Genomic DNA, 70830 nt, shown 5'->3' with positions numbered 1-70830 from the left:
ATGACTCACTCTGTGATCGGAGCTTTTCCGCGGCGCAAATCTCAAACAACCTCATTTTCACATCTTCAAGTCCAACATGTATACTATCCTCATCCATAACTGTTTCATCTGGAGTCATTTCACAAGGTAAAGGGTGTTTCTCAGAGGTGGTGAGCAAAGAAGGTGATCCTCCAGTCTGTAACCTAACATTTTCAGTGGAGCAAATCTCAAACAACTTCCGTTTCGCATCTTCGATTTCAACGGCAAGTTTATCCTCATCAACAATCTTTTCAATGGGCATAGATACCATCCTACTTAATGCTTCTTTAGCAGCTGTCAGCTTTGCAATATCTATACTAATAGAACGCCGACAACCAAAAAGCTTATCACCAAGATAGACCTCAAAAACATTTTTACCGTCCTCATCATCTTTGAAAGACTTGAACTCGATTGGCTTGCCAAGTTTATCAGCCAAATGAAAAAGCCTAAGAAATGTTCTTTCAGGTTCAGGGTCCTGCTGCAAACGATCCAGTGTATATATTGGCTCCACAAGTCCCCTGAAGATCTACAAATATTTTTCTCAATCTTTAATTCAAGAAACGTATAATAATAAAACATAGAACAAAAGGACCAAAGTAGACTAACATAAAAAAACACACATACCTCCCAAACTCTTAGCAAATCATAATCCACATCAATGTATACAGCTCCAGCTAATGACTCTATAAGATCAGCGAGTATCTTCGGAGATTTCACCGCTCCACCAAACGGAAGTGGTTCATCTTCTTTACTCACTGCTTCTGAGAATTCTTTAATCTTTCAATACATGAGACACCAAACGAAACATGTTCTCAAATCATTCAACATAGAAAAAAAAAACAAAAAACAGAGCCATTTACTACTGTTAAAGTACCTTTGCATCTATAGAAGGATCAGGATCCTCGAGTATAAGGCATTGGTGGAGATTGTGCTTAACGGCAACACGAGCGAAGGTCTCGTTACTTACACTAGCAGTTCGTATAACACGAAGCTCCTTGGGTTTGAAATTGAGATCAGGGTAAGTGAGGTGGAGGTAATTAGTGAAGGCAAGCTCGAGAACTGAATCGCCGAGGAACTCAAGCCGTTCGAATAAAGTAGATGATTCGATATTACTACACGAGGTTTGTGTTATAGCTTCCTTGAGAAGATTCTTATCCTTGAAACTGTAGTTTAAGATATTCTCCACGGCTTCTACAGATTCCATCTCCGGCCAAAGCTCAAGGCGGCGTCGTAGATCGGAGATATTAATTAGGTCAGTCAGTGACACAACACAAGCGTGTTCGGTTTCTTTGGTTTCATAAAGAAACCATAGTGTTTGGTTTGGTTTAGTTTTGGTTTGACACAAGTTTGGTTTAAATTTGGTTTTTGTTCAGGCGAAGTTTTGAGGATTTATTGTAAAACATCTCCTATCCATTTCTACTTTTTTTTTTTTTTGGGCAAAATCCATTTCAACTTTTTCCTATGTATATATATATATATATAAAAATCTATTTTAAAGGCAAATTTGCTCCATTCCACCTTTTTTTTCATCTCTAAAATAGAGATTGCTATTTTTTCCTATATATATAGAATTTCTATTTTTTCCTCTATATAACAATCTCTATTTTAGAGGTGAGAATAGATGTGTGTTGGAGTAAAACTCACCTCTATTATAGAGTTTCTCTACTATAGAGAAAAAAATTAGAGATGGTCTAAGTTGATCTCTTGTTTTAAATTATCTAAGCCTTCAACCCTAACTCCTAAACTATAAACCCAAAATATTGATACTGAATCCAAGTGACCCTTAAAGCCTAAATCCTAAATTATAAACCCCCTAAACACTAAATTATAACTCCTAAACCACAAACATTTTTATTGATTACGTTTTTCTATGTTTTTAAAATGTTCAAACATAAGTAAGTATCCATAAACTATATTACAATTTATCATCCACTTATCAACCACCAAATGTTCGGGTAAAAATAGCTAACATATATTCATCTAAAATATGACAAATGCATCTTAAAATATAGAAATGTAATTATAATCTATTATAAAAAAAAATATAAAATTTATTGATAATAACTACACAAATGACAATAAAGAAAAAAAAGAGAGAAAGAGAGAGAGGGGGACAATCAACCACAATCCATAAAAATTTTACTTCTTAGACCAAGGCCATTGGGGGTTTGCTCATACAAATACTCTTATTAAAAATATAATAAAAATAAGGGAGAAGAGAAAAAAAAAAGGAGAAACGTTTCTCAGAAGAAATAACACAAGTGTCATTTATTTAGTGGAACATATATTAAAAAATAAATAAATAAATAAAAAGAAAATCTATAATAAAAATATTTTTATTTTATTTTTTTGAGAAACATTCACCGTTACTCCCATTAAAGATGCATTAGTTTCCCATCACAAGTGCGGGTAAAATAGTCCTATAAAAATGGACACCTAAGCAAAACAAGTGTACAGTATTCAAAGTAGGTGTTTTTGTAAGAAGTTTCACATAAAGTAAGTGTGAGTGTTAAATAATTATAATCCTACGGGTGAGAAAGTTTGTGTGGATAAAAACCACATACACTTCTTCTTGACCTTTTTCTCTTTTGTTTTTGGTTTTTTTTTCCTCTACTTTTTTTTTATTTTCTATATCTTTTTATTATTTTCTTTGTTGTAACACTTTAGCTAGTTATTATCAAAAAGTTATCTGTTCATTTTTATACAATAATAGATTGTGATTATATTTTTTCTACATTCTAAGATGTATATTGCTATATTTTTTTTTTGAATATGTAATCATAATCTTTTATGCAAAAACATATACAAAGATTTAAGAAAGAGAGAAAAATATAGAGAAAGAGAGGACTCAAAAAGAAATAATGGCAAAATAGTCATCAAATTATGACAAATTTGTCAAATCATACTCAAAATTATAGCATGAGCAAGAAGTAGGTGTGTGTATAAGACTTTCTTTCTTAAGAAAGTGTATCTACATACTATTGTCTCATAAATTTATATGTTTAAATGTTTTGTAATTTTGATATAGTTACCATATGATAAAAAAGTGTAAGCTATTGAAGACAAGAGTTGAGGGTAAGCAGAGCCGAGTAGTTTTGGTTTGGAGATTACCATAGGGCTCAGTTGTTTAGATACTATTAAAATAAATGAAACTAATTAGAAAGTCGTATCTTTGGTATTTGCATCATTCCATTATGTGTGAGTTCATATACAAGTACAACACACTTGCAAACTGGATCCACAAAAGATCAAGGAAAGAAAAAAAAAAAACTTTAACACGAGATAAACTAAGTGAATATTTATAAATTATCTCTAAACGTTTTTGTTCTCTAAATACATATTGACGGATTAACCATACGTAGATGTTTTCTAAATATATATTGAAGCTACAAAATCTGCCAAGATTGAAGCTATATAACCATTTTAGCTATAGAAACCAACATCACAGAAAAAAAAGTTGAAAATGATATCAAGTAAAATCTTCAAAAGAGTCGTATCAGAACAGAACATTATGAAGTTGAATTATATTAGGAACTGAATGCACCAAAATTAAAAAGGAAAATTTACTCAATGTGTCATACATTTTAGGTAATATTACCAAAACCATATAAAACTTTTTTTATTATATCATATTTCATGTCTATTTTCTATACCCAATGTACCTTTGTTATAGGAAAAAACGTAATTACAAAAATATCATTGTCACATCAGACAAATCACATCGCCATGTCAGAAATTTCTTATGTGTATTAAATAACTCAACCGTAAACCGCTACAACGGTAATCACGAGTAAGTTACGGTATGTTGCGGCTGACTTATGGAAAATGGCTGAGTTATGAGCGGACGACTGACTTACGAGCATAACTCAGTCTGTAGTTACGGCTGATTTAATGAAATTTGTCTGAGTTATGAGAAAATGACTAAGTTATGAGCATAACTCAACCATAACTACGGCTGAGTTTTTACCCCATGGTTGAGCTGTAAAAAAATTGGCTGAATTAATTTTCTCCGGCTGGCTGAGTTATTAACAACGACTTACTTATGAGATGTCCTTACGACTGATTTATGATCAAATACTATAACTCAGCCGTCATGAGGTGACTTATAAGAAAATCCGGCCATTTTACGGTTGACTTAGTAGCAAAAGATTAATTCCTAGAATATCATTCAATTACGACCGACTTATTAAACGTTACAGCTGAGTTACATATTTTCAGTTGAGTTATGACATTAAGCGGCTGAGTTTGGCAGCCATCTTTTTGTTTTTTAATTATTGTAATAGTATTCATGTTGCGACTTAGTTATAATTTTGTTTGATGGCTGATTTAGTTAGGCTGATTTACATGTTTGTTTGGTGGTTGACTTGCCACTTCACACGCATCATTCCATGACATCATTCTAGGTCATCATCTTCTAAGGAAATACAAAACGTCTTTTTCGACTCTTTTTCTTCACAGCAACAAAGATATCCATAACTTCATTTTCTTCATTCTTCTTCATTTTCATTCATAGATCCAGTTTCGGTAATTGCTGTTTCCAGTAATCGGGTAAAAAACACAAATATATATATTTAACACCGACGATAGAGGGTGTCAAGTTGTGCAGATAGATGCGGAAACAACGCACGACAAGCTTGTGAAATTGGTTCTCGATGACTAAGGATTGAATGCGTTGAGCCATCAGCTAAAGCTGAGCTACATGTTCTCGAACAAGGTTTATGTTGGCTGAGTTATTTATATACAGCTGAGTAGCAATATAACTCAGTCGTCATATGAATCTACGAGATCTTTTGTTTTCCCTTAAGTATTTTAACTCAGTTGTCAAGTACTAAAATTCCGCCGTTTACTTCCAGTTTATTTCTTGTTATAAGTCAGCCACAAAGCATTATAACTTAGCCTTCATATGAATCTATGGGACCTTTTGTTTTCCTTTGAGAATTATAACTCAACCGTTAAGTAATAAAATTTAGCTGTTTAATTTCAGTTTATTTTTTGTTATAAGTGCATGAAACATTATAACTCATCCGTCGTATGATATGGAATAGTTTGTTGATATGTATTTGTTTTAATATTTTCAAAATTAAAAATGAAAATTTAACACAGGGTAATAATTGTAATTACAAGCTGAACACTAAATATATGAGTAATTTTTAGAAAATGTATAATATACCAGCAATATTCATATTTTTATATCAAGTCTGAGTAAGTTTTTCAATTAAGAAAGATAAAAATTATAGGTAAATTTTTCTCTCCACCAAATTGACTTGTACCTTACAGCTTTGATCTTGTCCTACATTTTGGTATCAGAGCTTCAGTATAGAAGCTTTAATACCAACTCATAGGTCCGAATCAATGTTTCAATGTACAAGTTAATAGATAGAAATAATATAGTGATTTATGGTTTTCGTAATCACGTATAATCTTATGAAGATAATCTTTTAGCCAAACTATATGAAGAAGAATTGAAGAAGAAAGAAAAGAGAGATGCCCGTAACCCTAGTTACCTTAATTGATGATCATAACATGTTAATATATAGTTGCTAGAATAACCTAATTACATGGGCTACGAAACATGGATTTATGTGCTTCTATTGAACTTGTAATGGGTCACGGTTTTAACAAATTTAATCCACAAACATCCTCATAAAAAAGACCGGAATTCAAAGATAATTTGGAGAATCTAGTCATATTTGATTGATAAGGAACAGTTCTTACTCCATTTGCTAAAACAGTGAATATGGTAAACCTTGTCAACCCTAAATAAATATTAAATTTTTTCATATCTTGTCATAAAAATACCAAACGGTGCCCTTTTTTACCACAAAAATATGGTAGTATACAAACAATGGTGATCTCATAATAAAAACATAAAGCAAAACCACAAACAATCCCAACAAAATGTAAATATTGTAACACATAAATAATGGTAATATCTCATTTATTGATGACACAACAACCAAATGAAAAACTAATGTTGGACTTGGATTACCAAATTACCAACGGGGAAGCGTGGGCATGACGGTGAACTTCATGGTACCGTTGTTGCAGTGAGCACCTTCATGCTCGCCGCACGAAATGTAGTAAGGCTTCATCTGTTTTAGAACAAACTCAAAGCCATTTCCAGCACCTTGCTTCGGGGACGCAAGCATTTTGCCTTTCTTCACGTCACACTTTTCATAGCTCGATGGGTTCGGAAGCAGGTAGACGCTGTGCGTGAATGGGACTGGTGGGTTGTATTTGAAAACTGCACTCGGATGATCACATCATTAATATTTTTTTTTTGTCAAAACTTACATGCATGAAAAGGTATATACATTCCCTAAATGATGTGCGATTAAGTCGAAAACAAAATGACTCACCAAGTATGTCATTGAGAAAGAATGGAGCAGTCTTAGAAGCCCAGTCGGCATAATTAAAACCGTAAGTCCACTGTTTGTCTCCACCGACTATGATCTTTCTAGGTCCATTGTAGGTGGCATTAAAGTTTTTTGAATGACCTCCATAGCCCCAGCCTGAACCCGAGCCGCCAGATCCCGAGCTGCAATTGTTGTTAGGACCCATGCCCCAACCCGAGCTGTCAGATCCGGAGTTGTGAGTGTTGTTGGGTATCCCACCCCAACCCCAACCCCAGCCTGAACCATTTCGACTAGAGCCCCAACCCCATCCTGACACTGGGGTTGAACCTGAACCACTTGAATAGTTGGAGCGATGACCCCAACCCCAACCGGACCTCGAGTTTGAACCTGAACCACTTGAAGAGTTTGAGCCACCACCCCAACCCCAGCCAAATCCTCTATTGGCCTCAGCAAATGTAGTGAGTAAAGAGGCAATGGTCACTAGGACTAAAACAAGGTTTAAAAAACGAGAATGCACCATCGTTTCTTCTTATGAGTTATTAGTTAATTGATAAGTGATTGTGTTGGTGTTCTTTTGAAAGTTTAGAGATTGGTTATTTATAGGAGGAGGAGATATGATGGAGATGGTGCCAAACTGCCGAAAACGTGAGATTTTAGTCACCTTTTTCTTTAAAATATTTGATAACGAAAAGTATTGATTCTTTTAGCACACAATGTCACATTCATTTACATGAGTGAAAAAATGTAAGGTACGGCCGTAAATGTTTGAATTATAGCCGATAGTAAAATAGATTTAAAAAAGGGAATAGAAGTGAGAAACCAACTAAAATGAGATGATTCTTAAGGAAAAATGCATTGGACTTGTTTAGTGGAAGAACGTTGACTTGTACGTCAATGAATTTCCAATGTGGGAAAAAATCTTCTTTGCTTTTCGTTGCTACTTGAGCTAATTAACGTTGACGAATCAAAACATATATTTAAAACAAAAATATATTTTGTTAATATTTAAAAAAAGAAATTTAATTACAACAAAAATAAAATATTTTGTTTCAAAAAATATTAATAATGTAAAAAGAAAATTATCAAAAATTGCAGAATTTATTATAAATACAAAGTTTTTTTGAAATAATTATAAGGAGATTATATATATGTCATAAAATTCAAAATTATAACCTTATTTACTTATTTTTAATTTTAAGTTATTAATTGTACAAAAAATAGAAAAAAGGATTAAAGAAAATATAGAGTTAATTATTAATATTAAATTTTGTAAATACTCGCTTTTATATAAACATAGATCGTTTCATATTTAAATAATTTATTCAAAAACACTGCTTTCAACTTTGTTTAATTGGAAAATCTTTTTTAATGGGAAGATAAATTTTTCTTATTTTTTAAACCAAAATTTTCTCCTACTTTTCAGTAGAGAATAGGTAAGATTAATATGTTAATCCAAAAAAAATTAATATATGTGTTTTCTTTTCCTAATACTATATTTTAAATTGTTTTATTTAATTTATATTTTATCTTTGAATTATTTGGGATTCATATATTACTGTGATTATAGTTTTCTATTGTTTCTTTAATTATGTAAGTCAAATTAATTTTCTTCTAATTTTTCAATGATTGGTCATAAACGCTTCTTTTTTTTTGCAAACATAATTGTTACCATTATTCATTCAATCTCAAAGGGAGATAACAATTAGAAGCTCATCAACCTAATGGATTGATAAAATAGGCTAATCAAACACAAGCTTACAACAAACATAGATCGATAGATTATAAAAACATAAATCGTTATTGATAGATCCATAGGAGCTCAAAGACTGTGACACTCTGGTTTGCAGAAAGGTTTAAAATAATTGATTTGGCCACATATGTCACCAAAATGCACTTATTTTTCTGGTCCTGAGAGAACTTCATGATGGGTGACCTTCCTGGAAGTGATTTTTGAAACTGTGCAAGTGAGGACAAAACACAGGAAAATATCATTTGTTGATTTGTAGGATCGGTAAACAAGTTTTTAAAGCCCCCCAGACATAACAAACCGGCCATCGAATATGGGTGGGTCCACGGACTGGGAATAGATGTATGACCCACTTAGGAAGGTGGACCCATGGACTGAGAGTGGACATGGGCTCATTAAGCAAGGTGGCGGTTAAGGCGTTACAGAGACAGAGCCTACATCATGGTGTGTCAAAGATACTTCTAAGAATACATTGGGAAATTTAACATTAGTTACTATCAAAAAAATTTGTGACATTAGAAAAAGGTTTTTACTTTCATTTGTTGTCGGAGCAAGCCATTTTGAGATAGCAGAAAAATGTAAACATGTTCTCTCCACACATAAGAAGGGCAGAGCCGAGGTTCTCTCTATAGTGGAGAAGGTTAGACGCAAGGTTATCTCCCAAAGGGAGGAAGGTGGAGGAGGTTGGACGCAAGGTATCTCCCTAAGGGAGAAAGACGGAGCCAAGGTTCTCTCCACGGTGGAGGAGGTTAGACGCAAGGTTCTCTCCATAAAGGATGAGGGTGGAGCCGAGGATTTCTCCATGGTGGTCATACATTATTATGATGATATATCATTGATTAGTATATTATGTTTTTTTGAGCCAACAATTTTAGTAATAAAAAAATTATGCAAAAGTGAAAGTAAAATAGTTGGCTTAATGTATTTATATAGACATTTTCTAAGTGGTGATAAAGAATATATTTGTAATATAAAGTATATTTAGGTGTAAAAAATACACTTTTAATAGTAACACACATAAAAGATTTGTAAATGGATATAAATCAGTGTATTATAATAAAATAAAATTTATAAATAACGTACAACAAATTTTAATATATTTTTATTAAATTTAATTTAATTTATAAAATTTTAAACCCGTATATCGGGCGGATCCTCATCTAGTTATTACATAAAGTCTTTTTCAGCATTAATTTGTCTTCCTATAGAGTTACGTTTTAGTGACGATACGATGATTTTACCATAAAAGCTCAAAGTATCTGTTGTGATTGTGGACATGTTTGGTCAGAAGAAAAATAAACATTCAACTTGCATACAAATTTAAGTTACTTACATTTTAAAATTAAATTAAATTACAACGATAATTTCAACAAAGCAAACATAAAAAATATTTATATAGTTTTTGAGAAAGTTGGTAATATTCCCATCTCTTTTCTCATTTCACTACATGCGAAAAAGATACAAATTTATCCAAAAAAAAAATAGTATATAAAACAAGATAGAGGTTTATGGGTTTTTTTCGAATTAACTTACCAAAAGTTCAATACAAACAACTTCACAGTTCACATACATTCTCACCTTCATATTTCTCTTGAATCTTGAATTCTTGATGTATGGAAGATGAGAATTAAGATCCATTTCAAAAGAATCAGCCTCATCTTCACATTGTAAATAATAAGTTAACCAAACCTTTCACATAAATTCTTAAAGCTTAATCTTATGAAAATTTAAGATTCAAAATTGAGAAGCAGTCCTACTTCATAATCTTAAAACCGGGGGTTGTTTTTTTTAATTACAAATGCAGCTTTTGGTTACTCAATAAAACGGTACGAATTAGGATTACACGCTAAACGAATATTTTACAAGAGAAAACATAGTGACACATAATGAAGTAAACTTTAAACTTAAAAGCAATATAAATTTTTCATTTGTGTCTTTTGACAAACTAATTAACGAGGAACTAACTCACTGATTGTAACATTACTCAAAGATGCTATACTACTTGTGTTATTATCTCTTGGCGAGGGTTCTCCATATTCCAAGTAAAAACCAGGTTGCGAGGGTGTTGGTAAAGTGAAAGAACTTGCATTGAGCATTACAACAACAGAAGCCATTGTTGGTCTACTCTCTGCATCCTCCTGAACACACAACAACCCAATGTGAATACATTTCATGATTTCATCACTTAGACCTCTTGTTTCTATCAGAATGGATCGACAATGTTTAACACTTTCCCTTCTCTCTATTTTTTCCAAACCTATACATATAACACAAAATATGAGTTAATAAAATTAAGTCAAGAGTCCAAAATTATATAATACCAAACTCAACGTCTAGAGTGAGAAAATAAAACACTTAGCTGATGAGGAATAATGAACTTTGTTCTTCTGGAGACCAGTTGTTTCTATTTCCTGTAATAATCTCAAGGACTAGTACACCGAAGCTAAATACATCTGTTTTTACCGAGAACTTCCCGTTCATTGCATACTCTGGAGCCATGTAACCGCTGCAACAACCATATAATATTTATTGTTTGGTTTCATCTTTAGAATTTGATAGAACGAAAAGAGTACTTTTTTTGGCAGCTTACTAGGTTCCTGCAACTTTGCTTGTAATCCCGGTCTGAGTTGTTTGGTCTGTATCAAACAACTTCGCCAGTCCAAAATCGGTGATTTTCGGATTCATTGCATCGTCCAATAGAACATTGCTGGCTTTAAGATCTCTATGAATGATTTTGAAACGAGAATCTTCATGGAGATATAGAAGACCTCTAGCAACACCTGAGATTATCTCATAACGTGTTTCCCACTCCAAAAACGTACTTCTATTAGAATCTGAGAAAGAAAAACGTTTAATTTGGACCATTCATCAAATAGAAATATGCTTGTGTTAGGGTTTAGGGTTTTAAGGTACCAAATATGAAATGGTCAAGACTTGTGTTCTTGAAGAACTCATAGATGAGAAGTCGTTCTTCTCCATCTATGCAGAAACCTAAAATTCTAACTAGAGTACGATGTTGAATTTTTGCAACCAGGGAGACTTCATTTTTAAACTCAGTGTCGCCTTGTCCTGATTTCATTGACAATCTTTTCACAGCTATCTCTTCTCCAGAATTTAGAACACCCTAGTGATAATTAAAACACATGTAAGAGAGATATTGAATCATCAATGAGGGTAACAAAGATCAAAAACATTAAGAAACAATCAATCTAATCACCTTATAAACTGTACCAAAGCCACCTTGTCCAAGCTGATTATTAGGAGAGAAGTCATTAGTTGCTACTCGTATAGTATCAAAGTCAAGTTGAAGTAATTGTGTATCTCTAATCTTATTGTCTTCAACATCTTTGCCTGATTCTTGAGAGAATAGTTTCAACATAAATATTTAACTTGAACTAAAATTTCCACCTTCAAGTCTCTTTCCTTCCTTTCTTCTTCTACTCCTTGTCAATAAGAAGTAAAGACAGACTAAGACTACGGCAAAAACAACAATGGAGCCAACTGTTAAGATTATAATTTTTTATTTGACTTCACCTTCCAAATCAAATAAATTTTTTAAGGAAGTAACATATAGTTAGAAACAAGAAAGTAATTGTTAATAAACTCAGTCACTATATAGAAGTAGCTAATGCATGGTTCTCTGTATTTTGTTTTGTTATTGTATATTACAAAGGTTACTAATCCCAATACACATAGATATCTTTATACAAGTAACTTAAAAGCAGATTACTCTGTCTTGTTTTACTGGTAAAACGAATTACTCTGTTTTACCTGGTGGTTGTGATTCTGTTGATGAATCAGACTCATACTCGGACTCGAGATGGAAGAATCTCAAGTTACTATCTATCTGTAAATTACAGCGGGGACAAAACCACCTGATCCCAACTTTCCCCTTTGTCGCGTTCCAAAAACCAAAAAGAAGACAGTCGTTGCAATCTTTCTCAGACAAATCCGGCGTGCACTGCGTAGCAGCGAAGAATCTTGTGTAAGGAGGAAGGCCAGGACCATCTTCTTGAGCATACTTCCTCTTAGAGCCACCTGATGCAGAAACTTGTCTGAGTCGGTTAAGTAACTCGCACTGCAGCCGAATAAACTCGTTTCTATCCGCGTACAATTTTTCGGGTTCGGTGCTTCCAAAACAGGCAACGTCCTGAGTTTCCCAAGAATGGGTTTGTCTGAATAACGAAACATACATTTCGTGGTTCTCAACTAACCTTCTCTATGTTGTGAACAATAGGTTGTGGTAAGTTCACTGCGGCTTGGGCAATACAGTTACGACAATCTACTCGAAAGAGTACTCTGTTGCAAAGTCCTATGGCCTCGACTCGTTCTTGATCCGAGTCTCTTCCGATGGAGAGATTGTAGAAAACATAATTGTTGGGAGTGAGAGAATGGATTGAAGAGACCAAACGGTTGAGATTTTTGGAGAAGACGAAATCAGCAAAGTTGCTTTGAGGGGATAAACATGATCCTTGTGAGGGAAATTCCCATACAGGACTGTCTATGTCGACAGAGAATTGTTGTTGTGTTAAGCTGACGAATGAGACGAACAAGAAGAAGTAGAACAAGAAGTGATGTGGTCGAGACGAAGAACAAGAACAAGTCATGGTAGATGCTTTTAAACAATGAGCTCAGCGGCTCTTCAGGTAAGAATCATTTTACTCTTTATTTTGAATCATTAAGGTTACATCATTTGTCTTTATATAGACATAACATTATTAGGATTTTTCTCATAGGACAGCTCACTCATCACATAGGCCAAGACAATCAAACCTGTTATGCAATTGCATTGGTTCCAATTTTCCTCTTTGCTTTGTTGACTGCGTGTACTACTTTGTCTATTTGTGCAGGTGGAGGTAGCCATTGGAAGGTTGGAGAAGCTGGAGTGTTTATAGGCTTTTCTCTTATGGGCTGAGGTGAAGAAGGCTTAATGGGCTTGACGATAACAGGCTGATGTGCGGTAAGGCCCATTATTGTTTTAATCACTTCAGTCCTTGGAGACATCTCTTCAGCTTCCTTCTTCACTATGATCTTGACAGGAGGAGTCGGAGCTGTTGCGATCGGTGCTGTTGCGATCTTACTCGGAGCCTTTGGAGTCTTGCTGATACTCCCCCGCAAACTCTGTGTGGGAGGGAGGACCACACCGAGTTTGTATCGCAGTTGAGAGAAGGGCTTTATCGGTAGTGACTTTGTAAAGATGTCGGCGATCTGCTGATAACGAGGTATGTGTTTAACAAGAACCGTTCCAAGAGAAACCTTCTCTCTTACATAGTGGTATTGATTAGAAAAGTGCTTACTCTTCTTGTGGAAAACAGGATTTGCAGTAAGATACACGGCGGAGAGATTGTCACAGTACAACTCTGGTGGCTGATATTGAGGGATCCCGAGTTGTCTGAGTATGTTACAAATCCAAGAGATCTAAGCCGCTGCATCTGACATTGCACGGTACTCGGCTTCAGTGGAACTTCGAGTGACAGAGTCCTGCTTCTGAGACACCCATGAGATTAAATTAGTTCTAAGGTATGTACAATATCCACCTGTTGATCTGCTTGTTTCTGCACAGCCACCATAGTCATTATCACTGTATACTCAAAGAGTACTACTTGTGTTTCGATTGAAGTTGAGTCCCATTGTAATTGTACCTTTGATGTAGCGGAGGATACACTTGAGAAGATGATAGTCAGCAAAAGTCGGAGCATGCATCTTCTGACACACAAAATTTACTGCGAATTGGATATCCGGTCTTGTAAGTGTCAGGTACTGCAACTTTCCAACCAAGCTTCTAAAATAGGTTGGATTTGGGAATGGTTCCTTGTTCTTAGCTCTTGTGTTGTCCAATTGTTCAGGTAAAGGTGTTGCAACAGGTGCACACTCACTCATGGCTGCAACAATCAACAAGTATTCCGCATACTTCTGCTGAGATAGGAAAAGGCCTGATGAATGGAAGTGAGCTTGTATTCCCAGGAAATAGTGCATTTGCCCCAGATCTTTCATACGAAACTGTGTGTTGAGAGATCCAGAAATGAAGTCATAGCAGGAGAGCTATTTCCTGTAATAAGCATATCCTCCACGTAAAGCAAAAGTATGATGACTGCTCCATCTCGTTTGTAGACGAAGAGAGAAGGATCTGGGATGTTGCAGGTAAACCCAAACTCTAGTAAGTAAGTACTGAATTTGTCATATCAAGCTTGTGGTGTTTGTTTTAACCCGTAAAGTGATTTATGCAGGCGACACACATAATCTAGCTTTGAGGGATCAACAAAACCAGCTGACTGTTTTATGTACACTGTTTCTGTAAGATCTTCGTGTAAGAAGGCATGTTGGACATCCATTTGTTTTATATCCCATTGCATTTTGGTGGCCATATTCAACACTGCTCTAACAGTTGCTGTGTGGACTACTGGGATGTACGTTTCCAGGTAATCAATTCCTTCCTCTTGATTGAAACCTTGAGCAACTAACCGAGCCTTGAGATTTTGTAGAGGTGCATCAGCATTTCATTTTGTTCTAAAAACCCATTTGCTTCCTAACACGTTCATATCTGGTGTAGGAGGAGTTAAAGACCAAGTGTTTTCCGCTTTGCAATTTCCCATTTCTTCACCCATAGCTCCATTCCAACCTGGATGCTTGAGCGCTTCAGTCACAGTCTTTGGTTCTGGATAGGATACTTTGTGTGATAAAAGGGCATATCTTGGATTTGGCTTCCTTATCCCATCTTTTAGTCTTGTTGTCATTCCATGACTAGGCATAACTTGACTAACCGATTCTGCTTGTGGCGGTTTACAGGATCCTGAGGAATTTGAACAGTTGATGTTGAGTATGCCGAGGAGCTTGTGACTTGGGTTGAAGAACTTGAACTTGAAGAGACTGAGGTAGGTGTACTTAAACTCTGAGTTGCTGATTCCGGTGTTTTATGTGTATTCTGACTTCTGAATAGATATAGGAGTTTGATCAGGTGAATTTGTTGGAGAGGTAATAGCAGGAGTAACAGAGGGAGTAGGGACCACAGATGTGTAAGAGCACTGAGAGTCCTGCAGAGGAGTATTCGTCCTGATAAGAGAAGGAGGAGAGCTGTTGCCAATAGAAGCAGGATCGGTGCCTGTCGTACACTCAGTACTTTCATCCAATCCCTCAGTAGACACAACCTGGGACCTTGTGCTGGGTAATGGTGGAAAATCTTCTGGTGAGAACAGTGGTTTGTTCCTTTGTTGTTCATCTTCTGTTACTTCTAATTCCTTTTTCTGATTCGAACTTTGATCTTGTTGAGGGAAGCTCTTGTACCAAGCAGGCATGAGCGGAGTACACCGTTGTGAAGCATTGGTTAGCATGGTTGAGAAGGCGAAGACCTCTTCATCGAAGATGACATGCCTGCTAATATAAACACGTCCAGTGGAAGGTAATAAACACATGTAACCCTTGTATTTCTCATTGTACCCTAAGAATACACATTTTAATGACCGGGGATCAAACTTTTTTGCAGTATAGTCACAGAGAGTTGGATAACAGGCGCAACCAAATACTTGAAGAGCTGTGTAAGTGGGAGATCGACCTGTTAGAACTTCATAGGGACTCCGATTTTGATCCAAAGCAGTAGTAGGCAGGAGATTGATAAGAAAATTTTCCGTATAGAACGCTCTACCCAATACTTCTGAGGTATGCTACTTTGGAACATCATTGAAAATCCTAACTCAACAATGTGTTTGTGTTTTCTCTCTGCTAACCCCTTTTGTTGTGGTGTGTGTGGACATGAGATGAGCTGTTGGATTCCATGTTTCTGCAGATGAGCTGTGAACTCTTTACTGACAAACTCACCACCACCATCACACTGAAAGGTACCAATTTTATGCTGATATTAATTTTCCACAAGAGCTTGAAATCCGTAGAATGTTTGCAAGAAGTCTGACCTGAGCTTTAGAGGATTGAGCCAGCAAAACCTTGAGTAATTATCAATAAAGATCACATAATATTTGAAGCCTTGAACTGACATTATTGGTGAAGGACCCCATAGATCACAATGAATTCTTTCGAGGGGTCTAGTAGATACAAAACTTGAAGCAGAAAAAGTAATCTTGCGCTCTTTCCAAGTTGACAAGCTTCACAAACTTTATTGATACTCTTGTTGCTAATAACTATGGCCTTTATTGCAAATAATTGTTGGAGAACTTGCATGTGAGGATGCCCCAGCCTCTTGTGCCAAATGTCCTCAGTTGTAGTTTGTTGTCTTGAGGAGAAGTTGACTTGAAGTGTAGCTCGCCCACGTAAGTTTGCAATCGTATAGAGTCCGTTACTGTGTCCTCCCTTTGTTAACAACCCCTTTGTTGCCTTATCATATATACGCACATCATCACAGTCAAATTGGAAACCACAAGGATAATCGGTTGTATGCTTTGATACCGATAACAAGGATTTAGCAATGCGAGGACAAACAAGAACATTGTTAAGAGGTAAGTTACCAGAGGTTGAAAGAAGGCTTGTTGAACCGGTATGTGTGATTGGTAGAAAACTCCCATCCCCCATCATTACTGCGTCATTTCCCTCATATATTTGCGACTGATGCAGATGATGAGGCGTGTTGGTTACATGGGATGTCGCACCAGTGTCAGTGATCTTAAGAGCAGCCAATGCTTGAGGAACATTATCAAACTGATAGCTGTTGTAAAATCTATGCCAGCACTTTGAAGCAGGATGACCAGGTTTACCGCAGATTTGACATATCACCTTGGTAAGTCCACCAGTTTCTTGTGATATTTGTTGATGAAAACCTCGTCCTTTTGTTGTGAAGTTGTTTCGACCACCACGATTGCCACCATGTGAGCTACCTCTTCCTCTATTGCTATTGTTGTAGTAACCCGAGGTAGCTGGACCAAATGTATTGAATGCCATGTGTGGGGAGACCTCTGAACCACTATTGTAGCTTGCAAGACGGTCAGAGTAACTGGTGAGTCTTGACATTACCACATCTAAAGTCAGCGAAGGTTGAGTATCCATAGAACCTTCCACAGAGGTTTTTATAGGTTCATATTCCCTACCTAAACCTTTAAGCGCAGCAAAGATCTTCATCTGTTCACTAACCGGACTACCAATAGAGACAAGTTGTTCACAGATACGTTTTATCTCTCTAAGATACTCATCCATCGACTTATCTAACTTCTCAACAGTTTGTAATTTGTGTTGTAGCTCAAATCCTTCTCCTGAGCCAACCGCACTTTGCTCAACAGATCTGCTCTATCAGCTGAAATGAAACCCAACGGCTCCTGAGAACCGCACACAAGCTCAATGCACTGATCTCTCCTACCAGAGACTCCATATCCTGCTCCTGAACCGAAGCCGCCCGCTTCCGACTCAAAGCACCAGCAACCAAGTTAGCCTTACCAAGGTGATAGTCTATCTCCAAATCATAATCCGCCACCAGCTCCATCCACTACCTCTGCCTCAAATTCAGCTCGGGCTGAGTGAATATATACTTTAGGCTCTTATGATCTGTAAACACATGTACCTTTGCACCATAAAGATAAGATCTCAAAATCTTCACGGCAAAAACTACAGCACCCATCTCCAAATCATGAGTGGGATAGTTGTCCTCATGTTTCCGCAACTGCCGCGAAGCATAGGCAATCATTTTCCCATGCTGCATCAACACACACCCCAAACCAACTCTGGATGCATTTGTATACACCACATAGGGTTCTCCCTGCTCAGGCAAAGCCAACACTGGAGCGGTAATCAACATCTCCTTCTGGCTTGCAAAGCCCTCCTCGCACTCATGTGACCAAACAAAAGGAACATCCTTCCCTGTCAACTTAGTCATAGGACATGCGCTGCTCGCAAACCCCTGCACAAACCTCCTGTAGTAACCTGCCAACCCAAGAAAACTCATGATATTCGTGGCATTTTGCGGTCTAGGCCAATCCCTGATAGCATGAATCTTCTCTGGATCTACAGAAACCCCATCTGCACACACTATGTGACCCAAAAACNAGCTGACTGTTTTATGTACACTGTTTCTGTAAGATCTTCGTGTAAGAAGGCATGTTGGACATCCATTTGTTTTATATCCCATTGCATTTTGGTGGCCATATTCAACACTGCTCTAACAGTTGCTGTGTGGACTACTGGGATGTACGTTTCCAGGTAATCAATTCCTTCCTCTTGATTGAAACCTTGAGCAACTAACCGAGCCTTGAGATTTTGTAGAGGTGCATCAGCATTTCATTTTGTTCTAAAAACCCATTTGCTTCCTAACACGTTCATATCTGGTGTAGGAGGAGTTAAAGACCAAGTGTTTTCCGCTTTGCAATTTCCCATTTCTTCACCCATAGCTCCATTCCAACCTGGATGCTTGAGCGCTTCAGTCACAGTCTTTGGTTCTGGATAGGATACTTTGTGTGATAAAAGGGCATATCTTGGATTTGGCTTCCTTATCCCATCTTTTAGTCTTGTTGTCATTCCATGACTAGGCATAACTTGACTAACCGATTCTGCTTGTGGCGGTTTACAGGATCCTGAGGAATTTGAACAGTTGATGTTGAGTATGCCGAGGAGCTTGTGACTTGGGTTGAAGAACTTGAACTTGAAGAGACTGAGGTAGGTGTACTTAAACTCTGAGTTGCTGATTCCGGTGTTTTATGTGTATTCTGACTTCTGAATAGATATAGGAGTTTGATCAGGTGAATTTGTTGGAGAGGTAATAGCAGGAGTAACAGAGGGAGTAGGGACCACAGATGTGTAAGAGCACTGAGAGTCCTGCAGAGGAGTATTCGTCCTGATAAGAGAAGGAGGAGAGCTGTTGCCAATAGAAGCAGGATCGGTGCCTGTCGTACACTCAGTACTTTCATCCAATCCCTCAGTAGACACAACCTGGGACCTTGTGCTGGGTAATGGTGGAAAATCTTCTGGTGAGAACAGTGGTTTGTTCCTTTGTTGTTCATCTTCTGTTACTTCTAATTCCTTTTTCTGATTCGAACTTTGATCTTGTTGAGGGAAGCTCTTGTACCAAGCAGGCATGAGCGGAGTACACCGTTGTGAAGCATTGGTTAGCATGGTTGAGAAGGCGAAGACCTCTTCATCGAAGATGACATGCCTGCTAATATAAACACGTCCAGTGGAAGGTAATAAACACATGTAACCCTTGTATTTCTCATTGTACCCTAAGAATACACATTTTAATGACCGGGGATCAAACTTTTTTGCAGTATAGTCACAGAGAGTTGGATAACAGGCGCAACCAAATACTTGAAGAGCTGTGTAAGTGGGAGATCGACCTGTTAGAACTTCATAGGGACTCCGATTTTGATCCAAAGCAGTAGTAGGCAGGAGATTGATAAGAAAATTTTCCGTATAGAACGCTCTACCCAATACTTCTGAGGTATGCTACTTTGGAACATCATTGAAAATCCTAACTCAACAATGTGTTTGTGTTTTCTCTCTGCTAACCCCTTTTGTTGTGGTGTGTGTGGACATGAGATGAGCTGTTGGATTCCATGTTTCTGCAGATGAGCTGTGAACTCTTTACTGACAAACTCACCACCACCATCACACTGAAAGGTACCAATTTTATGCTGATATTAATTTTCCACAAGAGCTTGAAATCCGTAGAATGTTTGCAAGAAGTCTGACCTGAGCTTTAGAGGATTGAGCCAGCAAAACCTTGAGTAATTATCAATAAAGATCACATAATATTTGAAGCCTTGAACTGACATTATTGGTGAAGGACCCCATAGATCACAATGAATTCTTTCGAGGGGTCTAGTAGATACAAAACTTGAAGCAGAAAAAGTAATCTTGCGCTCTTTCCAAGTTGACAAGCTTCACAAACTTTATTGATACTCTTGTTGCTAATAACTATGGCCTTTATTGCAAATAATTGTTGGAGAACTTGCATGTGAGGATGCCCCAGCCTCTTGTGCCAAATGTCCTCAGTTGTAGTTTGTTGTCTTGAGGAGAAGTTGACTTGAAGTGTAGCTCGCCCACGTAAGTTTGCAATCGTATAGAGTCCGTTACTGTGTCCTCCCTTTGTTAACAACCCCTTTGTTGCCTTATCATATATACGCACATCATCACAGTCAAATTGGAAACCACAAGGATAATCGGTTGTATGCTTTGATACCGATAACAAGGATTTAGCAATGCGAGGACAAACAAGAACATTGTTAAGAGGTAAGTTACCAGAGGTTGAAAGAAGGCTTGTTGAACCGGTATGTGTGATTGGTAGAAAACTCCCATCCCCCATCATTACTGCGTCATTTCCCTCATATATTTGCGACTGATGCAGATGATGAGGCGTGTTGGTTACATGGGATGTCGCACCAGTGTCAGTGATCTTAAGAGCAGCCAATGCTTGAGGAACATTATCAAACTGATAGCTGTTGTAAAATCTATGCCAGCACTTTGAAGCAGGATGACCAGGTTTACCGCAGATTTGACATATCACCTTGGTAAGTCCACCAGTTTCTTGTGATATTTGTTGATGAAAACCTCGTCCTTTTGTTGTGAAGTTGTTTCGACCACCACGATTGCCACCATGTGAGCTACCTCTTCCTCTATTGCTATTGTTGTAGTAACCCGAGGTAGCTGGACCAAATGTATTGAATGCCATGTGTGGGGAGACCTCTGAACCACTATTGTAGCTTGCAAGACGGTCAGAGTAACTGGTGAGTCTTGACATTACCACATCTAAAGTCAGCGAAGGTTGAGTATCCATAGAACCTTCCACAGAGGTTTTTATAGGTTCATATTCCCTACCTAAACCTTTAAGCGCAGCAAAGATCTTCATCTGTTCACTAACCGGACTACCAATAGAGACAAGTTGTTCACAGATACGTTTTATCTCTCTAAGATACTCATCCATCGACTTATCTAACTTCTCAACAGTTTGTAATTTGTGTTGTAGCTNCCTTTATTGCAAATAATTGTTGGAGAACTTGCATGTGAGGATGCCCCAGCCTCTTGTGCCAAATGTCCTCAGTTGTAGTTTGTTGTCTTGAGGAGAAGTTGACTTGAAGTGTAGCTCGCCCACGTAAGTTTGCAATCGTATAGAGTCCGTTACTGTGTCCTCCCTTTGTTAACAACCCCTTTGTTGCCTTATCATATATACGCACATCATCACAGTCAAATTGGAAACCACAAGGATAATCGGTTGTATGCTTTGATACCGATAACAAGGATTTAGCAATGCGAGGACAAACAAGAACATTGTTAAGAGGTAAGTTACCAGAGGTTGAAAGAAGGCTTGTTGAACCGGTATGTGTGATTGGTAGAAAACTCCCATCCCCCATCATTACTGCGTCATTTCCCTCATATATTTGCGACTGATGCAGATGATGAGGCGTGTTGGTTACATGGGATGTCGCACCAGTGTCAGTGATCTTAAGAGCAGCCAATGCTTGAGGAACATTATCAAACTGATAGCTGTTGTAAAATCTATGCCAGCACTTTGAAGCAGGATGACCAGGTTTACCGCAGATTTGACATATCACCTTGGTAAGTCCACCAGTTTCTTGTGATATTTGTTGATGAAAACCTCGTCCTTTTGTTGTGAAGTTGTTTCGACCACCACGATTGCCACCATGTGAGCTACCTCTTCCTCTATTGCTATTGTTGTAGTAACCCGAGGTAGCTGGACCAAATGTATTGAATGCCATGTGTGGGGAGACCTCTGAACCACTATTGTAGCTTGCAAGACGGTCAGAGTAACTGGTGAGTCTTGACATTACCACATCTAAAGTCAGCGAAGGTTGAGTATCCATAGAACCTTCCACAGAGGTTTTTATAGGTTCATATTCCCTACCTAAACCTTTAAGCGCAGCAAAGATCTTCATCTGTTCACTAACCGGACTACCAATAGAGACAAGTTGTTCACAGATACGTTTTATCTCTCTAAGATACTCATCCATCGACTTATCTAACTTCTCAACAGTTTGTAATTTGTGTTGTAGCTCAAATCCTTCTCCTGAGCCAACCGCACTTTGCTCAACAGATCTGCTCTATCAGCTGAAATGAAACCCAACGGCTCCTGAGAACCGCACACAAGCTCAATGCACTGATCTCTCCTACCAGAGACTCCATATCCTGCTCCTGAACCGAAGCCGCCCGCTTCCGACTCAAAGCACCAGCAACCAAGTTAGCCTTACCAAGGTGATAGTCTATCTCCAAATCATAATCCGCCACCAGCTCCATCCACTACCTCTGCCTCAAATTCAGCTCGGGCTGAGTGAATATATACTTTAGGCTCTTATGATCTGTAAACACATGTACCTTTGCACCATAAAGATAAGATCTCAAAATCTTCACGGCAAAAACTACAGCACCCATCTCCAAATCATGAGTGGGATAGTTGTCCTCATGTTTCCGCAACTGCCGCGAAGCATAGGCAATCATTTTCCCATGCTGCATCAACACACACCCCAAACCAACTCTGGATGCATCTGTATACACCACATAGGGTTCTCCCTGCTCAGGCAAAGCCAACACTGGAGCGGTAATCAACATCTCCTTCTGGCTTGCAAAGCCCTCCTCGCACTCATGTGACCAAACAAAAGGAACATCCTTCCCTGTCAACTTAGTCATAGGACATGCTCTGCTCGCAAACCCCTGCACAAACCTCCTGTAGTAACCTGCCAACCCAAGAAAACTCATGATATTCGTGGCATTTTGCGGTCTAGGCCAATCCCTGATAGCATGAATCTTCTCTGGATCTACAGAAACCCCATCTGCACACACTATGTGACCCAAAAACCCCATCTCACGCTGCTAGAAACTACACTTGCTCAACTTAGCAAACAACTTTTGCTCATGCAGCTTCTCCAGAACTGCTCTCAAATGCATTACATGCTCCTCAGGACTCGTAGAATAAACCATGATGTCGTCGATGAAAATGATGACAGACACGTCCAGAAACTCCTGAAACACGCTGTTCATCAATCTCATAAACGCTGCTGGTGCGTTAGTCAACCCAAACGGCATCACCACAAACTCAAAATGAACATACCTCGTCCTGAAAGCAGCCTTTCTCACATCTGCCTCATCTATCAGGATCTGATGATAANTTCTCCTGAGCCAACCGCACTTTGCTCAACAGATCTGCTCTATCAGCTGAAATGAAACCCAACGGCTCCTGAGAACCGCACACAAGCTCAATGCACTGATCTCTCCTACCAGAGACTCCATATCCTGCTCCTGAACCGAAGCCGCCCGCTTCCGACTCAAAGCACCAGCAACCAAGTTAGCCTTACCAAGGTGATAGTCTATCTCCAAATCATAATCCGCCACCAGCTCCATCCACTACCTCTGCCTCAAATTCAGCTCGGGCTGAGTGAATATATACTTTAGGCTCTTATGATCTGTAAACACATGTACCTTTGCACCATAAAGATAAGATCTCAAAATCTTCACGGCAAAAACTACAGCACCCATCTCCAAATCATGAGTGGGATAGTTGTCCTCATGTTTCCGCAACTGCCGCGAAGCATAGGCAATCATTTTCCCATGCTGCATCAACACACACCCCAAACCAACTCTGGATGCATCTGTATACACCACATAGGGTTCTCCCTGCTCAGGCAAAGCCAACACTGGAGCGGTAATCAACATCTCCTTCTGGCTTGCAAAGCCCTCCTCGCACTCATGTGACCAAACAAAAGGAACATCCTTCCCTGTCAACTTAGTCATAGGACATGCTCTGCTCGCAAACCCCTGCACAAACCTCCTGTAGTAACCTGCCAACCCAAGAAAACTCATGATATTCGTGGCATTTTGCGGTCTAGGCCAATCCCTGATAGCATGAATCTTCTCTGGATCTACAGAAACCCCATCTGCACACACTATGTGACCCAAAAACCCCATCTCACGCTGCTAGAAACTACACTTGCTCAACTTAGCAAACAACTTTTGCTCATGCAGCTTCTCCAGAACTGCTCTCAAATGCATTACATGCTCCTCAGGACTCGTAGAATAAACCATGATGTCGTCGATGAAAATGATGACAGACACGTCCAGAAACTCCTGAAACACGCTGTTCATCAATCTCATAAACGCTGCTGGTGCGTTAGTCAACCCAAACGGCATCACCACAAACTCAAAATGAACATACCTCGTCCTGAAAGCAGCCTTTCTCACATCTGCCTCATCTATCAGGATCTGATGATAATCGACGCCAGATCTATCTTGGAGAACCAAGTAGCACCTCTCAACTGATCCAACAACTCATCGATCCTCGGAAGAGGGCACTTGTTCTTCATAGTGACCCAGTTGAGACCCGTGTAATGAATACAGAAACGGAAACTCCCATCCTTCTTCTTAACAAATAACACCGGTGTTCCCCACAGTGATACACTAGGACGGATGAATCTCTTGCTCAACAAATCCTCTAGCTGTTATTTCAGCTCCGCCATCTCTGCTGNTGTAAACACATGTACCTTTGCACCATAAAGATAAGATCTCAAAATCTTCACGGCAAAAACTACAGCACCCATCTCCAAATCATGAGTGGGATAGTTGTCCTCATGTTTCCGCAACTGCCGCGAAGCATAGGCAATCATNAACTCCTCCACAACCTGAATACCGCTAACCGTAGACTTCCCCACTGACTCCGGCAGAGATATAGTAACCAAATAAGCCTCACGACCCTTCTCGATCATCTTCCCATCCTGAATGGCCGAGATCACGAGACTCCCCGAAGTGGGTCTAATTCCCTGAAAAACCAACTTCCCTCCTGAGCACTCAAACTCCACTCTACCCCGATGATAATCCAGATGAACCATATGCCGATGCAACCAGTCCATCCTCAAGATAACGTCATACAGCTCCACTGGGATGATAAGCAAATTTGCAGGCCAAAACTCTCCTGCAATCTGAATATCGATACCCCTCGCTCGACCTATGACTCTCAGAAACTTGCCTCCAGCAACTCTGACCACTCCCCGCACGCTCTCCGGGATCCCCCATGATACCCGCACTCTCTGCACACTCTGGGGTAATGAAGCTATGAGTAGCTCCAGAATCAAACCTAACATGGGACTTAACGCAAACCTCATGTGTTGAGAACCTAACGCTTTATCACAGGACAACATAAAAATCTGAACTTACTAAGAATTCACAAAGACAGAGTACTAGAAATTATACATGTGATCGCCTCGGCACTGGTTCCACCAGTCTCTGTAGTCGTGTAAACCCGTAGTGTCTGCTCAATCCATGCTACCTGCTGCAACGCCGCCACTGCTACCGGCTGCAACTTGGGACACAAGGGCTTGATGTGCCCTGGCTCCCTGCAATAATAGCATACACGAGCTGTTGTCGTCAGAGCACTCCTCTTGGGACAACTAGCAATCTTGTGATCCTTTCCCCCACACCTGAATCAACTTGGCCCACCTGGCCTCTGCGTAGCCTCCCATCTCCTCTTAGTTCCCTGCGCAGGCTTGCCGCCCTTGCTAGAACCTCCCTGATGCTGAGCCTTACCAGGCTGAACTGTTGGGCTAGTCGCCACTGACTGTGCCCGGATATCCTCCTCGATCCCTGCTGCAGTCTCAACCAGCTCGGCACGCGTATCATAACTCTGCCCTCTACAGTGAACGCTCAAATCATCACGTAAGGCCCTCAAAAACATCCTGCTCTGAGCCTCCTTAGACTTCATATCTCGACCCCCATACCTCAGAAGTCGACAGAACTCCAAGTCAAGCTCCCGCACTGACCGAGTTCCCTGAGCTAGCTGAAGGAATTGCACCTCCAACCTATCTAGTGCCTCTCTAGGGAAATACTTGCGGTTGAACTCCAAGACGAAGTCAGCCTAAGACATCTCCCTCTGCACTCTCCTAGCAGCCACATCACTCCACCACAACTGAGCATCACCAGTCAAATGGTGGACTCCAATGTCCACCCAAAACTCCTCAGGACATCTCAGATTATGGAAGTTACGTTCCACACTCGTCCTCCATGCATCTGCAACAGTAGGATCAGTACCTCCCAAGAACCGCTCAGTACCAAATACGGCTCATCTCTCTCAGCATGCTGACATAACGAGAATGAACCCCTACATCCGCAGCCACAACCTGCTGCACCTCCGCCGCCACTGGCGGCACTACTGGTGCCTGAGCTGGTACCACAGCTGGTAACCGCGCTAACAACTGTGTCAGCAAACCCGCAAGGTCGACACCCATGACTCCACCCACTGGGACTCCCACACCTGGGGCCCTAACATCACCATCAACTGGAGCATCAACACCGCCCCCTCCGGCCACACTCATGGAATCCCCCTGGACACCCTACGACTCACCAACACCCTCTGCTGTCACACTCTGGTCCGTAGTCTCACTAACCATCTACACTACCATGAACAGAAGGCTAAGCACGCAATTATCATAGCACAAAAACATAAACTCACCGTGGAATCACACTGTATGCTCGAAGAGGATGTTCTAGGACTCCATGCCACACACAATTGACTAACTCACATAATCAATCAAGACATGCATTCCTAAACATCACAACAGAAACCTAGAGAACCCAAACCTAGAAGCGTAAGGGCTCTGATACCAAACTGAAACGATCTGACCCATTTTTTTAAAATAATAAATAATTAAATAATAATACAACTAGTTTTCCTATACCCACTAGCCATCTAACCACAACCAACAACGGAAATAACCAATACCAATAAATATCCAATAATACTCCAACAATTATAGCATATAACAATATCTAACAATCAACCAACATGAAACATAGAACCAACAACCTAGCAATGTTTCTAATGACCCAACTCTAGCAATCTAGCAATGCCAGACAACATCCAATCGAGTCCCTAGAACATCCTCCTCTTCATTGCCTTGATTCCACGATCACACTTTGCCTTTACCTGCACCACAAACACAAAATGCAATGCATGAGTATTTTATAAACACTCAGTAAGAAAATTCTCCCATCTAATGCGCTATACACACAAGCAATAGAGATATCTCTAACCATCGAACAACAATCAAGAAACAAACCAGACTCTGCATCGACCGACTCTAGCTTGCATCGACCGACACCAACTGGGGACTGCATCGACCGACGCATGATATGCATCGACCAATACAAGGTTCACTTGCATCGACCGATGCTCCCATTGCATCGACCGACGCATGCTCGACATCACGCGAAAACCCTAATTGCATCGACCGACGCCTCCACAAGGTATCGACCGACGCCTCCACAAGGCATCGACCGATGCTCTTAGGTCAATCTGCACCGTCCTTGCACTTGCATCGACCGACGCACAAATTGCATCGACCGATGCACATGCCGAGCATCGTTTTCCTCAAAGCTTCTCATCGGATCTTCGTTCCTGCAACCACAAGACTCGATCCCAAGCCACAAGAAAGCCTCACACGAACCTAAACAACGTTCTAACAAGCCAAACAACACATAAACAAACAGATCAGAGAATCTCTAGTTTAGATAAGCCATGGTCATGCATTTACCTTTGCCACAGAAGAAATCCGACCCAATCACAGGAAGAAAACACCCCTAGGATGCTCCTACAACGATCCCAACTACAGATCTCTACAGGAACAGCCTCAAACTCCAAGAATCTCCCAAGAACACTCAAGAACACCAAAAACTCTTCTCTCTCTCTTGTTTCTCTCAAAAGTGGCTAACCACGCCTAATGAGACAAAACTCGAGTTTAAGGGTTTTCCCTTTACCCAAAACGCACCGTTTAACTTAAAACTCGACCGAGAAAACCGAACATGCATCGACAGATGCACATAGTGCATCGACAGATGCACACAGTGCATCGACAGATGCACATAGTGCATCGACCGATGCAATCTCTAAACCGGAATTTCGGTCCGCGGATGTTACACTTATTAGGGTACTTATTTTTGAAAAAAAATTTATTTTTAAAATATAATTAATTTAAGGAGAACAATTAGTTTAAATATTTAAACAATTAAGATTTTATTAAAATGGAATATTATTGCATTTCATAAACTTTTAAACATACAAAACATAAATGCATATTAAAATAGAAGTAGAAATCACAAATGGGAAAAAAGATTAGTTGTAATCTTAATTTGTGCCAAACTTTTGCCAAATATTCTCAACCAAATCATCTTTCAATTGTTGATTACGAATTTCCTTCCGCTTGCTCAGCATGGTCATCAAATTGATGATATTTGAAGGTATATCAGCTGAATTTGTGGAGTCCACTTGTGAAATTCTGTTTGCTTCCACTTGTGTGAATTCTTCATCAAACTACGTGTACTCATCTTTTTCGTCTTCTACTATCATATTGTGAAGTATGATACACACTCTCATTATCTTTCCAATTGTTCTCTTATCATGGATAAGAGCCAGGTTTTTGACTATGGAGAAGCGAGCTTGCAAGACTCCAAAAGCACGCTCGACATCTTTACGGACAGCTTCTTGACATGTAGCAAACAAGGATGCCTTTGGATCTGCTGGAATCTGAATAGATTTGGTAAAAGTAGCCCATTTTGGATAAATACCATCGGTGAGATAGTGTGACAACCCGTCCTGCGGACCCCACTAGCCTACCGCTAGACGCCCCAACGGACCCCAAGCTGGCCCTGCAGGGAATCGATCCTAACCCCTCACTGTGGATAGGAACTATTCATCCAAATCCACCAGTAAGTTATTGGTGCGCCAGACGTTCCTCGAACCTTGGTCCCCACCCTTTAACAACCTTCCCACATTGCAGATCAATTGGTGACAGCTTGTCCTGTGGGAATATTGTTAAAGGGTGGGGACCAGGGTTCGAGGAACGCCTGGCGCACCAATAACCTACTAGTGGATTTGTATAGATAGATCACTGTAGATTGCAAAATTATCTCATGGATTGATGTATAAAATTATTTAACCATTTTACTTAATGAATTAGATCAATCTATGGTTCTTATCAATCCAACTCATTGGAGTTGGATTGGATTATAGACCCATATCACTATAACATAAGCACTTAGTTTATCTTTCTTTCATTTATCACCAATTTTTTCATAAATTTGGATTCTACTGCATAAATTCAAATATCTTGTTTATGTCTTTTGTTGACTAAATGAGTGGCCAAAGTAAAAGTTTAGTTTCATTTGTATTTGATTTTTTTTGTTCATTCGTTGAATTTAAGCTATTCCCAAAGGGGTTAATAACAGTATAAGATTCAACAGTTTAGAAAATAAACAAAGAGATAAAAAAAAAAATTAAAGATGGCAAACAGTTTTTGGATTGTCTTCTTGCTTTTGTTGGCTCTCTTGGCCTCTTGGCGCATAAACTGTGTTTTAGCTTCTCCTCGGCTGGAGTTACACCCATTGCGTATCAACGGTCTTTATATATACTTGGATCAACAATAAAAAGGATTCTACACTATTTTTAACTAGCATTTTAATCAAAATTTATGTGTTTTCTTTTCATTATACATATTAAAGTAGGAGATCAGAGAAGGAAGCTAATACCAGTATCACCATCATGTAGTCTAAAAGGTGGTGGTGGTCGCAGTGGTGGTTGTCAGGGTGGTAGAGGTCGACAAGTTGGTGGTCCTCCGAGACGATAGTTTCCCCGCTCGCTGTGATTTGGCATTATCGTCGGTCTACACTTAGTATAAATCTGCTTCAGTTCTGCCAATAAGTTGAGAGAGATTTAATTCCTGAAAAAATTCTTATTTGTTTTAAGGTAGACAACCAAAACATTTGTAGTCCCTATAGCAAATTTAAAATAGAATATGAAGAAAACAAATACACAACACGTATATGAGAAAGGAAACAGTCCATACCTTTTCACTATGCTGCACTGAGACGGGTACTGATACGGGAGACAGGTACGGGGACGGGAAACGGGAAAAATAAAATTTTAGAGGTACGGGTACGGCAAGGATATGTCAGTTTTATAATATATAAAATATAAAAATATCCATAGATTAATAAAATAAAATAAATAAAGTCACTTATAAAGAATTTTCGTGAAACAAAACATGACTATAATATATTAAATAATAATTAAACATGACTATAATATATCGACACTGTTTTCTTGAGTAGCCATATCAATAATCAACCTACATATAAATATTATGAAAAACAAGTTGATAAACTTAAGTTACGTAACGTACAAACGTAAGTTACGTAACGTATAAACGAGTTGATAAAAAAGTTACGTAGACGAGTATAAAAAATACATAAACAAAGATTTGAATTATATTACATTATTAAGAAGCTTGAGAGTTGAGACATACCTTTTGCAGAGCTAAACAGAGAAGTTTGTCTTCACCAAAAATAAAAAAAACAGAGACGTTTGGGTTTGCGATGAACGAAGTCGACATGAAGTAAGAATGCAAAAAGATGAGATATATAGAGCATTGATATTTGTAAACCCTAATTAGACAAAGGTTAATTTTCCTTTTCTTTTTTGGACAATGGAAGAAAAAAAAGTTAAATTCCCTATTTTACAATAGAAACGTTTCAGAAACGTTTTTGACTAGAATCGTTGCCGTCCCCATAAACTGTTGCCATCCCCACCGTGTGCGAAACGTCTCGGAGACGTTTCCATGCCGTTTCTTCGCCGTCCCCGTACCTGAAACGTTTCTGAGACGGAGACGTCATGGAACTGCCGTCCCCGTGCTTCGTAGGCCTTTTCACCGGCCATCCCCAACATATGTTTCATTCAAACTGGTGTTGACATCATTTGTTACATTTGTTTCAGTCAGCCTATATTGCCTGGAAACTTGAGAGCAAGCTTCCATCACTATTGCCATGTTTTCCTTCAGCTTTGCCATTCCAGAATCATATTGTCTATCTCCTGAATCCGAAACAAACGTTCCGTAACTGCATCTACTGTGTTTTTTATTAGAGCAATACATATCTTCCATCTACATCTTTATCCACCATTTGCGTCTTGCTAGACTCTTCATGAACATCAACAACATCTTTCTTGCCCCTTTAACTATTGTGCTAAAATGGATGCTCATCTAACACCAACTAAAACATTATTCACAAAATTTATTGACATGGATGCTCATTTAACCTTTCCACTAAGGCTTGTAATCAACTTTTACTTTAAGTGATGTTATTATTAACAATTTATCCCAAAAAATTGGGGGGAAAGGCAAAAGAAAAGAGTTAACCAGTAACTCAAAATTTCATTAACTGTGTAGCTGAATCTGTATTTTCGGTAAAAACAATTTCCCAGTCGATATTACTATGCATCGGTCTTTGCCATGATGCAAGGAGTAAAAATGTTTACTAAAAATAAGGGAAATAGAAACAGTTCCCAAATCTTTGAATATTTTTTGTTGTTTCTTTATATGCTCCTTTTCACTTTTTGTTAGTCTTCTTCTTTACTATCCGACCATACCTACATAGACATCAGCAGTAACACTATGTTACTAAGATACACATTCGTGTAGTTAAAATAAAGCTTTACTAAGTGCAGCATTCTGAGATTAGATGACAAACGTAATTAGACAGGCAATGGAATTCTAAAACATCATCTAGCTTCATTTTTCACGAAACCCTTTTTTTGGTTGCTTGCAAAGAAATGCGACAGTTATACGCTTAAATACTGACTAATTTAGGCTTACCCTAAATGAAGAAGCAGAGCAGCCCTATACGAACATTTTGCGGTACTGCTTTTTCTCTTCATTGTCTCTAATGGCGAGCTGCACATGTGTGGTTATTAACGTCAGCTCAATGACTTTTATGCAAGAAGTTAAGTCACTGCAAAAAAACTCTTGAGGGTTGTTTATACGAATACCAACCTTTTTCATAACTGCAGCATATTCTTTCTTGATACCAGCTGTAAATCAACTCCCACGATCATATGCGTACAAAAATGCTATAATTAGATTTCTCTTCCAGTACTCATACATCAATATTGACAAATCAAACAAGTCAAACCATAATGATAGACGCCTTAATGAATCACTCACCGTCATTAGGTTCGAATTGAAGAGCTTTCTCAAAGCTTTCAGCAGCAGCATCGACATTATTTAGAGCCATGTATGCCTAACATTACCAAAAAGAGCAGATAAGAAACAGAAACCATCTTCATCTCACGAGAAATCAATAATTTTCGTGGTTATGCCTCGGTCTAGGTTCTTGAAAACTGTAGAACATTAACTTTTTATGTACCTGGCCTTGTCGAAACAATGCTTTAACATTGTTATCTTCATCACGCATCGCAAATTCAGTATCTAACAACGCTCCCTTAGCATCTCCAAATTTGAGTTTGCAGGCCTGCACCAACAGCCAGTGACAATACAATGATATGGCATACAATTAAACATCAGCTATAAAGGGAACCCAAAGCAATTGAGTTGGACTATGGAGAAAACATTGGCAATGTAAACAGAGTTGAAACCCATATTTCATATGAGCAATGATTAAATCATTATCGTGTATGTCCCACAAACATATTCTCTAAGAATATTATCTTATAATCCTGCATATGTAAATGTCAACTTACCCAACTTTTTCTCAAGAAATAATTAAACAGCACAAACCAACAAAAATGACAGGTCTACAGTGTAGCACACTTCACTTTTAGTTTACATTACCTTTTCCAACTACCTATCATTCTATTGACAGTGAAGCTTATCCGCAAGAAGTAAGCAGATTCAACAATATCAATGTCAAAAACAAGGCAGTATACAACATCAGATAGTAACAAGAAATTTAGCTTATCAAAAAGGTAAGAAATATGAACTTACAGCACTATTAGTGAAGATCTGCGACTTTGTCTTGCGCAAGGCAGTACTCGTCTCTGCAAGACAACAGGTAGAGAAGTAGGCACAGTATCAATATTCCCTGAGAAATACAGTAAATGGAAAAATATGTAGAAAGAAAAAGTGATGAACAACCTTCATCAATGCCCTCTTTCTCCCAGCAGATATCCAGATAGCGTAAAGCCTTACGGTACTTTCTTAGAGCCATCTTATAGTCTTGTTTCTGCGAGTAAAGTGAGGACAATATCAGATCACAGATTCAAAGAAACAAAAAATCTTGAACATAGAAAACATAATAGTTCGGACCGTTGGGAAGAGCACCTTAAAATGTTCATTTCCACGAGCCTTGACAAAATCAACAGTCTCCATCCACCAGGACAGCTCAGCTGGGCTTTCATTTAGATCAATAGGCCAGTCAGGGTACACATCACCGTCCTTGAAAAAGTCACAAATCCCATCATCTGCGCCCTCAGGGATTTCTCCACAGTCATGAACCACAACATCCTGAGAAGGACAAGACTGTTCCTCTATGGTAACATGCTCAATTGACCGAACAACTCCCATTCCTTTAGTAACCCTTCCAAACACAACATGTTTCCCATCTAAATGAGAAGTCCGAGTGGTTGTGATGAAAAACTGAGAGCCATTAGTGTTGGGACCAGAGTTAGCCATAGAAAGCATCCCTTTCCTCTCATGTTTCAGTTCAAAGTTCTCATCTTCAAACTTCAACCCATAGATAGATTCACCACCAGTACCATCATTTGCTGATATGTCCCCACCTTGAATCATAAACCCCTTGATAACACGATGAAATCTATTCCCCTGAAAGTGAATATACCAAATACCATTAGTCATAAGAGTTCAGGACCATTCTATAGTACAATTGCATCCTCAAAGTTTTGATCTTTACTTCAGACAATGCCAATAACAGTAACCTAATTGCAATACTAAAGAACTTACGGAGAGATTCAAGCAAAGACTCATTAAAAACCCAAATCATAAGCATCCAGAAACGTCTCTATAGTACAAATTCATCCTAAAGTTTTGATCTTTCATTCACAAACTACCAACTAATCTCAATTATAACAAAGTATTGATCTTTCATAACCCCAAAGAAGAATGACTCATCAAAACCTCAAACCCTAAATCACAAAAACAATAAATACCCATTTCTAACATTTCATAAACCCAAAGCAAAACAGATACATAAGAGAGCATATATACACATAGAGAGAAAGAGAGAGAGAGAACCTTGTAATGGAGAGGGACACCAGTGTTTGGACCAATACCCTTTTCTCCGGTACAAAGCAATCGAAAATTCTCAGCGGTTTTGGGGACAACGTCATCGTAAAGCTCGATAACAATCCTTCCTTCAAGCTCACCTCCAATGCTAATGTCCATGAAACACTTTGACCGACCCATTTCTTGTTCTTGCTTTCTTGAAACCGAAACAGAGACTCGACAAAGAGAGAAAGAATCGGAGGAAGAGACAAAGAACGTTGTGTATTCTCTCTTCTTCTCTCAGTGTGGCTTCCGTCTCTAAAAAGACTGTAGATGCAGACTTGTCTCAACTCTTTATTAACTCTCAACGCAGAAATCAAAACGACACACAGAACGAGAAGGAAACCCTATGACCCACTTGCTTCCTTCAACTAATTTTGTCTCTATTTATTTATTTTTTATATCCGTTTTATATATTTATTACTTGCTGCCAAAATATATGAATTAATAACGTAAAAAAAATATGAATTAATAACGTAAAAAATATATACATTTATTACTTGCTGCCAAAAAAACAAAATATTAATAATTAATTTTGATACTTGTCACTTCAGGTACATTCCATATACTATAACAGTGGATAGTTGGTGATTATCCCACTATGGCCACTACACAATAAATATTTCATTTTTATTATTGATATTTTTAATTATTTAAGTTATTTATATTATTTTTATTGTTTTTATGAGATATTTTAGTTATGTATATATTTATTTAAACACCTAAGATTAACATTTAATTAATATCTTTAATAATTTTGTAACACCTGTTAACAATTGTTAAATTATAACTTCAAATTCACCAACAATTCAAATATAAGGTCTTTTCAAAAATACCCATTTTCCTATGTCACTTTTTAAAAATACAAATCCATGTCTGCACAAAAGCCGTTCACTAAATCTTGTTCATAATTGTAAAATGTAATATATATTTACATATGTTTACATGTGACTTATATTGGGTGGTGCAAGGTAAAAATATATATTTACATATGTTTACATGTGACATTAGTCAGTTAGATTGTGACATGTATCAATTTCTTTTAATTTATTTAGCATGAATATTAATTAATTAATAATGAGTTTAAATAATATTAGTTATTGAATATTAAAGGGAATGTTCTCAATCAAACATTTTAAGTAATTTGTGTAAAAATAATAAATCTTATGTTATTTAATTATGAATTATAAAATGTTTAATGATATCTAATATTATTGAACTAGTGATTTGAAAATCATTTAAAAATAATAAATCATATGTTATGTCTAGCTAACTAATATTTTGCATGATTTTATCTCAAACTATTACTTGATATAGGTTACTTTATTTTTGTTTTAACCAAGGATTAATTTTAGATTAAGTTATTGTTCGACATTAGTGTTTTACTTTCATTTTTGTAAGATATTATGGTTCTATAGAGTTAATGATTTCATAGGTTTTGTGCTACTTATAGATTTACGAAAAATGAAGATGAAGATTACAAATATGTTATAGAGGAGATAAAAAAACATGAAGTGGAGTTTGTTTGAAATTGAATGCACAAAATTTTGGATATTTTTGTAAAGTTAGGCTGCTTGAGAAAATATGAATTTAAACAGTATCGATTTGAATCATCACCACACTACCAACATCTGGGTAGTCCTCTCGATACATGCCGGAGAGACAAGATCCGCCATTGTTCTGTCAGGAGAAACAAATCAAGAGTGAGGCAGTGAGACAGTGAGGCAGTGAGATCTTAGGGTTTAGAAAACATATGAGAGATTTGCTTTTGCAAGATTACACTAAAAAATTAAACACATAAAATTATTAGTCAAATTTATAAACAATAAAAATCATATTGTGGGTTTACAAGTTCAAATCATTAAATTGTATTCTCATCATTGTGACAGGAACAATGAAAAATGAATGTTTTCCATATGTTATCAGACTTGGAAGATCAAAGAAATTTGAACTTAAAAAGACACAGCTTTTTTTCCATATCATCAGATAATGTGGAGATATATAGAAGAAAAACAAAAGCATAATCAAAATTAGGCTAATTAGCTTACCAAAACTTAATGTCAATGCGCAGAAAAAAAAACTTAATGTCAATGCAGTGGGATCCTCACTATCTTTGACATGTTTGTAAATGGTTGCAACACCTTAATAAGCCTAGGATGTTTATCATTTCAGGATGGAAACTTATTTCCAAAACATCATGTTTGTCATTTCTTGTGCACAATGCAATACAATTTTGCACATCCAAGCAACCCGATACCAAGAGAAGGAGAAATCAAGTTTAAGATCAGGGAAACCACGTATTGTATCACCATCATATCCATCTTTGTGAATCTTATGAGTTTTCCATGAATAATTCTATAAAATTTCCATCATCTAAAATTTTTGCTATGCTTGAGACACGATTTACTATGGGAAATTATGAAACTGAGAGCACAGAAAGAAAGGTGAAGAGAGCACGAAAACATTTTTGCTAATTCTTATTTTATTATTCGGTAACATAATCTTTTAGTGTAAGAAATTATTTTCCAAATTAAGTCACCTCGTTCATTAGCACCAAAATTAATGATTGAATGAAATAATCAAAATAATTAATAATGATATTTAAATCAATATTATCTATAAAGTATTATCTTCTTTATAGAAATTTTGATTATACATCGGCCAAATATTATCTTCTTTATAGAAATTTTGGTTATATAAGACACATTGCAGGGAAGAGTTTATGATGGACGTGGTTTGACTGAATCTACCTTACTAACTTCCTACATTCAACGATAATAATATCAAACCCCATTTAGTTTTGAGTTTTTATCTGATATGTGCTTCTAATGAATGGAAACAATCGTCACTCTGATAAAGAGCTTGATTCAATGTTGATGCTTTGTTCTTCTGCTTCCCCAACATTGCCCATTGATTCAGAAGCAGGTTTCAAATGATCTTTCAAGTCCTCCAATATGTGAGGCTCTATTAGTTTCCAGAACAAAGCTGAGTTTGTTCCTTGTAGTCCGATCCAGAAGACTTTTCCTTTCTTCTTAACCCGACACTCCATAGATTTGCCTCTCAGAGCCTTTACTACCTTCTCAACACCTTCTAGACTTCCCTTCAATCTCAAGATAATGTCACCTTGCGATGTTCTAAAGCCGCTGTACATGTACCAGTAAGCAAGTGAGTGTGGTGAGAGCCACCGGTGAATCAGTTTTGGAATCTCTGGCTGACCCTTTGGCCAGAAATGATCAGCGTAAAACCCAAAGAATGAATGGGAAATGGAGTAGAACTCGAACGGTATAATATCCTCCTGAAAATCGCTCAAAGGATGCAACCACTCGCGGAACTGGTCATGTATGTGTTGTTTCAGAACCAGATGAGCCTGAGAATTCTCTCTGAATTCAAATTTGATCATGTGGCTCTTCTTCTCTTTGTCTGATTCGATTTGCAAGCCACCTAACAGCAAACCTACCAATACCTCACGTTGCTCTTTGCTTAGCTTCATGCTCAACCGTCTCTTCACCTCTTTTTTCTTCAAGCTCAGGATGTAATCAAGCTTTTCCATGAGCGGTGGTTTGATTTCGTATTTCTTCAATCTCATCAGATCATAAACTCTCTCTGCCCGCACTTGTTTACCAGAATCTAGGTATCCCTTTAAAAGGGTGTTGCATGATCTAGCATTCACATTGATAGTCCCGTTGTTCTTCATTTCATCAAAGACATCCCCTGCTTTCTCAAGGTTACCGATCTTAACCAGTGAATCCAAGTATAAGTTATATACGGTCTGGCTAGGTTGACACTTCCCCAAGCACTCAGCAAAAGCCATCTCCAACTTTTCATTTAAACCTAAATCGAAGTACATTAAGGCTATCTCGATGTATGACGGTAAAAGCGGCTTCTTCCCGCTTTCTACAAACTCTTTCAAGAGCGATTCTGCATATTCCACTTGCTGGAACTTACATAGAACCTCAATGATTTTGTGGTATCCAGTAACAGTTGCACCACCTAGATGCTTCTCCATCTCCCTAAATATCTCCACAGCTTTTGCAAAATCGCCAACTTTTGCATAAGCTTCCATTTTGTACACAAACGCTTGAGAAGGTATACCACAATCAAGATTAAGCAATTCAAGCCATGTCCTCTCAACTTCTTCCACACCTCCCTCTTTCGCATATGCTCTCAGTAACGAGACCACAACTTCTTTACTTTCCTGAAACCCCGCCTTCTTCATCTCTTCTCTTAGAGAGTTAATCCTATCTTTGTCAACTTTGTCTTGACAACTATGCAGCCAGATTAATCCACTATAGATATCCTTCTGAACCTCAAGCCCAGTTGTCACAACATTGTGGAAGATAAACTCAGCTTGCTTAAGGTGATCATTCAAAGACCCTCCTCCTTGTTTGCTCAATAGAGCTCTAAACAAAGAATTATGAAGACTAAGACGCGGTTGGTACCCTCCTAGCTGAATCATTCTGTTGTAAACGCTACACGCTTCTTCAAGACAGCCTTCTACTGAGCTACTTAGATATGCAACTACAAGAATATGAAATGTAGACTCTCTTGGAACACGCCCTTGATTCAAAATATCGTCGAACACTTCTCGGCATTTCGTAAATTTTCGTTCTTTCCCTAAGAAATCAGCTAACTTGGTGGCTAACCCAAAATCAAACCTGTACCAATTCTGCTGTGTCATCCATCTATACACCTAAAAGATGAAAACTTTAAAACACAAATCAACCAAAATCCATTGATAATCTTCTAAAGTGTGATGATTTGTTACCCTGAATCCAGTTTCGTTCTCACGAATACGCATACAATGAACAGCGATGTAAGTAGCATCTTCTTGACGAACCCATTTCTTCTGAGCATTCAAGAGCCTCACAAGCGTTACGGCTTTATGCGATGGAACCTCTTTACACAGCCAAGCAAGCTTAGACCGTCGCCACTCCTCCGGCAACTCTTCTAATTCTCTCACTTCAAACTCCGTTTCCACTCTACGAGTCGCAACGTTCCTAATGTCGTTCCTGGCAGACTCCACATCACCGAAATCGTTGGCTTCATTGCTTCTTTCTTCCGATTCTGTAATGCCTGTAAGGTGTTCGACGAAAGTCCCGGTTCGTTGAGCTGTGGAATTAGCCGTGGAAAGTGGTGGAGTCCGCGGAGAAGACTTGGAGAAGAAATGGGTTTTGTCCCTGTGAATTGTATGAGAGGAGGAGAGGCGGCGGAGGGAGCGGCGTGAGTAGCTGCTGCGGTGGTGGATAAGGGAGAAGGAAAGGGAACGGAAGAGAGTTGAGCTGGAATTGATGAATTTGGGGTTAGAGGAGAGAGATGAAACGTTGAAGGGTGAGACGGCGATCGCGGAGGAGGAGGAGGAAGAGGCGATGGAGAGTGATGAAGAGAAGTCGCAAGCTCCGGTGACAATCATTGTTGCGTCGCTCACGGCCGTTGGATTCAGTTTGGTTTTGGCTTTAATTTACTTTTTTTTTTCTCATTAGGAAGCATTTTAGAAAAAAAAAAAAAAAAATTAAAATTATACTAAATAAATTATTTGAATATAATAGAATAATTTGAATATATAAATAATAAATACTAAACATAAATTGTTACTAAAAACACAACCATTAAAATAAAAATTTATAAAAGATATATTATATAGAATATATGCAACCTTGCAAAACATATTGTTTAAAATATTATAAATATAAGATCTTTTTATAAAGAATTATGCTAAAGAACTACAATTCAAAAAATCTTTATGACAAAATGATTCTAACTGAGAATATTGAACTAATGATTGTCATGAGTAAATGTAATTTTCTATTAAATAATTATAATTAAAATTTAATTAATAATGAGTGAAACTGTATCAATGAAAAATTAAAATTAAAATTAAAATACACAACTCTTAAAAACAAAATAAAACAAAAAAGTACTATGAAAAGTCACAACTGTTGTTCGCATTTATTCAGATTGTTATTATTATTTTTAAATATTAAAATATTTTTTAACGAAAAATTACGATAAATATATGCAACTGTAAATTCTATATTAAGTTGTATTAAATTTCTCTATCGCTATAATCTTTTCTAAAATTTTAGTTAGATTATAGAATAATGTTGAATATTATATATTAATTAATATTCCATTATTTAGATTCAACATAAAATAGAAAATTTGTTTCAACGAACTTGTTAGTTACTGATGAAGACACAAATATAACAAGAGTTCAAAAAATATGACTATTTAAATAGACACACCTATTACAACGAAAACTTGTAATGAAAAAATAGAAATAAAATATAGTGAAAAGACACAACTCTACAGTGAACAGATGCAACCGTTTGAATTACTAAAAAAACAAGTAAAAACAATTTTATTACGAAAATATACTACGAAAAATTGCAATTGTTGTGTGTGCACTTGATTATACCTACAAACTCATGTAAACTGCTTTTAAATAGAAGACATCTTTATTACCTTATTCAAAAGTCAAATCCAAAAGCTCACTATATAAACCATCTAACTCTTGGAAAAACAATTCTAGGTATTTTCATTAAATTTTTATATTTAAAATTAACTAAAAGTTTTAAATTATATTCATCATTCCAAAATCTTTTGTTAAATCAAGAATTGGAGGAATTTCTTTACTTTTAAAAGAAAAAAATGCTAGAGAATAATTTAGAAAGCTGTAAAAGTAGTTGAGATTGAAATTTTATATTATTCTGTGTCATGACAAAAAATTGAAAACAATTCAACCAGACAAATAAATATAGATTTCAAAAATACGAATATTCGAAAAACACAACTCTACAATGAACAGTTGCAACTTTACAAAAAACTGTTACAATGAACAATCGCAACTTTTTGTTCGCATTTATACAGATTGTTATTCTTATTTTTAAATATTAAAATTTTTTTTTTAACGAAAAGTTACGATAAATAGATGCAACTGTAAATTCTATATTAAGTTGTATTAAATTTCTCTATTGTTATAATTATTTCAAAAATTTTAGTTAGATTATAGAATAACATTGAATATTAGATATTAATATTCAATTATTTATATTCAACATAAAATAGAAAATTTGTTTCAACTATCTTGTTAGTTAGTGATGAAGAGACAAATATAAAGAGAGTTCAAAAGGAATGACAATTTAAATAGACACACCTATTAGAATGAAAAAATATAAATAAAATATAGTGAAAAGACACAACTCTACAATGAACAAATATAATCGTTTGAATTATTAAAAAAACAAATAAAAGCAATTTTTTGACGAAATGTACTACGACGAATCACAACTGTTGTGTCTGCACTTGATTATACATACAAACTCATATAAACTGCTTTTAAATAGAAGACATCTTTATTACCTTATTCAAAAGTCAAATCTAAAAGTTCACTATATAATCCATCTTACTCTTGGAAAAAAAAAACTCTAGGTATTTTCATTAATTTTTTATATTTAAAATTAACTAAAGTTGTTAATTTGTTTTGAAACAATATACTACAACTAATAAAAATGCTATTACTGAATTATATATAACAATTCTGAAAAGCTATTGTATAATAATATATTATAGCATTGAAGTCATGCTGCACCAGTTTATTTCAAAGAAAAAGAAATTGCTATTGTAGAAGAAGCTACCGTAACAAAAATCTACGTGTTATATAATAACAAAAAAATAGCTTCGAAATATTGCTATAGTATCTTTACTAATCATAGCATACACAAACAACGCTATCGTACGTATGGGTGACACCTACCACGGCTGCCGATGTCACAGTATTGCGATTTCGCTGTGAAATACCTACCATAGCAGTTTTTCTGCGCTAACAATGTACATGTCTATTGTAGTGACGAATCCTTGTGTTTACATACAGAACTAAGCAGCCGAGAGTATAACCTCGGATCAACAATAACACAATCAACACTCATGTACCTCACTAGCTTAGTAGCACAATCTACCTCACCGAGTTAATTAGGTCCAAAATTAAGTTTGGTTACTAAGTTAATGTAAATTTTTTTTGTGTTCTTGTATCTTAGATACTTTTTATTTGAAGTGAGGCTTAATTATAGGGCGATTACACTAGTGATATGGCAGGAGCAGAACATTGAGTGTTGTGTAAGCTTTTGAAATGCTTGCAATGTGGTTGGTGTTGTCGGGTTTCTTTAAGGGAATATTGCACCCACACCCACTTTCTCAAACTCTAATAACACTCACTCCCACTTTTTACTACTACTATACTTTACCCCTATGAAATTAGCCCCTTCAAACTCACTTCACTCAATTTTTATTCCCTCACCAAACCAAACACATCTCAACTCTTTCTCTCTCTTCTTTTTCTCTCTCTTCTTACGACATATATTTATATATATATATATATATATTTTTTTTCTTCTACTTTATTTTTTGGTTTCTGTCTCTCCTTTTTATTATTTTCATTGTTGTAACACTTTAGTTAATTATTATCAAAAAATTATCTGTTCATTTTTATACAATATCTTGTAATTATTTTTTTTCTACATTTTAAGATGTATATTGCTATATATTTTTTAAATTAGTATATTATACACTTTCTACTTTTAGTTGAACATTTGTTCACTAATAAGTGGATGACCAGTTACAGTAAGTTATGTTTAATGTAACTGGTCATCCACTTATTATTGAGCAAATGTTCAACTTTTAAGTTGAATTGTAACATTTTTAGTTGAATTTTTTTTAATGAAATAAGTTTTGTCCATTACAATATATAGAAATACTTTAACAAAACCACTTAATGAATTTTACTCTTGTTTGCATCAAAACACAATTTACTATAATTGGTCATCACTTATTAGTGAACAAATGTTCAACTAAAAATTTCATATCTAGGTCTACTTTTATGGTTTGGGTACAATGACACATCGAATCCATATGACCATGATCATGTGGATACTATTATAATTTGTGGATACAAGTTACACATGTGTATAGTACCTTCAAATCCATATGGAGTTAATGCATTAATGTTCACTTTTAATATACATGGTTAGGATTTCACATTTTGTGTCTAGTATTTAGTGTGTTAGGCTTAAAGATTTAGGTGTAGTATTCTACTGATATTCACATGATCATAGATATATGGATTTGATGTTGTCTTGTCGTTATATCTTAAACCCTAAATCTAAGCTCTAAACCCTAACCCCTAACTCCTAAACCCAAAACATTGACACATAATCCACATAAGTCCTAAAACATAAGTCTTTAATTATAAAATCCTAAACACTAAAACCTAAACCATGAATTTTTCCAAAAATCCAAAACCTAAAACCCTAATTCCTACCACATGAACCCTAAACCCTAAACCCTAAATCATCACATGGTGATGTGTTACTACTTACTAGTATCCATGAATTGTATGATAAATCTGAAACCCTACACTTTAAACCCTAAATCATCACATGGTGATGTGTTACTAGTATCCACAAACTTTTTAATTAATTAGGTTTTTATATGTTTTAAAAATATTAAAGCATAAGTAAGTATCCACAGTTTACGATCCATTTATCGTCAATCAAATGTTCAGCTAAAAATGGATAGCATACAATTTCTTCATCTAAAATATAGTAAAGTGCATCTTAAAATGTAGAAAAATGTAATCATAGTCTTTTGTGTAAAAAAATATGCAAAATTTATTAATAATAACTAAATAAATGATAATAAAGATAAAAGAAAGAAAGGGACAAGTTAGGGCAAACTTGTCTTGGTTTTATGCAAACTCAGCCAAAACACTCCTAAAAGTACACCACATTCAAGAAGTGGGTGTGGATGCAAGGGAGTTTGAGAAAAGTGGGTCTACCTGCAATTCTCCCTTTCTTTTATACTTACTTTTTTTTTCTTTTATACTTTCTACTGTGTTTTTCAACAATAATGTTTTTATTTTTGTTTTTTGTGTTGCGATGAAAGGATTGAACTCATGTATGACAAAAAGAAATCAGAAGTTGTGTTTTGTTACCAGTAATTTCATGTATGTGGTGAAGGTCTTTGCTACTTTAAAAAACCTGTTTGCACATTTTCTTTTGTTTAAGATTACATCTGTTTATCGTTTTCCACAATCGAGACCAGTTTAACTTAAGAGTCACTTGGAGTTCACTGTTACTTTTTCTGCATGAGTTGCGTGGACGAAAAGGTACGTGTCATCTCCTCTCTTTTCACCTTAAAATCTGCTATTTTTTTATAATTTCACGAAGATTTTGAAATCTCCTTGCTTACTAAGCATTTCCTCTCTGCTTATAGTCCTCCATTACATTCCCCTGTTCCAGATTCTATCATTACAAATAGCAGTGCTTATTGTTCAACTGGAATAGAGGACAAGGTTCCTCCATCTGTCAAGCTTGTTCTCTTGTCCTCTGATTCTACTGAATGCAGCAATGGAGCAAAGCCTTTTGGTTCAAGAAAGGTAACAGACTCTGTCATTGCTAGTATCTCAACTCAAAATTTGGCGATTTACTTGAACCGACTCTAATTTCACTAGATTCTGAAGCCCACCATGGGCCAACTTTACTAAGGGTTAATTTATGTATCTTCTTAAATTGAAGTGTCGTGTCCTACCTTAGCCGCAAGAAATCAGAGGAAACAAATATTTCATAGATGATGATCCTCAATCTTCCAAGGGATTTGATAGATGAAATTTTTTCTAGGGTTCCCATGGAATCTATAAAAGCAGTGCGTTTAACTTGCAAAAGTTGGAACAGTTTATCCAAAAGCGAGAGCTTTGCCAAGATGCACATTAGTAAATTAACAAGAGAAGGGGAGACTATGATGATCGTGATGAAGCCTCACAATATTTATTTAAAGAGCGGCGTGGTTGACGTTGATCCATGTATAGAGCTCAAAGGTAAACTTAGTTTCCTTAACAATCAAGTCAGTATATCCCGAATTCACCACTATGAGGGTTTGTTGTTATGCTTATTGAAAGACGTTACTAGGATTGTGGTTTGGAATCCGTATTGGGGCCAGACAAGGTGGATCAAACTCAGATATTCTCACCTTCCAAAAGTATATTTCAATTATACTCTCGGATACGAGGGTAAGGAATCTTGTCGTAGCCTTAAATTGTTGAGATTTGTAGATTTTTTTCACATTACCCCGGAAGAGCAACTTTTTTGGTATGAAATATACAATTTTGATTCTGGATTATGGACAACTCTTGAAGTCGCTCCACACTGGAAAATATATTGTTCAGACCGTAGCGTCTCTCTTAAGGGAAACAGTTATTGGAGTGCAGAAGAAAGAAGCTCAGAAAGTTGCATGGATCATATAATCTGTTTTGATTTTACAAGAGAGAAATTTGGGCCGCTTTTGCCTCTGCCATCTTGCGTTAGGGATCGTAAATATGTATATGTGAATTTATCTTGTGTTAAAGAAGAGAAGATTGCAGCTTTATTTCAGCACAGCTATGATTATGAGTTTGAAATATGGATTACAGCTAAGATCCAGACCGAAATGGTGTCCTGGAGCATGTTCTTGAGAATTGATACGAAGCTTAGGATATATTTTCCAGACTGTTTCTTCATTGACGAGGTGAATAAAGTCTTCATGTGTGTTGGTAGAGCCTATGGCTATGACTCTGAGTCTGAAGAAGGTCCCGCAACATTTATTAAGATCATTGGAGAGGCTGGATACTTAACAACTTTGGATCTCGGAGTACCTGCATACAAAAGGAGAGGAACGAGATGATTAGGCACAAAATTAAGTCACAGGTAACTGTTTTGTGTTCTTGTATCTTAGATACTTTTTCTTGGAAGTGAGGCTAATGGTGATTACACTTGTTATCTGCAAGAGCAGAACAATGAGAGGGGTCGAGCCATATGGGACTTCTTGCGTTGTGAAGCCTATCTTACTTGATAAAGAACGGTGCTGTTTTGTTTCTTTTTACTTTCTGCTGTGTTTTGGTATACAATAATATGTTTTTTTTTGGGTTGTGAAGGACTGAACTTGTGTCAGTTGTGTGTGACAAAACAGAAGTTGTGTTTTGTTACCAGTAATTTTCATGTATGTGATTGTGAACTTGTGTACGCATGACTTAGGCATAAAAAGTTTCATCTATTCATCGTTTTTCACAATGGAGACCAATTGAAATACTGAGACGCTATCTGAGGCTTCATACACAAGTGGATGGTCTGTTTTAACTGCAAATTAAATGTAGTCATTTGAATATACATGTGACTGCAAGTCAGCAATTATATATTCAGGAGGCTATATATTCAAAATGGTTTTCTTACTGGTTTCTCCATCTGCCAAGTCTTCTTGATTATGTTTATATGATAAGTGAAGAGAGCGAAGAAGAAGAAAGAGCTCGGTGGTGGCTCTTATGTAGTAGGACAGAAGTTAGAAGTACCACGAAGGAAGATGGACGGCTCAGTATAATCATATAATCATAAGATTATTATGATTGAGAGAAGTGAGAGAGAAGAAGAAGTTTGTTAATATAATGAAAGGTTTTTAGGTTATTGAACTTTAGAAATGAGAAAACAGAGGACAAAAGCTGTTTAACTTAACCGACTCAAACACACCTTTTAACAAGAGTAAACCACATCAAAACCTTCTCACTTGATTCCTCTTCTACATAATATTTGAAGTTTGTCACGTTATAGAGACTTGCCAGATTCAATGAGACGTTTGGAACAGGGGAAATCCAGAAGGATGTAAAAAAATACTTTAAAGACATCAGACTGTCTTTTGCATTTTTTTGAAATTCTGTTGGAATTATAATGATTATTACCCTCAAGGGTTGGCAAGAGCAGCCGAGCAGAACATTGAGAGGGGTTGTGTTTTGAAAATACATGGAGATGCTCTTGGAACCATATGCATATCTTTCATGATAGATAAACGAATTATATACAGTACATGATGTGTACTTACGAGTCGTTTGAAAGAGATTTTGATTTTTATCTTACGAGGAGGATGAAGAGGCGACAGAGAGTGATGAAGAGAAGTCGCAAGCTCCGGTGACACTCATTGTTGCATCGCTCACGGCCGTTGGATTTAGTTTGTTTTTTTTGCTTTAATTTACTTTTATTTTTGATTTTTGTAAGGTCTTATTTTAGTCGTATTTCTGACAATTGCCCAATATTATAGACAAATTAATGTTTTCGAACTAAAAAATTATATCTCTTATTCAAAAATTATTAATTAAAAATATACTATAAATAACTTAATAAACTAAAAAATTCATTTATAAAAAAATACCAACTATATGATTTAATAAAAACATAAATTAAAACTTTAATTCATAAATAATCATAAAATAATAATATTATTATATATAGGATTAATTTATCTTCAGATTAGGTTCACTAGATTTTATATGGGAATGTTTGTGTTTAAGAATGATTCTTTTTAGTTTGTCGCTATGTTGTAATCCGAATAAGCTGTTTATTCTCACTATAAATGATGTTTATACTTGTACTTGGGGATTCTTAGAAGCGACCTCATTCGGATTTCAGATTTCAGATATCAAATACCTAAAATATTTGGTGTATGGAGCTGTCTTTATATCGGCTTACTATATGTAAAAAGGTTTCACGTATTAGCCTTCTCTAACACGCAACTAATTAATCAAAACCAGCCCCGGCTTAAAAGTACGGCGAGAGGGACGGTGGCCGGGGGACCACAATATTTAGGGGACCAATTTTTTTAGGGGTTCAGTGTTCAAAAAAAAAATTATATTTAAGGGTCCATTTGATTTATTTTGGACTTTTGGTTTGTACCGCAAGCCCATCCATAGTCCATAAAAGATCTATAATTGATTAAAATTCATCTCTATTCTTTTAACCAAAGAGGTCCATTCATTTAACCTAGTTTTTTCACAAAAGGCAAAAGATGTGTTTCCCTTCTTAAGACATGTTTCTCCCTTTTGAAACAAACGATACAACCACTTTTGGTAACTCATCTGCCATCATGAGTCGTGACGATCAGATTCTGATCGCTTCCCAAAAGTCCAAAACCAATTAATCCTCTTTTTTTTAACCAGATTTTACTCAGCAATTCCTAGTTCAATTCCATTTTGAAATTAGAGGTAAATTTTAACCAATTAATTGTTTGGTTATGTTTGTATAACTTGTGTTGTATTAGATCCAAATTATTAATGTTGTCAAAAAATTTCTAACTTTCTTCTATGTTCTATGTGACTAGGTGAGTGACTTTTCTAGCTCGTATTGGAGATTTGGTGTAGGCTTTCAAGTCTTTTTTTTATCCGTTCAGCTGTTCTACACAAATTTCAGGTGCCATTGTTTCTTCCTTTTAACATGGTATCTGGATGTGAAAAAAGAAAAATAAAAAAGAAAGATGAAGAATTTGTGAAAACACAGAGAGGAGCTTTGGATAAGTTTGTTCAAAGAAGAAACACTACTAGTGTGAATCCTAGTGTGGATCCTAGTGATCACTTAAATGATAGTGATAGATTAGATGATATAGTGAATGAACCTCATGATGATGTGTCAAATCCCTCTAATATTGGTAATTTGAATATTGATGAGCAATTAATTCCACCTTTTGATATCTATGATCCTAGAAACTGGAATAATCTTGATAATAAAACAAGAGATTTGTTGATTGAAAAAGGACCAAAAAGAGAGTTGGATCTTGAGTATCCTATTGATGAAAATACTAAAAGGCATTTTGCATATAAGCATTATTTTAGAAAGTTGTGTAATGGAGAGATTGATGATAGAAGATGGTTAGTTTACTCAAAGCATGTTGATAAGGTGTATTGTTTTTGTTGTAAGTTGTTTACATCTCATGGTAACTCAAGTTTATTAGCAAATGAAGGATTAAGAGACTGGAAACATATTAATGATAGACTAAAAAATCATGAGAAAAGTGAGGAGCATATGTCTAACATGAGGACTTGGAATGAGTTAAAAGTTAGATTTCAAAATAATCTAACAATTGATAAAGAATTCCAAAAAGAGATTGCAAAAGAAAAAATTCGTTGGAGGCAAGTTTTATGTAGAATAATTGCTGTTGTTAAATGTCTTTCTAAAAGAAATTTAGCGTTTAAAGGATCTAATGAGAAACTCTACCAAGATAGTAATGGTAATTTTTTAGGAATGATTGAGATGATTGCAGAATTTGATTTAATTATGCAAGATCACATTAGACGCATCCAAACTCAAGATATATATCACCATTACCTTGGTCATAACATTCAAAACGAGCTGATTTCCCTCCTTGCTTTTAAGGTTAGATTTTCGATCACAAGTGTTATTAAAGAGGCTAAATATTTTTCTGTAATTCTTGACTGTACCCCATATGTGAGTCATCAAGAGCAAATGAGTATAATAATAAGATGTGTGAATATGTCAAGTGAAAAGATAAAAATAGAAGAGTATTTCTTAGAGTTTTTGAAAGTAGATGATACATCAGGATTAGGCCTCTTTAATGAATTACAAAATGTTTTGAAGTCTCTTGATCTTGATATTGGGAATGTGAGAGGACAAGGCTATGATAATGGTTATAATATGAAAGGAAAACACCAAGGAGTTCAAAAAAGATTGCTTGAAATTAATTCAAAAGCATTGTTTATGCCATGTGCTTGCCATAGTTTGAATCTTGTTGTTAGTGACATGGCACATTCTTGCTTGAAAGCTATATCTTTTTTTGGAATTGTGCAACGCATATACACAATATTTTCAAGCTCTACCAAAAGGTGGAACGTTTTCCTTAAGCATATTTCATGTTTTACAGTGAAAAATCTGTCTAATACTAAATGGGAGAGTCGAATTAAGAGTATTAAAGCTATAAGGTATCAAGCTCCTCAACTAAGGTCAGCATTGATAGAATTGCATAGTTTGTGTGATGATGCTATATCAAAGAGTGAAACCGAAAGTTTGGTAGATGCGCTTGAGAATTATGAGTTTTTGCTTGGTATGGTTATTTGGCATGAAATTTTATATGCTATTAACATGGTAAGTAAGAGCTTACAAGCTAAATCTATGCGTTTTGATACAGCTTTGAAGCAAGTGGAAGGTGTGATATCTTTTTTTGAGAATTATAGAAAAGATGGATTTACATCTAGTATGGATATAGCTAAAAATCTTGCTCATGATATGGATGTTGATGCTATATTTCCAACTAAGCGTAGGAGGTTTAAAAAAAACAGTTTGATGAAAATGATCATGATGAAGTTATACAAACACCTGCGGATGCTTTCAAAGTCGATTATTTTTTTATTGTTGTGGATATGGCAATTGCTTCCTTGAAGGACAGATTTGAGCAGATGAAAAACTTTGAAACTGTTTTTGGATTCATATTTAACTCGGTTAGATTAAAGTCACTTGATGCTATTCAATTAAGAGAAAGTTGTGCTAAATTTCATAACACATTTTCCCATGGAAAATGTGTATTTAGATGAACTTTTCTCTGAATTAAGAGTATTGCAGGCAACTTTATCTAATGAACCAATGACACCTTGTGAAGTTCTTGAATTTGTAAAAGAAGTGGGTTGTTATCCAAATGTTGCTATTGCTTACCGAATCTTATTAACCACTCATGTGACAGTTGCATCAGCTGAAAGAAGTTTTTCCAAGTTGAAATTGCTGAAAAATTATTTGAGGTCATCAATGTCTCAGGAAAGGTTGAATGGTTTAGCAATTTTGTGCATTGAAAAAGAAGTTTTAGAGAGTATGGATTTTGAAACAATTATTGATGATTTTGCATCAACAAAAGCTAGAAGAAGACGGTTTGTTTGATTATTACTCTTTGAAATATTTGATACCTTTTTTGTTGTTGTTTCAGCTCTACCAAGCTTTTGATGCAGTTTAGAAATCTCTAGATGAATGGACGCATGCTCTACACGTAGGAGAGAAGAACTATTTTTTTTCTTTTCTTTTATCGGTAAATTTGCAACTTATCTGATTTCAGATTGATGATTTCATGAATTCTTTTCATTTTATTTGAATTTTTTTTTTCTGATATAAGATGTATAAGGGGGTCCATATTTTGTATTTTGCCCAGGGTTATCGAAAATTTTAAGACGGGGCTGATCAAAACATACATATGATGTGAGTGATTTGGTACTTACGCGCTTGCTTGCTTAGTTGCATGATTTTTCTAATCAACTGACACTTTAATTCAAACTATACCTCTTAATGTCAATGTGTAAACTACTTCTTTTAGCTAAAAGTTATATCCAAAACAAAAGATATCGATTTTCACATATTCATAAATATATAGAGATAGAAGTTACCAATTCAAACATTATTTCTGACTGTTGGTAATATCAATTGTTAAAATATATTTTTCTGAATTCGTTAATGTTCCTTTGTAGGCTACTTTTATTAATTCTAGCTTTTTTCTCACGTATATATCTAACTAAGTTTTGGTAGATGAAGGCAAGGTTCGGTCGCCACGACTCTACCTTCGCGAACAAGGAAAAAGACATCAACAATATATAACAATCACGGTGGTGATTCGTGAAACGCTGTTAGCCATTGAAAAGAGTCACCGCAATAAATTCATCTCTGCAGGGACAAAAGTCATCTCTTCAACTAAACCTAAAGAGTCGCTACAATAAATTCAAAGTCCCCACGATAGAGATAAGAACGTTAATATTATTATCAAAGGTAAATTGATTGTATTGATTGAGACAATTACAATATATATACAGACTTAACCTTAGGGTTTAGGATTAACGAATTACATATATATCCTTTCTATACTAACTCCTTATACACCCCCTCAAGATGGAGGCAGTTCCTGAACTCTAATCTTGCTCAACAGGCTCTTGAATCTAAGCGGATGTAGTGGTTTGGTTAGAGCGTCATCAAGCTGATCTTCAGTGGAGATATGCGCAACACGGAGAGCACCAGATTGGATGTGTCCACGTACAAAATGGTAATCAATCGCAATGTGCTTCATCTGCGAGTGGAAGACTGGATTCACACACATATATGTCGACCCATATTATCACAGTACACGACTGGCGATGTTGGTAACGAGATACCCAACTCAGATAGTAAAGAACAAATCCACTTCAACTCGGAGGCAGCATTTGTAACCACCCTATACTCTGCCTCTGTGGAAGAACGTGCAACACTGCGCTGTTTCTTAGACGACCATGAAACCGGACACCCCCCAAAATATACCATGCATGCATTCGTAGAGATACAATCACCGACATCACCTGCCCAATCAGCATCAGAGAAAGCATGTACAGAGAGAGGACAATCAGACCTGAGTGATATATCATGGTTTTTACGGTTTTTAACCATGATATAATTGTGATTTTTGAGTCTTTTGATTTGTTTCTAGGTTTTTTTTGAGTCTTTACAGGTTATCTAGGATTTTGGCACAGATGGAACGAAGTGAAGCAATTTGGACCATTTTGGAGCATTAATCCGGAGGAAAAGAACTTGGAGTCGAATCAGAGTGATGGTGTTGATCGACACCACCTTAGTGTCGGTCGACACCCCGTTTTGTCTACGAGAGAAGCCAAGTTTGAAAGTTTTACAAAATTGCCCAAAGTCTTCTACAATTGCAACATAAGTCCCTAGACGTGTTTTAGGATGTATATATTTTATTTTCGGGTTTTAGAAACCCTTAAGTTATTTTCTAGCAGTTTTTGAGAGAGAAATATTGAGAGCTTTTGGGAGTGACGGATCTGAATGTCGGTCGACACCCTGTTTTGTCTACGAGAGAAGCCAAGTTTTGGAAGTTTTACAAAATTGCCCAAAGTCTTCTACAATTCCAACATAAACCCCTGGACGTGTTTTAGGATGTATATATTTTATTTTTGGGTTTTAGAAATCCTTAAGTTATTTTCTGGCAGTTTTTGAGAGAGAGATATTGAGAGCTTTTGGGAGAGACGGATCTGAATCCTTTGTAGAGAGAAGATTTCTGAACTCCCTCTTTTACTTTTAAATATCTATTGCATGTTATTCAGAATTATGTCTTGTTCTTCATTAAACAAGTCTGAGTAGTTTGCTTATAAGGTTCAGAGTTTTTCACAGGGTTTTAATGATTTATTAGATCTGTGATTTTTAGGGTTCTTAATCTTTTATGATCTTCATCCTTGGTTGTTCTTCATAATAATTCTAGGTGATTCATAATAATTCTTGATTGATCACCTAGAATTATTATCTTAGGGAAATAAATTGATATGAGAATATAATTGTTTTCCTGATTAAACCATTGATGAGCAAAATTACTTTCTACAAAGAGATTTGATTTAGTAATTTTGTGAACTTATCTAAACCTGTTCTTAAAGCTGATTTTTAAATTAGAATTTTACAAAGAGATTTGGATTTTCTGGTTTTAATTTAGATAATATTTGCAGTGCGAACTGATTTATTTTACAAAAGAGTTTAGAGTTCTAGATATGATTTTAATTGCTTGAACCTTAATTAATTTATTGATTTAATATTTCATAATTACCTTTTGATTTTCTGATTTCTTAACACTTTATTTGAATATTTGCAGTGCTTTTTCAATAATTAAATTAACTTATTTAGCGTAATAACAAAACTCTATAATCTATTGTGTTTGATCTTGAGTCTCTGTAGATTCGACCCCTAAGTACTACAATGATCTCTTGTTTGAGAGAGTAGCTCCAGGGATTAATTTGAGCATATCACTAAGGAATATACCATGTGACTTGGTTCCCGCAAGATACCGCAACACCCGTTTAGCTGCTGTCCAGTGAGCGGTGGTTGGTCGTTGCATAAACTGAGACAAGCGATTAACAACAAATGCAATGTCAGGTCGCGTAAAAGCTAAATATTGGAAACTCCCGATGACCATTCAATATTGTTTAGCATCCGAAAGAGTTGTGCCAGAGTTGATGGTGAGCTTCGGAGTATAGGACATCGGTGTTGGAACCGGATTCGCCTCAAGCATTTTTGTTCGAGACAGCAAATCCGTGATATATTTCTGCTGCATAAGATATAAGCCTTGACGTGTGCGAGTAGCCTCAATACCAAGGAAATAGCTGAGAGGACCGAGGACCTTGAGAGAAAACCGAGATGCAAGCGATGCATTGAAGGGACAAACAAGATGTGAAGGCCCCACAATGATGATATCATCAACATACACCAATACATAGAGATAATCATTATTGCGCTTGTACGTGAATAAAGAAGTATCGGAGAGGGAATTCGTGAAACCAGACTAAAGAAGGAATGTGCGAAGTTCCTGGTACCAAGCCTGTGGTGCTTGTCTTAATCCATAAATCGCTTTCCGCAAACGAGAAACATGGTGAGGATGATCTGGATCCACAAAACCTGGTGGTTGTGTAACGTAGACCTCGCGGTTAAGGTTCCTTGCAAAAACGCATTATTGATTTCGACTTGGTGAATATCCAAATTTTTCTTCACCGCAACCCCAAGAACAAGACGAACAATCGTTGATTAAATAACCAGACTAAATGTTTCCGCATAATCCAGACCATATTGTTAATTGAATCCCCGAGCCACTAACCGTGACTTATAACTTGTAATGGAATCATCAACTCGATATTTAAGCGTAAAAAACCACTTACAGTTTATTACGTTTTCTGTTAGCACCGTCGGTTCCATGTCCCAAGTTTGATGACGCATCTGAGCATCAATCTCCACACACATTGCATTCCGCCTTCAACGCCTGCCACAGTCGTCGGAATTACAGGTTTGGTTTTGGCGATGAGGTTGAGTTTCTTTTTCGGTTTAGTTATCTAGTTTTTAGCTCGATTTTTCAAAGGATGAGTATTTATCAGCAGTGGTGGAGGTATGGGAATTCGGGGAGCAGAAGAACCGGATGTAGAGGTCAGCGATGTCTGATCAGGAGAAGTGGTACGGGTTGTAGACGATGAAAATGGTGAGGATGAAGAACAAATGGGCTGAGGTAACGGGTTTGTTGGTTGTGGGCTTGGAGATGTTATAAACGGGCCAAAATGTGAAGGATGTATTGGGCTTGGCAGATCAGGGCTTTGTGGTGGTGTGTGGTTTGAGGAAGGGGAATGAGGTGACAACGACTGTGGACAGAGGAAGAAGGCGAGTTGGCCCTATTCTGTGGTGTCGGAGATTGTTGCTGTGATGAGGGACCAGGAGTCGGCGATACCGGATAAGGAGAAGGCAAACGCGGAGACAGTGAATGAGCTTGTTGTACAGGCACAATTTCAACCGGAGCGAGAGTTGTAGTTACGACGTTGATGGCAAGGGAGACGAGTATGAGCGGAAGGGAAAGCTTGTTTCCACAAATTGAACATGCCGTGAGACATATAGACGACCACTCACTGGTTCCAAGCATAAATAGGCACTTTGGGTGAGTGAATACCCAACAAAAACACATGGGGTGGAACGATCTTCTAGCTTGTTGGATCAGTATGGACGTAGCCAAGGGTAACAGACACAACCGAACACACGAAGCTTTAAGTAGTTACGAGCCTGCTGAAAAAACTTAGCATAAGGGGAACAACCATGTAATACACCTTTGGGCATGCGATATATCAAATAGACAGTCGCGGAAAACGCATAAGGCCAGTAAGATTTGGGCATCGAGGCATGACTGACTAGAGCAAAGCTTGTCTCAACAATGTGACAATGCTTGCGTTCCGAGATACCGTTGTGTTCCGGAGTGTGTGGCAGAGACGTCATATGAGATATACCATGAGACACCAAGGAAGACTGTAATGCTATAAATTCACCACCATAATCAGAGTATAAAGTGCAAATCGTACTCTGAAACCGATTTTCCACCAACGCCTTAAACGCCACAAACATCTCCTTGACCTGAGATTTCTGTTTCAACGGATAACACCATGTATATCGTGTAAAGTGATCAACGATAACAAGATAATACTTAAAATTATCCGAGGATAAAATCGGAGATGTCCAAACATCAGTTTAAAAATACTCAAGCGGTTGAGAAGAGATGATTGTGTTTGCAAAGAACGACAATTTGTGACTCTTATTGATTAAACAGTCGGAACACGACAAATATTTTTGCTGGGAAGAAGAAAGCGGTAATAAAAACTGAGAAACAACTGTTTTTAAAACTTCCACCGAGGGATGCCCAAGACAAAAATGCCATGAAGAGAGGTTGGCTTTGGAGGAGGATGAAGCAGAAAACGACATGATGGTGTTATTGCGAACCGACCACTCATATAGCTCATTCTTAGTCTTGCCTTGGAGTAATTAGACCCCCGTGCTGAGATCCGTCACCTGAAAATGTGTGGGAAAGAATGCCACAGAAACCTTATTATCATTGCATAGACGGTAAACAGAAATAAAGCTTGTGCAAAAATCAGGCACGTATAAAATATCTCGAAGTTTAAGAGAAGTAGATGGTGTAGGAAGTAAACCAGAACCGGTATGGGTGATCTTAAGACCCGATCCATCGGCAATTGTGACTTCTTCCCCGCCATTATACGGCTGATGCATGGACGGGTTAGCAATATCAAATGTTAAATGATGAGTTGCACCCGAATCCAAAACCCAGTTTGCCGCATCGTATGGTTGTGCGGTGACCATATTAGCATGTGGCTGCCATAGAGTCATGGAGAACGAAGGATGACTACCAGTGTAACGTGAATACCCGCGACCAGATGATTGAAACTGAGAACACCATCGAGCATTATGGCCATGAACCCCACAAATCTGACAACGCCCATGATAGCCACGACCAGAGGAGACAAGAGAGTCAGACCGTGAGTTAGAGTGACGTGGTTGCCACGACTGATGACCACGAGACTGATGATGGTGGCGATTAGTATTGCCTTTGTGGGAAGCCACATTCGCCGATGCAGGAACAGAGGAGGAGACTATCATCATTGTCTGAATCTTCTATTCATGATTTATCAACTTTTCAAGAACGACCGTAAAGGATTGGGTGGTGTCAAGTCCTTCAATTTGATCCACCACCGACTTGTATTCTTCAGGAACACCAAGGATATAGTCAATCTGATCTTCTTGAGGAAGCGGACTCTCAAGCAAAGCTAACTGATCAAACCTTGTGGTAAAACCTTGAAAATATTCCTCAATAGATCTGGTACCTTTCTTCCAATGTTTCAGTTGTTCACGTACTTGTTTGATATGAGTGCGACTAGGTTTAGCATACGTGCCCGCGAGGGTGTTCCAGATCTCCACCGATGTCAAAGCCGTAGAGAGAAGAGGTTGCACCGAGATGGAAATTGTTCCAAGGAAACTGGACAAGATGAACTGATCTTGCCTCTACCAGTTTTTGTAAGCCGGATTTGCAGAGGAGACGTCATTGGTGGTGAGTGTGGTAGGAGGGACAGCAACAGATCCGTCGAGGTAACCGGCGAGATCATATCCCTTGCACAAAGCATACACTTGACGTTTCCACACCAAGTAGTTTGTGGAAGTGAGTTTTGTCACGTTGGACATGTTAATGTTGAGTAGAGAGGTAGCATCAGCAGTGCCAACAACCACGGATGAAGAAGACATGGCCGGTGAAAAAGAAATAAGAAAAAGAAGAAGAAGAAGAAGAAGATGAGTAGAAAAGAAGAAAGCGACTAGCCCTGGGACTTCGGTTATTACGGTGAATTCGGTTCGGTTATTTCGGTTTTTCGGTTTTTTTTTTATTTTTGAAAATGTTATCGAATTGAACCGAAATATATTTCGGTTTCGGTTTTTCCTGGTGATTCGGTTATTTTAGGTGTAAATTTTGGTTTTGTTAGATTTTTTTCTAAAAAATTAAAAAAACATCAAAAATAATTAAAAAAAGAATAATTCGGTTAACCGAAATAACAGAAATATTTTGTTTTTTTGAAGAAAAAAAATTGTACCAATCGGTTCAGCCGCCATAACCGAAACCGAACAGAACACCAAAAATATCGGTTCGGTTCAGTTATTTCGGTTTGTTTTAAAACCCCAAGGCTAAAAGCGGCTGCGTGGAAAAAAAAATTAAGTCTTTGAGATCTTACTGCTCTGATACCATATTATCAAAGGTAAGTTGATTGTATTTGATTGAGACAATTACAATATATATACAGACTTAACCTTAGGGTTTAGGATAAATGAATTACATATATATCCTTTCTATACTAACTCTTTATAAATATCATTATAATGAAATGTAGAGGTAATACAATAGCTATACCTAAATTAGTGTAATCTTGGCAAAAAAGATAAAAACAAGATTACAATTAGTATGGTTAAGATAAAGGGCTCATCGAATCCATCGGATCATGAGATTGCTCCAACGTTTTCTATGCCTTCTTGCTGTGATGGTGTTCCGCACTTCACTGTCAATGATTTTGAATATGACGAAAGGTGTAATGGACTGAGTTGTGGAGAACTTTGTTTCCAAATGTGATATACTGAAGCATGAGCTGCAACTTTGTGAGCAGTGTTTTAGTTTGTGTGTTTGATCTATCACATAAAGTATTCATGTAGACTATGCTACCGAACAAGACTAAAATTCACGAGAGGCATGGGTCTTGCACTCTTGCTCTATTTAGGAAGGGTGAAATTTGAAATAGAAAAAGAGAGAGAGAGGCGTTGCTTTTAAAAGCAAAAACGCAAATCATATGGTAAACAAATTTACATATAGCTAGGATCAATATATGTATCGTAATTCGTAAAGAGTGAAATAAATAAGGAATGCAATGAGTAAGAAATTCTTAGCTAACAATAAACTAAACGAATATATATTTTCACTTGTCTGAAAACTCCTAAATGTAAACATTCTTTAGATTAGTCACAAGTCACAACTCCAAAAATGTGGAATGAATAAGTGAAAAAATGCGATATATTTCATATTTCGATAGATAATTGTAAGTAATTAAAACTGCAGAAACATTCTGCCATTTTATTTATGTTTTCAATTTTTTTATTATTTAAAATAGAATAGATTATATGTAAAAGTCAAAACAAGTTATACAATAGTTTTAAGTTATTCGCATATAATTCACATGGCATGCATGTTTCATGTTTGACTTTATATAAATGCCAAAGACAAAGAAGATAGAGTAAGAATCTCAAAGTAGAGAAAAAAAAACTAAGAGAGAGAGAGAGAGAGAGAGAGAGAGGATGGTGATAAAGAGAATAGAGCTATGCATAGAGATTATGAAGATAGCAATGGAGTTCTTGGTGGTGGTGGCTGACGCCGTCAGAACCTTCTTGAGCCACTCTTCTCCGCCTCCTCATGCTTACCACCGCCACGGCCTCTACTCTTACTCTCCCTCCCCTTATCGCTCTTCTTCCCCTTACATCATCGGCTTTCTTCCCTGAGTTTGTATATTGTTTTTGTTTCCTTGATAAATGAATGTTCATGTACATTCAATATTACTTAAGTCTCATACGTTATCACTTGAGCTTGTAATTATTTGTGTTTCGTTCTCCAATTTCGTGTTTTAGGTTCCAATGTTGAAAATTTGATGTGGAAATAAAATACTTGTTACCGTGGATTCGATATTAATTTTTTTTATTTGCAACAGTAAATGTTACCAAAGTGGAACAGAACAGATCTGAAACAAAGTGAGGCAAATTGAAAAGAGGTTGACGAATAAGACGTGCGTAAACACTGGTCCCGTTTTCGGACAAGAAGACAAGACGTGTAGGTTCAACCGATTTCTCATTAATTTTATTTTATGTGATTTATTAATAAGCCTACCAACTTAATTGACGCTTAACTTTTCAACTGTTTGTTTATTGCGTGATAAGTGTTTACAAGTTATCAAAAGCCACACATAATTTTTATATATATATATATATATATATATATATTTCCCTACCTAACCCGACGAAATTTTTAAGTACTCCAAAACTACACATAACCTAAATCCACCACGACATTTACCTTAACAGTTTCTTTTAAAGACTTGTATAGTTAAATTGGAGTAGTTAGAGGAAAAATACGAAAAAGATTGAGTGATGTCTTGTCAGATGCTTCTAGGTTCTGAAGTTATAAATTTTATCTCATTTAATTATCACGATATAAAAAGCATTATAAAATGCTTAGTTTCTAATTTCGATGTAAAGAAATGTAACAAGGTAAAAAAAAAAAGTTTGGTCAGTCATTTAAAATGCAGATAAGACTAGGACGATTAAATCACAATCAAGTTGTCGATTCGGTAAAAAGAGTTTAAATTAGTAAAAATGAGGAAGAATCCAAATCAGCTTCGGCTTAAAGGTACGGCGAGAGGGGCGGTGGCCGGGGGACTACAACATGGGCTGAGCTAGGATAAAAGCATGTGGGTCAATTGACCCTGGTGAAATTTTAAATTTAATTGAATTTTTAGGAAAAAAATCAAATTGATCCTGATAAAATAGCAAAATTGATCCCTATAAAAAAATTAATAACACAAATGACCTCTTAAATTATATTTTGATCCTGATGAATTGAATTCCTAGCTCCGCCACTAGACCACAATATTTAGGAGACCAAATTTTTTTTAGGGGTTCAGTGTTCAAAAAAAGAAATTATATTTAGGGGTCCATTTGATTTATTTTGGATTTTTGGTTTGTACCGCAGGCCATCCATAGTCCATAAAAGATCTATAATTGATTAAAATTCATCTATATTCTTTTAACCAAATAGGCCCATTCATTTAACCTAGTTTTTTCACAAAAGGCAAAAGATGTGTTTTCCTTCTTAAGACATGTTTCCCCCTTTTGAAACAAACGATACAACCACTTTTGGTAACTCATCTGCCATCATGAGTCGTGACGATCAGATTCTGATCGCTTCCCAAAAGTCCAAAACCAATTAATCCTCTTTCTTTTAACCAGATTTTACTCATCAATTCCTAGTTCAATTCCATTTTGAAAATTGAGGTAAATTTTAACCGATTAATTGTTTGGTTATGTTTGTATAACTTGTGTTGTATTAGATCCAAATTATTTATGTTGTCAAAACTTTTCTAACTTTCTTCTATGTTCTATGTGACTAGGTGAGTGACTTTTCTAGCTCGTATTGGAGATTTGGTGTAGACTTTCAAGTCTTTTCTTTTATCCGTTCAGCTGTTCTACACAAATTTCAGGTGACATTGTTTCTTCTTTTTAACATGGTATCTGGATGTAAAAAAAGAAAAATAAAAAAGAAAGATGAAGAATTTGTGAAAACACAGAGAGGAGCTTTGGATAAGTTTGTTCAAAGAAGAAACACTACTAGTGTGAATCCTAGTGTGGATCCTAGTGATCACTTAAATGATAGTGATAGATTAGATGATATAGTGAATGAACCTCATGATGATGTGTCAAATCCCTCTAATATTGGTAATTTGAATATTGATGAGCAATTAATTCCACCTTTTGATATCTATGATCCTAGAAACTGGAATAATCTTGATAATAAAACAAGAGATTTGTTGATTGAAAAAGGACCAAAAAGAGAGTTGGATCTTGAGTATCCAATATGTATGAGTTAGCTTCTTCTACACTTAGTATTTTAACAGAGTATATCACTCAAGCAGGGGGAGATTGAGATTTGAGAAGGTTCTGCAAACATAATTTATCAAATTAATTGTGAAACCTTCATTAAGATGAAAATGTGTACAAGGTTAAAACTTAACTACAAGTTACTAAACCACTAATCATAACCGAACTATACAATTGACTAAACCAATACTAAACCAGAGATATAATCTCTAATATAATTTAAGCATGATGATATATGATTAAGGGGGATCTTTATATCATGTTTATTGATTGGTATGTGTGCTTGAAATCGAGAGCTTGAGTTGTAAAACTCAGTAAGAAAGGGAGAGACTGAAAGTGCAGATATTGCTGAAACAGGTTTCGAGCTGTTTTAACATAAGACGAGGTCGAGACGTAACGTAGCATATAAAAGCTTGAAGCGCTGCTTAAGTCGTCCAGAGTTTTTGGTGCTCGATATAAAATACCAAGAGACGGTGACACGAAGACTAATTAATAATATTAGTCAAATTTGGATAAAATTCATTTTAATATACTTTAATGATTCAAAAATATATGAAAGATGATTGTTTATTTTTTCCATAGTTTAATATGTTTATCAATTAGACATGTAAAACTAAATGTGGATTAAAAGCATTAATTATAAACAGCTAAATGAAAACATGATTTGACATACATGTGGATGATCAAGCATCATCACCATAAGAGAGACAAGCTCGTTAAGTTGAAATTTATAGATTATTAAAACGCTTTAGAAAAGCCTAAAATTGAATAAGCAACGTACATTAAGTACTATTCTATTAGCAATTAATGGATTTAAGAAATCAGAGAAAGCAGAACCGTCGATGAGCAACTCAAACTTGTTAACTAGATCCTCAATGTTATGCGCGTCGACGAACTCACAGTTATGGATATTTATCCCGAACGCGAGTTTACACACGGTACTCGCTATGAGCGTGAAAAGGGTCTTCGTCAGATTCACCGGGGATTGTGTCAAAGCTGACTTGGTCAGTTTCTTGACCATCACGTCATTCTCTTCCTCTCTAATACACCTCACTGACTTCAATTATATCACGTTCAAGAGCTCCATAGCCACGAGCTTCCTTAACGCTTTCCATTCCTCACCATAAGGTGCGAATCCGATGTCTTTGAAGTTGTAAGAGATCAATCTGGTCGCTACCGTCTCTGGACTGGTCGGCTACAACATTCAAGATCGAGGGTCTTGAGAACTTGCTCTGCTCCTTCTTTCGATGAGATCACGACCACGGGAACAAATCCGAAATGGAGAAGCATCACTGGTCCAAACTTTTGGGAGAGGCCTCAAAAACATATGTGAGACAATCCTTTGACGTTGTGTAAGTGTCCGATGATCGGAAGCCTTTGTGGCCCCAGAGGAAGCTTCCGTCTTTTGAGATTTTTCGAGAAAATTGATAAGGAAACTAAAAAAATGGGTAAGAAACTGAGAAAACAGAGCAAGATTGACATTGTTTGCTACATCTTTAAAAAAGTGCATATATAACTTAAAGATGTAGCAAACAATGTCAATCTTGCTTTGTTTCCTCTGTTTCTTATAGAGATAAAGAATATGATGATTATTATTGAATGATAACAAGAGTAGATATACAAGGGAAGAGCATAGAGAGCTAGGGTATATACATTATTACAAATATACAATTTACATATTTAAGAGATATGACTTGATACGATATCCTTACATCTCCCCTCAAGATGGTGGGGTCTTGAGCACACCAATCTTGGAAGATAGCGTGTTGAAAGGGGCACGAGCTAGAGGCTTTGTTAATGCATCAGCGAGCTGATCCTTGGAAGCAACATGAGCAACATGTAGAGTGCCATCGGCGACCTGATTTCGGATGAAGTGGTAGTCAAGGGCCAAGTGTTTCATGCGAGAGTGAAACACCGGATTAGCACACAAGTACGTAGCTCCCACGCAAGTGTTTCATTGCCAGTGTTTGGATGTTGGTCTGTGCATGTATTGTGAGAGACAATTCACAGCATAAGAGATATTTGGCCTTGTAAAAGCTAGATATTGCAAGCTACCAATGATTGTTCTGTACTCGGATGAATCCTTTAGGATTGTTCTAGCAGCGAGAGTGAGTTTCAGAGATGTGGCCATGGGTGTTGTAACTGGCTTAGCATGAAGCATATTACAGCGAGTGAGAAGATCAAGAATGTACCTCTGTTGAGTGAGATGCAAGCCATTTGGCGTTCGATGAGCTTGAGTCCTAGGAAGTAGTGAAGATCTTCCGGATCCTTGATGTCGAAACGAGTAGCCAACGAGTTGAGGGTTTGTCGAAGAAGATCCTTGTCGTGCGTTAGCGGTGACAATAATGTCATCAACATAGACAAGCAAATAGATTTTGCTCTGACCTTGGTGGAGAATGAACAAGGATGCATCAGCGAGTGAGTTCAAGAAACCAGCCTGAAGCAGATAGGTTTTTAGTTCCTGGTACCAAGAACGTGGTGCTTGTTTGAGGCCGTAAAGCGATTTGTGGAGGCGACAGACGTGATCGGGGTGATTGACATCGACGAAGCCTTGCGGTTATTTGATGTAAACCTCTTCTTCTAAGGTTCCTTGTAGGAAAGCCTAGTTCACATCGAGCTGCTTCATAAGCCAGTCACACGCAACCGCTGTCTGAAGAACAATCCAAATCGTGGTAGATTTGATAACCGGACTAAACGTTTCATTGTAGTCAATGCTTTTTCGCTGGTTGTAGCCACGCGCCACAAGACGCGCCTTGTGCCAGTCAACAAAGCCATTATGTAAGTATTTGAGCTTGAAGATCCATTTAGTGTCAATGACGTTCTGGTGGGGATCCGGCGAAACCAAAGACCAAGTGAATCGACTCAGTTGGCCATTGAACTCATCGGACATTGCAGTTTGCCATTTCTCGTCGGCAAAATCTTGAATGACTGTTTTTGGTTCTACATCAATGGTGGCGATGGCAAGTGCATACTTCGTGTTGGGTTTCACAATCCCATGTTTTGCACGAGTCGTCATTGGGTGAATGTTCGAAGCAGGCAGAGGTGGCGGTGGTTGTGTTGTCGAGGACGAAGAGGTCGTGTGTGATGGGCTGGATTATGCAGATTGTGATGTTGTGGATTCAGAATTAGTTATTGGGCCTGAAGAGGTCGTAGGCCTGGGCTGAGAATCCATGTCACTTTGTGGTGTTGTGGACCCGATTGTTGTTGTCGCTGTGGATTGAGACGGAGAAGGAGAATTGGGATGATGTTCACTGGTGGAGACAATCTTTGAATCCCGATCAGAGTGTGGGGATCCCGACAATGGAGTTGACGAGGTCGGTGTAGCAGCGGCGGCGGACGAGGCCTGCGAATTTCATGGAGAGGGTGAAGCACCCGCTGTCTGTGGCGAGTCTGGTGAAGAATCAGAGTCGGAAGCCGCAGGTGCCGGAGGAGGAGAAGGAGGAATCTCGATGAGTGGAGCAGCAGAGATAGGAATAAGTGAAAGCGGAGGAGTCCAATTGGTCGAGACTAGCGGAGCAGGAGGTTTGGAAGACAGTTGGGAAAAGGGAAAAGAAGTTTCCACAAACTGCACATGCCGGGAAACATAGAGGCGATGTGTAGAGGGATCAAGACAGAAGAAAGCACTCTGTGTGAGATAGTATCCCAAGAACACACAGGGGCTGGAGCGTGGTTCAATTTTATGTGAGCGATATGGACGTAACCAAGGAAAACAAAGGCAACCAAATATTTTGAGCCTGGAGTAATTGGGTTCAATGGAAAACGACTAACGATATGGGGAGACAAGAGAGAGAATAGGGGTAGGCATGCGATTGATCAAATAAACCGCGGTTGCAAATGCATAGGACCAATAGGTGTTTCGGATTTGGGCATGGTGGAGAAGGGAGAGACTTGCTTCGACGATGTGTCTATATTGGCGTTCAGACAGGCCATTATGTTCGGGTGTATGGGGAGGAGTAGTCATGTGTTGTATGCCAGAAGTGGAGAGAACATCACAAAGTGTGATGAATTCACCTCCATTGTCGGAGACGAGGGTTCCTATTTTAGTATTGAAACGATTTTCGACTAACGCTTTAAATCAAATGAAAGTGTTTTTGACCTCGGATTTTAGTTTGAGGGGATAAAACCAAGTGTATCGAGTGAAGTGATCCACAATGATTAGATAATGTTTAAACTCATTGAGAGAAAGTATGGGGGAGGTCCAGAGATCCGTAAACAGATACTCTAAAGGACGAGAGGAAGAAATAGTAGTTTGAGCAAATGCCAACTTGTGGCTTTTATTGGAGTGACAATCTAGACAAGCAAATGTTTTGGTAATGGAGTCTGAGAGAGGTAGAGAAAAATTTGAAATAACAGTTTTTAAAATAGGAAGAGATGGATGACCAAGCCTCGAATGCCAATCGGAAACAGACGCTTTCACTGTAGGGGTAGCAAAGTATGAAGCTGCAACTGTTGATGGGATTGGCCACTCATAGAGTTCGTCCTTAGTCTGTCCTTGGAGCAACCAAGCCCCCGAGCTGAGATCCTTCACCTGAAAGTAAGCCGGGAAGAATTCAACAGACACATTATTCGCATTGCAAAGCCGATAAACATAGATTAAGTTCTTTTGGATATTAGGGACATGAAGAACTTTAGTAAGTAACAAGTGGCGTTAAAGAAAGGGTAGAGAAGCTGAACCCATGTGAAGGATGGGAAGACCAGTGCCATCACCAACAAGAACCTCTTCACCGCCAGTGTAAGGTTGATAAATGGAGAGATTGGCAAAGTCGGATGTAATATGGTGCGTGGCACCAGAGTCCATGATCCAAGGAGTAGAAGATTGAGCAATGTTGGCACGAGGAGTGGGAAAAAGTGGTCGTTGAGCTTGTGGAGACTGAAACTGAGGACAACGCCTAGCGGAGTTACCTTGAGTGCCGCAAATCTGGCACTTACCAAGAGAAGGCTTAGAGCTACGGTTGTGGCCACCGTTGTTGTTATGATACCAGCCTTGGTTGTTGTTGTTGTGTTGCCGCGGATGGAAAGGCTTGGAGCGCTGATGACTGTTGGCATAGTTGGCAGTGATTGGAACAGAGGCAGCATGACTCGATGTAAGAAGAGTAGCTTCAAGGTTGAGAATATTCTCGTGAAGCTCCGGAATCGAGGGTGCCACAGCACGTCCTTCGGTTTGGTCAACGACGGTCTTATAGTCTTCGCGAAGGCCTTTGAGAATGTAGCGGATCTGGTCCTCATGATCCTCAGGTTTGCCAAGGAAAGCAAGTTGATCGAACCACATCGTCAGCCCTTGGACATATTCGTCAATAGAACGATTGCCTTTTCTCCATTCACTTACTTGGTGTTTCAGTTGCAGGATGTGGCCGCGGCTACGCTTGGCGTAGGTAGAACTCAAGGTTGTCCGTACGTCTATAGAGGTGGAGGCATGAGAGAGGAGTGGTTGCACATCAAGAGAGATGGCACCAAGGATAGCACTGTAAATGAGTTTATCTTGGCGGGTCCACACAACATAAGCAGGATTAGCAGCAGTGGATCCGGCGGTCGTGATCGTGGGATCGGGTTTGTCTGCCTCAACATCGAGAAAGTGGCCAAGATTGTAGCCGTCAAGGAGGGCATTAACTTGGCGGTTGCACATGAGGTAATTAGTGGAGATAAGTTTTGTGACATTAATCATGTTAATGTGAAGCAGAGAAGAAGTGGTGAGGGGAACAACATCAGTGGCTGAAGCAACTTGGGGATCAGTCGTACCATTAGAAGACATGGTGGAAAAGAGAAAAAGAAGAAAAACGGTGAGAATGAGAAGGAAGAAAAATTCTGGGTCTAGGAGCGTAGCTCTGATACCATATAGAGATAGAGAATATGATCATTATTATTGAATGATAACAAGACTATATATACAAGGGAAGAGCATAGAGAGCTAGGATATATACATTATTACAAATATACACTTTACATATTTAAGAGATATGACTTGATACGGTATCCTTACATTTCTTACCCATTTTTTTAGTTTCCTTATCAATAACTATAAAAAAGTGCATATATAACTAAAAAATACATCTTTTAAAACAAAAATTTCCCCTAACAAATGGATTATGAAACGACCTGACCTGTTTTTTTTTAATATTAATAATAAAAACACTACAACTAGTGGTCTCATACCCACTTGCCACCTAACCACAAACACAACCAACAGCGGAAAACAGATACCAATACCAATAAATAATCCAATCATAAACTAATGATCCAAACAGCATAAACCAGAGAACCAACATTCCTAAACAACATTCTAGGATCAACTCTAGCAACCTAACAGAAGCCAGACAACCAAGCGAACCACTAGAACATCCTCATCTTCATTGCCTTGATTCCAAGATCACACCTTGCCCTTACCTGCATTACAAACACAAATTGCAATGCATGAGTATTTTATAAACACTCAGTAAGGCAATCCTCCCATCTACTGGGCTATACACACAAGCAATAAAGATACTCTAACCATCAAACAACAATCAACAAACAAACCAGGCTCTGCATCGACCGACACAAAGCTTGCATCGACCGACACCATCAGGGACCAGCATCGACCGACACAGGGTATGCATCGATCGACACAAGGTTCAACTGCATCGACCGATGCCCCCACTTACATCGATCGACACATGCTCGACATTACGCAGAAACCCTAATCGCATCGACCGACGCCTCCACATGGCATCGATCGATGCTCCTAGGTCAAATTGTGCCGTCCTCGCACTAGCATCGACCGACGCACATAGTGCATCGACCAATGCTCATGCCGAGCATTTTTTTCCCCGAAGCTTCTCGCTGGATCTTCGTTCCTGGAACCACAAGAAACGATTCCAAGCCACAAGAAAGCTTCCAAATGCCTCAAACAATATACTAACAAGCCTAATAACACAGAAACAAACATATCCGAGTAATCTCCAGCCTAGATAAGCCATGGTCATGCACTTACCTTTGCCACAGAAGGAATCCTACCCAAACACAGGAAAAAAACGTTCCTAGGAAGCTCCTACAACGATCCCAGCTACATATCTCTACAAGAACAGCTTGAAATCTCCCAAAAACCTCAAGAACGCTCAAGAACACTTTCTCTCTTCTCTTTTCTCTCATAAACGGCTAAAGTCGTCTAATGAGACAAAAGAACGACTTAAGGGTTTTTCTCCTTTCCCTTTGCCCAAAACGCAGGAAATTGAGTCAGCATCGACCGATGCTCCTCCAGCATCAATCGATGCACATCCCAAACCGGGATTCCGATTTGCGGATTTTACAATTCTCTCCCACCAATTTAGATTCGTCCTCAGATCTCGAACAACACTCAGCCAAGGACTCCCGTGCTACCGTCTCCACGGCCCGCACTCCTCCGAGCGATATACGAAAGGTCACCTCTAGGCGATAGACTCACGCTCCAGGCATTATTTGCTCTCGACTTTTGGACTCTCCTTTTTACTCACAGGCCTAAACGTTGAGTTTTTATTGGCTCCTCATCAGACCGAAGTCTGCATGCCATAATATTAGCTCCTCATCGGGCCTAAACCCGCATGCCATAATATATATAAGAGAGTCCAATACTCGTTTCTTGGGTTGCCACCCTACAGCGTGCCCCCGGATCGTCATCCGAAGTTGATATACTAGCCATACTCCCAAGCCACAAAGTCTTAGAATATGACGGTACTAGGAGAACCTAAGTTCCCCAAGATTCGCGAGCAAACAATTCCGAACACGTCTGAGTCCTATCCCTATCCAGGTTTCCTTTCGTGGCTCGCGTAAGACAACACGATGTCCTACCAACCACATATCCCCTCACTGGAATATCTCATGACCACACAAGGATCATCTCTCTACCCAACGGGCCGCCACAAAGGCCAAGCAAATGTCCTAAACATGACCACCACCAAGGCCAAACAAATGTCCTAAACAGGACCGCCACCAAGGCCAAACAAACGTCCTAAACAGGACCGCCACCAAGGCCAAACAAATGTCCTAAACAGGACCGCCACAAGGCCAAACAAATGTCCTAAAAAGTACCGCCAACAAGGCCACTTCTCCCGAAGGACCGACACAAAGACCATCTCTCCCGAAGGACCGCCTCAACAAGCACTCTGGCTAAACAGCCCGCCACGAAGGCCACACAACGGCTAAACAACCCGCCACAAAGGCCACACAATAACTCAAAAGACCGCCACACACGGCGCAACGACTCAAAAGTCCGCCACTAAGGCCACACAAGCCCCTCCAAGGCCCTCTGACACTAAAAATGGACAAATTCCAACTCACATAAAACTTTCCATTTTTAGCACTTCCCACTTCTGGAAACTTTCCCCTTATAGAAACTTCTAAAACAAGTAAATTTCCTCCAACACACTACCTCGCAGAAAGTTTGTACCCCAAACACCACCTCATCTTGTTACTTAGTCGCACAACCAACCAACCCAAGCAACAAAGTAAACAAGAGAGATGGGCTGGAATACTCCATTCCCGCTCCAGCCGCGGATTACATATGGGACCAGGCTAGGCAAGTTCAAGTCGCGGCTTGCTTCTCATACTACTTCTTAAACCTTGCCTTCATCCTCGCCTCAGGCTCCCAAGTCTGCTCCTCAACACCATCACAGTCCCAAAGGACTCTCATCAAAGGAATCTTCTTCTTCTTTTTTTAATGGATCTTACGTTCTCTCAATAGGTCTGTGAGCCCATCCATATCCGACGGTCGGTTTGCTACGTGCAGGAGGCTTTAAAGACTTGTTACCATCCCTACAAATAACTACATGATTTTTTCATGTGTTTTGTCTTCACTCGCACAATTCTGACAATCACTTGTCGGAAAGTCACTGTAGTGACCCTCACTACAGGATAAAATTTTGATAAGAACCATGACCAAAGAGCCTGAAAAGAACTTAGAAAGAAGGCAAAGGAGAAAGATAGAAGAATTGCTGAAGAAGTGTATGAGGAAATGTTGATGGTTCGGTAAATGGCCAATGGCCATTGCTGGATGCGCCTACCATCGAGCCAAAGGACGGATGATCGACGAAAACGAGTTTATTTTCGATGGGCAGTCTTAAAAATTCCAAGGAAAAAGAATGCTCGAGCTAGAAGAAGGAAGGTCGTGTACCGTACCATGTACCATGGACCGTACCACGTACCGGAGAGCGTACCAGGTATCGTTGACCATACCACAATACCGTTGACCCGACCATACAGCGATCCAGAAATTCTGGGCATTTGTTGAAAGGCGCAAGAACATTCTCTTTCTTGATTTCCCAATATAATTTCATGCAAGAATAAAGGTGAGAAACAAAGATACCTTTACGCAACTTATTAAGTCGTTAGATTGGATGCGGAACCTGCAATGTCGCATGCAT

General features: G+C 37.7%; 10 protein-coding genes, 1 long non-coding RNA gene and 2 pseudogenes across 14 annotated transcripts in view; 3 read left to right on the top strand and 10 right to left on the bottom strand.

The window, feature by feature from the left end:
* LOC104792710 (ribonuclease 3-like protein 3) overlaps positions 1-1338 on the bottom strand; it is a 9399-nt gene extending 8061 nt beyond the window's left edge. The window contains exons 1-3 of the mRNA XM_010518926.2: positions 893-1338; positions 643-795; positions 1-544 (exon numbers count right to left, since the gene is read on the bottom strand). The exon at positions 1-544 is cut by the window's left edge and continues 589 nt beyond it. Coding sequence (XP_010517228.1) covers positions 1-544; positions 643-795; positions 893-1222 — 1027 coding nt within the window. The 5' untranslated portion in view covers positions 1223-1338. The remainder of the gene's footprint in view (positions 545-642; positions 796-892) is intronic.
* Positions 5780-6929, bottom strand: LOC104792702 (glycine-rich RNA-binding protein 3, mitochondrial-like). The gene is made up of 2 exons (XM_010518913.1): positions 6378-6929; positions 5780-6262 (listed from the first exon to the last, which is right to left on the bottom strand). The coding sequence occupies exons 1-2, from the start codon at positions 6892-6894 to the stop codon at positions 6012-6014; spliced, it is 768 nt and encodes a 255-aa protein (XP_010517215.1). The 5' UTR covers positions 6895-6929; the 3' UTR covers positions 5780-6011.
* Positions 10477-12728, bottom strand: LOC104708869 (annotated as a pseudogene).
* Positions 29177-30125, bottom strand: LOC104792685. 2 transcript variants are annotated; one of them, XR_769097.1, is made up of 3 exons: positions 29883-30125; positions 29566-29727; positions 29177-29471 (listed from the first exon to the last, which is right to left on the bottom strand). It is a non-coding gene; the product is annotated as an uncharacterized LOC104792685 (long non-coding RNA). The 2 variants fall into 2 exon arrangements; XR_769095.1 differs by having other exon boundaries at positions 29177-29447.
* LOC104792677 (peptidyl-prolyl cis-trans isomerase CYP40-like) lies at positions 31213-34459 on the bottom strand. The gene is made up of 9 exons (XM_010518883.2): positions 34080-34459; positions 33150-33650; positions 32964-33051; positions 32814-32866; positions 32236-32340; positions 32034-32109; positions 31863-31900; positions 31686-31763; positions 31213-31459 (listed from the first exon to the last, which is right to left on the bottom strand). The coding sequence occupies exons 1-8, from the start codon at positions 34248-34250 to the stop codon at positions 31710-31712; spliced, it is 1086 nt and encodes a 361-aa protein (XP_010517185.1). The 5' UTR covers positions 34251-34459; the 3' UTR covers positions 31213-31459; positions 31686-31709.
* On the bottom strand, positions 36763-39571 carry LOC104792669 (pentatricopeptide repeat-containing protein At2g15820, chloroplastic-like). Its single transcript, XM_010518871.2, has 2 exons — positions 38875-39571; positions 36763-38799 (listed from the first exon to the last, which is right to left on the bottom strand). The coding sequence occupies exons 1-2, from the start codon at positions 39517-39519 to the stop codon at positions 36955-36957; spliced, it is 2490 nt and encodes an 829-aa protein (XP_010517173.1). The 5' UTR covers positions 39520-39571; the 3' UTR covers positions 36763-36954.
* LOC109127465 (putative F-box protein At5g41510) lies at positions 44733-45986 on the top strand. Its single transcript, XM_019232229.1, has 2 exons — positions 44733-45785; positions 45870-45986. The coding sequence occupies exons 1-2, from the start codon at positions 44733-44735 to the stop codon at positions 45984-45986; spliced, it is 1170 nt and encodes a 389-aa protein (XP_019087774.1).
* On the top strand, positions 47968-50934 carry LOC104792657. Of its 3 annotated transcripts, XR_769094.2 has the most exons (4): positions 47968-48159; positions 48276-48364; positions 49830-49908; positions 50880-50926. XR_769094.2 is itself a non-coding variant. In XM_019228453.1 (3 exons), exons 2-3 carry the CDS (start codon positions 48389-48391, stop codon positions 50914-50916), a joined length of 1557 nt encoding a protein of 518 aa, XP_019083998.1. In that variant the 5' UTR covers positions 47968-48159; positions 48276-48388; the 3' UTR covers positions 50917-50926. The 3 variants fall into 3 exon arrangements, 2 of the variants coding, with proteins under 2 accessions (XP_019083998.1, XP_010517151.1); XM_019228453.1 differs by having other exon boundaries at positions 48276-49908; XM_010518849.2 differs by having other exon boundaries at positions 48276-50934.
* On the bottom strand, positions 56900-57523 carry LOC104708863. The gene is made up of 2 exons (XM_010425515.1): positions 57291-57523; positions 56900-57065 (listed from the first exon to the last, which is right to left on the bottom strand). Exons 1-2 carry the CDS (start codon positions 57521-57523, stop codon positions 56900-56902), a joined length of 399 nt encoding a protein of 132 aa, XP_010423817.1.
* On the top strand, positions 58982-59487 carry LOC109125874. Its single transcript, XM_019228606.1, has one exon. The coding sequence runs from the start codon at positions 59111-59113 to the stop codon at positions 59309-59311; it is 201 nt and encodes a 66-aa protein (XP_019084151.1). The 5' UTR covers positions 58982-59110; the 3' UTR covers positions 59312-59487.
* On the bottom strand, positions 62208-62941 carry LOC109127462 (annotated as a pseudogene).
* On the bottom strand, positions 66108-67208 carry LOC104708847. The gene has a single exon (XM_010425492.1). It carries the CDS (start codon positions 67206-67208, stop codon positions 66108-66110), a length of 1101 nt encoding a protein of 366 aa, XP_010423794.1.
* The window catches only part of LOC104792630, a 14483-nt gene continuing 11427 nt past the window's right edge, over positions 67775-70830 (bottom strand). Inside the window, exon 2 of the mRNA XM_010518824.2 lies at positions 67775-67840. Coding sequence (XP_010517126.1) covers positions 67787-67840 — 54 coding nt within the window. The 3' untranslated portion in view covers positions 67775-67786. The remainder of the gene's footprint in view (positions 67841-70830) is intronic.

The sequence above is a fragment of the Camelina sativa genome, chromosome 1, assembly GCF_000633955.1.
Source record: "Camelina sativa cultivar DH55 chromosome 1, Cs, whole genome shotgun sequence".
Classification (NCBI taxonomy): Eukaryota; Viridiplantae; Streptophyta; class Magnoliopsida; order Brassicales; family Brassicaceae; genus Camelina; species Camelina sativa.
This window is presented reverse-complemented; position numbering and strand designations above follow the sequence as displayed.

What these genes read in the sequence shown, in the direction of transcription:
- LOC104792657 (XM_010518849.2), top strand. Translation starts at nt 48,389, where the DNA reads ATGGTATCTGGATGTGAAAAAAGAAAAATAAAAAAGAAAGATGAAGAA.
- LOC109127465 (XM_019232229.1), top strand. Translation starts at nt 44,733, where the DNA reads ATGATCCTCAATCTTCCAAGGGATTTGATAGATGAAATTTTTTCTAGG. An exon ending in TAACAACTTTGGATCTCGGA is followed by an intron (nt 45,786 to 45,869) that starts GTACCTGCATAC and finishes CTTGTATCTTAG; the next exon opens with ATACTTTTTCTTGGAAGTGA.
- LOC104792677 (XM_010518883.2), bottom strand. Translation starts at nt 34,250, where the DNA reads ATGGGTCGGTCAAAGTGTTTCATGGACATTAGCATTGGAGGTGAGCTT. An exon ending in GTGGAAATGAACATTTTAAG is followed by an intron (nt 33,052 to 33,149) that starts GTGCTCTTCCCA and finishes CTTTACTCGCAG; the next exon opens with AAACAAGACTATAAGATGGC. An exon ending in CATTGTTTCGACAAGGCCAG is followed by an intron (nt 32,110 to 32,235) that starts GTACATAAAAAG and finishes TGGTAATGTTAG; the next exon opens with GCATACATGGCTCTAAATAA.
- LOC104792669 (XM_010518871.2), bottom strand. Translation starts at nt 39,519, where the DNA reads ATGATTGTCACCGGAGCTTGCGACTTCTCTTCATCACTCTCCATCGCC. An exon ending in AGAACGAAACTGGATTCAGG is followed by an intron (nt 38,800 to 38,874) that starts GTAACAAATCAT and finishes TTCATCTTTTAG; the next exon opens with GTGTATAGATGGATGACACA.
- LOC104708863 (XM_010425515.1), bottom strand. Translation starts at nt 57,523, where the DNA reads ATGTCTTCTTCATCCGTGGTTGTTGGCACTGCTGATGCTACCTCTCTA. An exon ending in AATCCGGCTTACAAAAACTG is followed by an intron (nt 57,066 to 57,290) that starts GTAGAGGCAAGA and finishes TTTTACCACAAG; the next exon opens with GTTTGATCAGTTAGCTTTGC.
- LOC104792702 (XM_010518913.1), bottom strand. Translation starts at nt 6,894, where the DNA reads ATGGTGCATTCTCGTTTTTTAAACCTTGTTTTAGTCCTAGTGACCATT. An exon ending in CTTTCTCAATGACATACTTG is followed by an intron (nt 6,263 to 6,377) that starts GTGAGTCATTTT and finishes ATCCGAGTGCAG; the next exon opens with TTTTCAAATACAACCCACCA.
- LOC109125874 (XM_019228606.1), top strand. Translation starts at nt 59,111, where the DNA reads ATGGTGATAAAGAGAATAGAGCTATGCATAGAGATTATGAAGATAGCA.
- LOC104708847 (XM_010425492.1), bottom strand. Translation starts at nt 67,208, where the DNA reads ATGTCTTCTAATGGTACGACTGATCCCCAAGTTGCTTCAGCCACTGAT.